This window comes from Pan paniscus, chromosome X (genome assembly GCF_029289425.2).
Source record: "Pan paniscus chromosome X, NHGRI_mPanPan1-v2.0_pri, whole genome shotgun sequence".
Lineage (NCBI taxonomy): Eukaryota > Metazoa > Chordata > Mammalia > Primates > Hominidae > Pan > Pan paniscus.
The window spans coordinates 69155009-69226934 of NC_073272.2; the positions used below are offsets into that span (position 1 = coordinate 69155009).

At 46.7% G+C, this 71926-nt stretch overlaps 1 protein-coding gene and 1 pseudogene across 1 annotated transcript; one reads left to right on the forward strand and one right to left on the reverse strand.

The window, feature by feature from the left end:
- Window positions 1-5015: 5015 nt before the first annotated feature.
- On the reverse strand, window positions 5016-13452 carry LOC134729775 (cytochrome c-like; annotated as a pseudogene).
- A 10896-nt stretch (window positions 13453-24348) lies between these two features.
- On the forward strand, window positions 24349-52533 carry NALF2 (NALCN channel auxiliary factor 2). Its single transcript, XM_034950532.3, has 3 exons — window positions 24349-26166; window positions 49024-49195; window positions 49602-52533. Exons 1-3 carry the CDS (start codon window positions 25306-25308, stop codon window positions 49985-49987), a joined length of 1419 nt encoding a protein of 472 aa, XP_034806423.1. The 5' UTR covers window positions 24349-25305; the 3' UTR covers window positions 49988-52533.
- The last annotated feature ends 19393 nt before the right edge of the window (window positions 52534-71926 follow it).

Here is a 71926-nt window from a genome sequence, read left to right on the forward strand (position 1 = left end):
CTGCCCTAGCCAATCCTAATGTAACTGAAGAAGCTATTACTGGCCCCATTCTAAGTCTCTGAAATCATTAACCACCCCTCCCAAATGCCTCAACATTACTATATAAGTATATTTCACATGGTTGTCTGTGCTTCTATTGAGTACGCTGCTCCTTGCTGCACTTCACTACTACAAATTGCTTATATTACAGCTTTTACTTGTTTATTTTCTGTCTTTCCTAACTAGAATGTAAATTCCATGAGAGAAGGGATTTGTTTCTAATTTGCTGCTATATTTCCAGTGCCTACCACATAGTTGGTGCTTCATAAACATTTGTTGAACAAATTCTAGTTATAGCTTCCTTCTCTCGCTCTTTCCTTTTTTTTCTTTCTTTCTTTTTTTTTTTTTTTTTTTGAGACGGAGTTTCGCTCTTGTTGCCCAGGCTGGAGTGCAATGGCACGATCTCGGCTCACTGCAAAATCTGCCTCCCGATTTCAAGCGATTCTCGTGACTCAGCCTCCCGAGTAGCTGGGATTACAGGCATGCACCACCACGCCCGGCTAATTTTTGTATTATTAGTAGAGACAGGGTTTCTCCATTTTGGTCAGGCTGGTCTCGAACTCCCGACCTCAGGTGATCCTCCCACCTTGGCCTCCCAAACTTTCTTGGTTTTATTTTATTGTTCCTTTTCTAACTTCTTAAGTCGGGCACTTAATATATAAATGCTCATTCTTTCTTATTTTCAAATAAAAGCATTTAAGGCTATAAGTGTCTAAGTATAATCTTCCTTTGCTGCACCCCATAGATTTTGATGGGAGATATTTTTATTAGCATTCAGTCATAAATATTTTCTAATTTACATTATAGTTCGTTCTTTGACCCATGAATTAATTGGATGTGTGTTTTTAAATCTCTCTCCATATATATTTAAGTTGGGTTTTCTTTTTCTACTGACTTCTAACTTAATTACATAGTGACCAAAGAATATGGTCCTTGTATTTCAGGTGTGTCTTTTGTAACAACATATAACTAGATTTGTTTGGGTTTTGTTGTTGTTTTGTTTTGTTTTGTTTTTGAGACGGAGTCTCACTCTGTTGTCCAGCCTGCCAGCCTGAAGTGCAGTGGCACGATCCTAGCTCACTTCAACCTCCGCCTCCCGGGTACAAGCGATTCTCTCACCTCAGCTTCCCAAGTAGCTGGGATTACAGGCGCGGGCTACCACGCCCGGCTAATTTTTGTATTTTTAGAAGAAACATGGTTTCCCTATGTTGGCCAGGCTGGTCTCGAACTCCTGACCTCAAGTGATCTGCCTGCCTCGGCCTCCCAAAGTGCTGGGATTACAGGCGGGAGCCACTGTGCCCAGCACATATAACTAGATTTTTTTTAACTCAACTTATAATTCCAGTATTTTAAATGGTAGATTTCATCCAATTACATTTATTTTGATCATTGACATTTTTTGTGAAATATTCTTTTTTTGATATTACACATAAACCATATTAAAATGCCTTTCAATAAGTAAAAGGCACCATTTTAGATACAAGAACTCTAATTAGATTGACATAGTTAAAACCACAAATACAAGTAAATGTTGCTACTTTATCTTCAGACCTTGCCTTTAAGAGGCTAATGAACACAAAACACAGATGAGTCTTGCTTGGTTCTGAAACAGTGAAGGGATTCCCTAGTATTTAAATATATTCATATAACCATTTATATAAATTTAAATATAAAACCAGTTTCCAATAGTTTTTAAGATGGCATTCACCATCTTTTTGAAAAGTTGAACATTACTATTCAAATCTAACCATGTCTTCAGAAGGGGAAGACAGTGATAGCATTTACTGAATTCGAATTACTATTAAAATAAAAAAAATCACCTGCATTTAACTCCAAGCCAGTCTTAGTTAAATCAGGACTTCCCAACGAAAATATTCTGTCAGTCATTCATGATCTGAATTCTGGTGTCTGGAGTCTATTAAATTATGGTACACATAAAAAAATTCATGAGATCTGTCAGTAAAAATGAGGTAGTGGCCAATTATTTTTATTTTTTTAAATTATACTTTAAGTTTTAGGGTACATGTGCACAACGTGCAGGTTTGCTACATAGGTATACATGTGACATGTTGGTTTGCTGCACCCATCAACTAGTCATTTACATTAGGTATTTCCCCTAAGGCTATCCCTCCCCCAGGCCCCCACCCAACAACAGGGCCTGGTGTGTGATGTTCCCCTTCCTGTGTCCATGTGTTCTCGTCATTAACTCGTCATTTAGCATTAGGTATATCTCCTAATGCTATCCCTCTCCCCACCCCCCACCCCACAACAGTCCCCAGAGTGTGATGTTCCCCTTCCTGTGTCCATGTGTTCTCATTGTGCAATTCCCATCTATGAGTGAGAACATGCGGTGTTTGGTTTTTTGTCCTTGTGATAGTTTACTGAGAATGATGATTTCCAATTTCATCCATGTCCCTACAAAGGACCTGAACTCATCATTTTTTATGGCTGCGTAGTATTCCATGGTGCATATGTGCCACATTTTCTTAATCCAGTCTGTCATTGTTGGACATTTGGGTTGGTTCCAAGTCTTTGCTATTGTGAATAGTACTGCAATAAACATACGTGTGCATGTGTCTTTATAGCAACATGATTTATAGTCCTTTGGGTATATACCCAGTAATGGGATGGCTGGGTCAAATGGTATTTCTAGTTCTAGATCCCTGAGGAATCGCCACACTGACTTCCACAATGGTTGAATTAGTTTACAGTCCCACCAACAGTGTAAAAGTGTTCCTATTTCTCCACATCCTCTCCAGCATCTGTTGTTTCCTGACTTTTACATGATCGCCATTCTCACTGGTGTGAGTGTCTGTAGACACTTTTCAAAAGAAGACATTTATGCAGCCAAAAGACACATGAAAAAATGCTCACCATCACTGGCCATCAGAGAAATGCAAATCAAAACCACAATGAGATACCATCTCACACCAGTTAGAATGGCGATCATTAAACAGTCAGGAAACAACAGATGCTGGAGAGGATGTTGAGAAATAGGAACACTTTTACACTGTTGGTGGGACTGTAAACTAATTCAACCATTGTGGAAGTCAGTGTGGCGATTCCTCAGGGATCTAGAACTAGAAATACCATTTGACCCAGCCATCCCATTACTGGGTATATACCCAAAGGACTATAAATCATGTTGCTATAAAGACACATGCACACGTATGTTTATTGCAGTACTATTCACAATAGCAAAGACTTGGAACCAACCCAAATGTCCAACAATGACAGACTGGATTAAGAAAATGTGGCACATATGCACCATGGAATACTACGCAGCCATAAAAAATGATGAGTTCAGGTCCTTTGTAGGGACATGGATGAAATTGGAAATCATCATTCTCAGTAAACTATCACAAGGACAAAAAACCAAACACCGCATGTTCTCACTCATAGATGGGAATTGCACAATGAGAACACATGGACACAGGAAGGGGAACATCACACTCTGGGGACTGTTGTGGGGTGGGGGGTGGGGAGAGGGATAGCATTAGGAGATATACCTAATGCTAAATGACGAGTTAATGGGTGCAGCACACCAGCATGGCACATGTATACATATGTAACTAACCTGCACATTGTGCACATGTACCCTAAAACTTAAAGTATAATAATAATAAAAAAAGAAAAGTGTCTGTTCATATCCTTTGCCCACTTTTTGATGGGGTTGTTTGATTTTTTTCTTGTAAATTTGTTTGAGTTCTTTGTAGATTCTGGTTATTAGCCCTTTGTCAGATGGGTAGACTGCAAAAATTTTCTCCCTTTCTGTAGGTTGCCTGTTCACTCTGATGGTAGTTTCTTTTGCTGTGCAGAAACTCTTTAGTTTAATTAGATCCCATTTGTCAATGTTGGCTTTTGTTGCCATTGCTTTTGGTGTTTTAGTCATGAAGTCTTTGCCCGTGCCTATGTCCTGAATGGTATTGCCTAGGTTTTCTTCTAGGGTTTTTATGGTGTTAGGTCTTACATTTAAGTCTTTAATCCATTTTGAGTTAATTTTTGTATACAGTGTAAGGAAGGGATCCAGTTTCAGCTTTCTACACATGGCTAGCCAGTTTTCCCAGCACCATTTATTAAATAGGGAATCCTTTCCGCATTGCTTGTTTTTGTCAGGTTTGTCAAAGATCAGATGGTTATAGATGTGTGGTGTTATTTCTGAGGCCTCTGTTCTGTTCCATTGGTCTATATCTCTGTTTTGGTACCAGTACCATGCTGTTTTGGTTACTGTAGTATAGTCTGAAGTCAGGTAGCGTGATGCCTCCAGCTTTGTTCTTTTTCCTTAGGATTGCCTTGGCTATGCGGGCTCTTTTTTGGTTCCATATGAAATTTAAAGTCGTTTTTTCCAATTCTTTGAAGAAAGTCAGTGGTAGCTTGATGGGGATGGCATTGAATCTATAAATTACCTTGGACAGTATGGCCATTTTCACAGTATTGATTCTTCCTATCCATGAGCATGGAATGTTCTTCCATTTGTTTGTGTCCTCTTTTATTTCGTTGAGCAGTGGTTTGTAGTTCTCCTCGAAGAGGTCCTTCACAGCCCTTGTAAGTTGGATTCCTAGGTATTTTATTCTCTTTGTGGTAATTATGAATGGGAGTCCACTCATGATTTGGCTCTCTGTTTGTCTCTTAATGGTGTATAGGAATGCTTGTGATTTTTGCACATTGATTTTGTATCCTGAGACTTTGCTGAAGTTGCTTACCAGCTTAAGGAGATTTTGGGCTGAGATGATGGAGTTTTCTAAATATACAATCATGTCATCTGCAAACAGGGACAATTTGACTTCCTCTTTTCCTAATTGAATACCATTTATTTCTTTCTCTTGCCTGATTGCCCTAGCCAGAACTTCCAACACTATGTTGAATAGGAGTGTTGAGAGAAGGCATCCTTGTTTTGTGCCGGTTTTCAAAGGGAATGCTTCCAGTTTTTGCCCGTTCAGTATGATATTGGCTGTGGGTTTGTCATAAATAGCTCTTATTATTTTGAGATATGTTCCATCAATACCTAGTTTATTGAGAGTTTTTAGCATGGAGGGCTGTGTGGCATCATCCTGATACCAAAGCCTGGCAGAGACACAACAAAAAAAAAAGAGAATTTTAGGCCAATATCCCTGATGAACATCCATGCGAAAATCCTCAATAAAATACTGGCAAACCGAATCCAGCAGCACATCAAAAAGCTTATCCACCACGATCAAGTTTGCTTCATCCCTGGGATACAAGCCTGGTTCAACATATGCAAATCAATAAACGTAATCCATCACATAAACAGAACCAATGACAAAAAACACATGATTATCTCAATAGGTGCAGAAAAGACCTTCGGTAGTGGCCAGTTATTACTCATTAGCATTTTTGAGATAAGCTCTCAAGTCTGCCCTTTCTGCCTTCTTGATGCCAGTGAAAATCATTTTTGTTCCAGGGATGCACTTCTTGTGATTCTCCAAATACTCCATCAGTGTACCCTCTCCCCAGTTGATGCCTCTGTTCTTATTGGCATCTGTGTAACAGAATTCAACAGCCTGACCTGTCTTCCACCCAAAGAGGTCATGGAGGTCTGGCCCAGGCTTGTGCTTGACTCCCTTTTCCACAGTGTGTCACTGGGCACACTTTTGAGCAAAAATCTTCTTGCCTTTCTCAACATCACCCACATTTAATTCTCTCTTTTATTGCTGGCACTATGAAGGTTCCCGCTGGGAAGCCAGACGTCCTGCCCTCTCTCTGACATACTATTCATTTAGTCATATCATCTACTTTAATGCTTTATATTTACCTTGATTTTTATCTTTTTTTTCTTTTTCTGTTTTTTTTACAAGTACTTTAGTTTTTGTTTTTCTATTTTTCCTTTTACTGTTTTATGTTTTATGCTTTTGCTATTCTTCAAAAACTTTTAAATTTACAATAGACAAATAATAAAATTAAAAAATTTTAATCTACAATTGACACATAATTGCACATATTTATAGGTTGCAATGTGATGTTTCAATGCATATATACATAGTATAATGATGAAACTGGTAATTACCATATCCATCACTTTAAACATATTTATCATTTCTGATAAATATGTGACAACATTCAAAATCTTCTCTTCTGGCTATCTTTTTAATTTTTTTTTTTTTTTTTTTGAGACGGAGTCTCTCTCAGTCGCCCAGGCTGGAGTGCAGTGGGAAGATCTCGGCTCACTGCAAGCTCCGCCTCCCAGGTTCACGCCATTCTCCTGCCTCAGCCTCGCGAGTAGCTGGGACTACAAGCGCCCGCCACTACGCCCAGCTAATTTTTTTGTATTTTTAGTAGAGACGGGGTTTCACCGTGTTAGCCAGGATGGTCTCAATCTCCTGACCTCCTGATCCGCCCGTCTCGGCCTCCCAAAGTGCTGGGATTACAGGCGTGAGCCACCGCGCCCAGCCTCTTTTTAATTTTTAATTTTAATTTTTACAGATTTAGCAGGTGCAAGTGCAGTTTTGTTACATGGATATATTACATAATGGTGAAGTCTGTGTTTTTAGTGTAACCATCACCCAAATAGTGTACATTGTACCTATTCATTTCTAGTTATCTCAAAAAATACAATACATTATTATTTGCTATAGTCGCCCTGCTGTGTAACAGAACGCCAGAACTTTTCTTCCTGTCTAACTATAACTTTGTGCCCATTGACCAGCCTCTTCTAGTTTCCCCCACCCCCAACCCCTGTCTCCTCTCCCCAGCTTCAGGTAACCACTGTTCTACTCTCTACATCCATTAAATCTTTTTTTTTTTTTTTTTTGGATTCCACATATGAGTGAGATCATGCAGTTTTTGTCTTTCTGTGCCTGGCTTTTTTCATTTCGTGTAATGTCTTCCAGGTTCATCTATGTTGCCACAAATGACAAGATACCATTTTGTTTCATAATTGAATAGTGTGTGTGTGGGGGGGTGTGCAACATTTTTTTTTATCCATTCATCGTCAAATGGGCAGTTAGGTTGATTCCATATTTTGGCTATTGTCAATAATGCTGCAATAAACATGGGTGTACAGATATCTTTTTCTGACATACTGATTTTATTTCCTTTGTATGTATACTCAGTAATGGGATTGCTGGATCATATTGTAGTTCTATTTTTAATTTTTTAAGGAACTTTCATACTGTTTTCCATGGTGGCTGTACTAATTTACATTTCTACCAGCAGTGTATGAGTTCCCTTTTCTCTGCATCCTCACCAGCATTTGCTAATTTTTGTCTTTTTGACAACAGCAATTCTAGCTAGGGTGAGGTGATATCTCATTATGGTTTTGATTGATTTTAATTTCTCTCTGATAATTAGTGATGTTGAGCATTTTTTCATATATCTGTTGGCCATTTGTATGTCTTCTTTTGAGAGATGTTTATTAAAGTCTTTTGCCATTTTTTAATCTGATTATTTGTTTTTGTTTTGTTTTGTTTTTGCTATTGAGTTGAGTTCCTTATATATTCTGGGTAGTAACTCCCTGTCAGATGCATGGTTTGCAAATACTTTCTCTCATTCTGTAGACTGCTGTTTTCACTTTGTTGATTGTTTACTTTGCTGTGCAGAAGCTTTTAAGTTTGATGTAATCCCATTTGTCTATGTTTGCTTTTGTTGCCTGTTCTTTTGAGGTCTTATTTTAAAAATCCATGCCTAGTCCAATGTCTGGGCTTAAGTACTTCCCCCATATTTTCTTCTAGTAGTTTCATAGTTTGGGGATCCTACATTTAAATATTTAATCCATTTAGAGTTGATTTTTATATATGGTGAGAGATAGAGGTTTAGTTTCATGCTTACGTAAGTGTATGTCCAGTTTTCCCAACACCATTTATTGAAGATACTGCCCTTTCCCCAATGTGTGTTCTTGAAGCCTTTGCCAAAAGTCCGTGAGCTATAAATGCATGGGTTCATTCCTGGGTTCTCTATTCTGTTCCATTGGTTTATATGCCTGTTTCTATGCCAGTACCGGGCTATTTTGGTTACTATAGCTTTGTAGTATATTTTGAAGTCAGGTATTGTAATACCTCCAGCTTTGTTCTTTTTTGCTTGAAATTGCTTTGGTATCGGGGATCTTCTGCTTTTCCATATAAATTTTAAGATTGTTTTTCTATTTTTGTGAATAATGTCATTGGTATTTTGATAGGTATTGCATTGAGTCTGTTATTTCTATTCTTTTAATAGTTACCTTTAAATTTTACCATTTATACTTAAATAAACCAAGTTTAATCAATATCTCTATCTTCCTCCTAAGTGATACAAAGACCTTCTAATGCTTTAATGCCCATCACTACCACCTCTCCCCCACTTACTTATTACCTTTAATAAGTAATTTAGTTCCACCCTTTTATAAATTCCCCCAACTTAGTCACTATTTTTATTGTTTCATATAGGTAATGGTTGTTTATGCTTATCTAAATTTCACAAATTTCTTTGCTCACTATTTTTTCTTTCATCTAATTCTTCCTTCTGGAGATTATTCTAAAAAATCCGTTAGTGAGGATCTGATTTTACATTTCTGAAACTGTCTTTATTTGGCTCTTGTTTTTAAATATTAGCTTTTCAAAGACTAATCTTCTAGCTTGACAGATATTTTCCTTTGGCACTTTGAAAGTACTATTCTTGAGAAGTCTTCACAAAGTCAGAAGAGCAGTCTTGAGAAGAGCAGTCTTGAGAAGTCTTCTCTTTGTTTATGAGTCATTCCTTTGGAGATAATCCATCATCTTTGTGTGGCTTCTTTTCAGATATTCTCTATCTTTTTTACCACCATATGTCTATGTGAGGCTTTCTTTGTATTTGTGCTGCCTGGGATTGGCAGGGCAGTTCTTGAATCTAAGGATTCATGTCATTCATCAACAAAAAAATATTATCAGCCATTATTCTTCGGATCTTACTTCTCTCTCATTTTCTCCATTCTCTCCATCTAGAAATGCAATTATATATTCTCATTCTGTCTTCCATATCTTTAAATTTCTCCTTTACAATTCCTATCTCTTTCTCTGCTGCTGCTGCATTCTGAGCAATTTCTTCAGATCTGCATTTCAGATAATGAATTTTCTCTTTATTTCTATCTAATTTGCTACTTAACCCGCCCATTAAATTTTAAAATCAACAATTAAATTTTTTTTATTAATGGAAAACTTACTTGGTTCTTTAAAAAATTTTATCTAGACTTCCAGTTCAGGAATGATAGTATAGATTCATTCATCTATTCTCTCCCTGCTGGATGCAACTATAATCCTAGAAACAATGCAAGAGGCAACCAAAAGATAACTCTGCAAGGTGAAAAGAGGATGATGAACTAGTTAGGGACCTAAGGACTTGAGGAAAGATACAGCAGGGTATCTAAAGATCACCCACCCAACAGAAGAAATAGACCCAGGCCTATCAGCAACTGACCTCAACCTAGCAGCAGGTAGCCCAGGTAGATTCATTTCTTTCCCAGATGGAACAGGATTTCCAACAACAACCCCAGCTGAACTTGGCAGCACTGGCAAGGGGGATCGGTGGGGATTCCCTCTGACAATATGTAGCCAGAGGAAGCCTCTCCTGCTTCACTATGTCCAAGAATCCCCTCTTTCAGGGAGAGACAATGGGCAACTGGAAGCACCAGCAAGGGGGACCATACCATATCAAACAACCTGGAACTGGAAACCTCTTTGTCTCCATGATCTGATACTCCCCTGCCCCACCAAGAGATATGAGACAGGCTGGTCCAGGGGCATCAGCAGGGAAAATTCCATTGAAATGACCTGTCTGGAGCTGGAGGAACTCTCAGTCTCTCGTAGACAGGGAGATCATGCTGCAAGAAGCACTGGGCTAGGAAACACTGTTCTTCTCCACAGGGCAAGAGATTCCCTTTCATACCAAGCAGCAGGTGGCACTGGTAGCCAGGAGGATCCCACCATAATGAGAGCCTTCTCCCAGATATTGTGCTAGGTTGCAAACATAAAAGAAATGTTATATTATTTTAAGTTCTAAACATAAAAGAAAAATTACTAACTTGTACTTAATCTGAATCTAACCTTTCTGCTCCTCAAAAGATATCATTAAGAAAATTTAAAAGTAAACCACAGACTAGGAGAAAATGTTCACAACAAATATATCTGACAAAGGACTTGTATCCTGAATATATAAATCCTTATAAGTCAGTGGTTCTCAACTGGGGGTGATTTTTGTTCTCTGGGGACAGTTGACAATGTTTAAAGACATTTTTGGTTGTCACAACTGGAGTGGGTATTTTCCTAGTAGAATCTAATAGGCAGAGGCCAGGGATGCTGTTTAAAGCCCTACAATGCACAGGACAGCCCCACACAACAAAGAATTATCTGGCCCGAAATGTCAATAGTATTATATCGAGAAACCCTGTTATATAAATCAGTAACGAAAAGACAGACAACCCAATTTTTTTTAATGGGCAAAAAACTTGAACTAATACTTCACAGAAAAACATACATAAATGGCCAATAAGCAGATAAAAGGTGTTCAACATCTTTGGTCTGAAGAAATGCAAACTAAAACCACAAGAAACCACCAAGCAACAACCAGAATGGTAAAGAAAAAGTTTAATAATACCACATGTTAGGGAAGATGTGAAACAACTGGATCTTTCATACATGGTAGCAGATACAATGATTTGAAAAGGAGTTTGGAATTTTCCTGTAAAGTTCAACATATACCTACTCTATGACCCAGCAATTCTACTCTTGTATATTTACCCCAAAGATATAAAAATATACGTCCACAACAAGACTTCTACAAGAATGGTTATAGCATCTTTATTTATAATAGTCCTAAATTAAAAACATCCCAAATGTCCATCATCAACAGGAGAATAAATAAGCAAATTGTAGTATGTCCATACAATGAAATACTATTCAGCAATAAAAAAGGAAAAGAAATTCAAAACCATAATGAGCTATTACTTCACAACCATAGGGTGGCCATAATCAAAAAGTCAGATATTAACAAGTGTTGGTGAGGATGTGGAGAAATCAGAACCTCATATGCTTCAGTTGGGAATCAAAATGCTGCAGCCACTTGGAAAAGAGTTTGGCAGTGTCTCAAGAAGTTAAACACAGAGTTACCACATGACCCAACATTTCCACTCCTAGGTATATTTCCAAGGGAAATGAAAATATACATCCATGCAAAGACTTGTACATGATTATTTATAGCAGCGTTATGCATATTAGTCAAAAGTGGAAACAAAATGTGGTATATCCATACAATGGCATATTATTCACCATAAAAAGGAATGAAGTATTGATACATGTTACAACATGGATGAACCTTCAAAACATTATGCTAAGTGAAAGAAATCAACCACAAAAGACCACATGTTATATGATTCCATTTATATGAAATGTCCATAATAGGCAAATCTATAGAGACAAAAAGTAGATTGATGGGTGGTTGCTTAGGGATGGAGACGGGGGTTGTGGCTGGAGGGTGATGACTAAGGGGTATAGAGTTTCATTTTGGGATAATAAAAACTTTCTAAAATCAATTGTTGTGATGGTTATACAATTCTGTGAATATACTGTACTAGAAATCATTGAATTGTACACTTATATGGATAAATTGTGTGGTATGTGAATTACCTCTCAATGTAGCTGTCAGCAAAAAAGAGAATGAAGTATCTGATAAACAAATATGTAGAATATACAAAATATCATAAAACCAAAAGAAGTAGACCCCAAAGAGTATATACTGTGTTGTTTCATTTATATGAGATTCTAGAACAGGAAAACTAATACACAGCAACAGAAACCATATCCATCGTTGCCTGTGTGGGCCAAGGACTAAGAGAAAGTGAAAATGAGAAGACTTTCAAGTGTGATGGAAGTATTTTACATCTTGATTTTAAGTGGTAGAAATAGAGAGCACACATTCATTAAAACTCATTGAGTTGTACACATAGGATATGTGCACTTCACTGTATGTAAATTTTACCTCAGTTAAGAGAGGATACAGGAGACAAGTGACTCGAGAAAGGAAGAGAGGAGAAATAGAAGAGAGGAAGACGGGAGGGGAAGAGAGGGAGAAAGGAGGGAGCAGACTTAGGAGATATTTATAAAATAGAATCTATAGATTTGGCATCTGGTTGGATATAAAGGATCAGGGAGAGAAGGGACTGCAATAAAAAAGGTAGCAGAGTAATAGTCTGTAAGAATCCCGACTTTAAAGCCAGATAAATGGGTAAGAGACTCCTCCAAGAACTAGCTGTGGGATCCTGGGCAATCATCTCACCTCTCAGAGCCTTCCTTGGTTTATTCATCTGTAAAAATGATAACAACCCATCTTTCATGAATTTTTATAAGGATTAATGAAATAATACATGTAAAGACCTACAGGAATTCAATTATGACTCTCAGATTTCTGACTCAGCCCCTAGACAGGTCTTGCTCTGCCTCTGGGATGAGATAGTGGTCTCAGATACATGAAGGAGTTATAGAAGGGATATTCAGAGAAAAAAGCCCAAAGTGAGGATGAGCAGCAGTTTCCCAGCATGCTGAGGGCTGGACTTGGGGCCCAGGACAAAAGTCACTAGATCTACTTTTAGGAGACATCTTCCCACCAGATTCTTAAGCTGGTAGGTGGGATGCTGGTAATAACCTCACTCTTCTAGTTCATAGTCTGAGAGGCATACACCCTCTAAACCTCTTTTCTTACCTCTACCTGGGCCATCAAGTTTGGCCTTGGACCCCATTTTTCTGGCTTGGTGGGTAGAGTGGTACTCTCTCTGAGAGCAATGGGACACTTCCCTGGACTCTGTGTGGGAAGCCTACATCTTTTGTATCTGATCAAAATCCTGCTTCCTTTTCCATCCATGCCTTAATGTCCAAAGGTGTGCAAGGCCCAGAGGGTGGAAAGTCTGGGCCACCTCTGACCTATCAGAGCTACCAGGCAAAGCAATAGAAGCTGAGTCATGGTTTCTGGATTAGCTTCGAGGAATAACTTGGGAAGGGTCATGCTCCTCAGACTTTGACATGGTTGCTTTGGGATCTTAGGGGCTTCAGGCTGATGATTTTTGAGCCTGTAAGAGAAGTCATCCTATTTCCAGTGTTTTGAACCCCTTCCTTCTCCTATGACTTCCCACATCCCCAGATGAGCTGAAGTGAGCAGCGCCACCTCCCAGTCATGACCCTGAACCTCATCAGTCCCAAGATTTGACTGAGTTTCGTCCTGCCTGTCTCAAGAGAGAGCAACATTCCTGAAGCACTGCAGAGAGTGTGGGGGTGGCTATAAGGAGCTGGAGGAAGTGGCCAGAAATTTGGGATTCTGACAACCTTTCATCAGAAGTCACCTCAGGTGAGGAAAAATAACCTCAGTTACCATGTGGGGGCAGCAGAGGCCAGTTAAAAAACCTGGAGCCTGGACTAGGCGTTCCTGGGTTAAAAGGTTTGGGTCTGTGCGGGGAGTCATGTCGAGTCCGCTCAGTCTCAGGCCAGCATTACCTCCCTGCAGGCCAGCGCAGACCTGGCCCAATGTGGGGAGGGGGTGTTCCAAAGCAGTCAGAGAAGTCCAAAAAGAGGAAAGGTTCCAGGACAGCAGGGCAGCCTTGAAGACCCAAAATGCCACAATAGACAAGTCCAAAGCATAGTAAGGGAAGAGAGCAGTTATTTACATATAATTTCGTTCAGTCCTTACTGTGAGTATGCGCAGAAATCTCTCCCTCCCTAACTGATTCTCACATAGATACATTCTTCTCCACTTTTGATATTCTTGGCTGACCTCTCCTAGCCTAGAACTCCTGTTCAGAACAGCTACCTCAGCTTCTGCCCCAGATCACCCTAGCAATAACTTTTCCATGTCCATCATGCTGGCCTTTATTGCCTGGAAGAACCACCTTCTTACCTTTATGGTCCATGAATTTAGGGTATCCGGATATTGTAAGAATGCAACTCAGGGATTCAGGGAAGAGTGTCATCCTCCCCCTGGGTACACAAGAAGGGTGAGTCATCAGTGATTTCTTGGGGAAGAGGGTGAGGCTGGTAACCAGTGCTAGCTTGATTTGTTACAAAACTCAGAAAACAATGGCTATCTACATTCTACAAATGAGCCTGAAAGCCAGAAAAACTCCAGAAAGACAAGGCCTTACTGGGAGAGTCCAAAAGCAAGCTCAGACTTCAGAGAAGAAAGAGGGAGCCTGTTAACTGACGTGTTGGGAGTTCGAGATGCCATCCACTCTGGAGACCACATACCTGATAGAATAAACAAATCCAGATATTAGTTTAGACCAACCAGTGAATGTGCTGAGCATCCCTGAGGAATGTCCTGGAGAAGCCTCACTGTTTTTCCTCCTGCGCTTCCATACCCATGTGTCAGGGTCAGATGAACTTCAAATGGTTTCCTGGCTTCCTTCCTGCAGGCCTAGAGACTTCCATCCTGAAAGCTGCCATTAACACATTATCCCTTTGGGTGGGTCACATCTCTCCTTTGGACTGGGTCAAGAGTGAGAAAAAGTTGCCCTGGCCCTCCCCCAAAGATAATTCTGAAGATAACCCTCAGGTAAAGGGCTCTACTGGCCATCATGAAGGCAAAACAGGACAGAAGTAACAAAAGCAACATATTGCACATACTAGGTTTGGTGAATTGTTACAGTGGAATAAATGTAAAGTGACAAAGGATCCACCTTCCAAAGTTTCCAGATAGTTGGAAGTTGGGCTCTATCTCCTGATCCCTTCCACGATGGCCACTGGAAGCTGCTAGGCTTCTTTCCTCTGCACTCCTTGGAGGGAGATCATCTCCCTCTAATCCCCCCACCCACATTTCACCCAACCCATCCCTGAAGCAAGGGCATGCAGGCCTCTTTTCTCTGCATGAGGAATCTGTATTTCAGAGGATGTTCACCCTGGGGAATGAGGAGGAGCACCCAACCCACAAGCCTTTGCTATACATAGAAATCTTCCCCTCTGGGAGTTTCCTCCCAGCAGATAACCAGACTTAATAACCTGCTGGTGAATGTGTCTCAGGCAGCATAAAAGAATAGAAAGACATCATGAGAGAAGAAAAAGGGAGGGCTTATTCTCTCCAACAAAGAACAGTTCAGGGAGGTCTAATATGTACTGAGGACAATATATAAGACACTTTAAGGTCATCATGACATTTTTTCTGCACAACAACCTTACGAAGTAACTATTTCTCCCCGTTTTTTTAACTGATAGGAAAACTGGCTCTGATTCTTTGTGCTCAGAAGTGCTAGGCTGGGTTGTAAACCCAGGCCTGCCTGATTCCAAAGTTAATGCTGTTTTAAAATACCAAAGTGCTGATTTATGAAGAGAGTGGGAGCTGATTGAGGCAACTGCGAGATCACTGGACCAGGACCCAAGCCACAGGAGGAGAACCACAGATCCTCCAGCAGACAGGACAGCCACAAAGCTGAAGTGTTTTGGCTTTGTGGAGGGCATATGCCAGAGTATTGCCCTCCCTCCAACACAGAGGCAGTAGAGGAGCAGGTTGTTGGAGAAGCCCCCAAGTCAGGGAAACCCAGGTTTTCCTTGGGCCCAAAGTCCCAGGTCACACATGGGTCAGTGTCCAAGGTGACTTGGACTCTAGTGCTCTGCCCAGATTTACTGCCTCAAGACCTCTACTCAGCTCCCTTCTATACTTAGCTCTACTGATAACAGGAGATGAGTCTGACCGTGACTTCACACTGAGTTGTGGAGGATGGAGCTCCTTCCTTACGCCCTGGCCCTAACTTTCACCACTTTCAGGAGGCAGTTGCCTCCAATGTGATGAGGCAGGAAGCTACAGAGAGGGGCTTTCTGGCCTTGACAAGCAATCTGCACCAGATCCAGGACCAGGAGCCTTTTGGCCAAGGCCTTGCCCTGCCTGGGAAGCAGACTCCAGAGAGGATCTGAAGAGCAGTGCTAGAGGGGTCCCATCTACCCATTACCAGATGGAAAATCTACCTCTATCTTGACAGGTATGTCTCATGTTCACCCATTAAAAAGTACTCAGTGAAGAAAGAAGCTGCTTCCCTTGAAAGGAGAAACTCATAGCACTGAAGAGAGAATCTATGGAAGAAGCAGCTCTAGTTTTCCCCCAACTCTGGCCCTTTGAATTTCTCCTTTCCCCTTAGGGCCCTAGGTCTCCGTCTGATCTCACCATCATCACTTCCTTGGTAAAACAGAACCTGGGGGCTCCCAGGTTGAAGCAACGAATATCTTGGGGAGGAGGCATGCAGGAGAGAAGCTCTCATTCCCAGTACCCCCACAGTGAACTCCATGGTAGGGCTTGGCCTCTTTCTTTTTGCCCCTGCTGCCACACACTACATGCCCCAGCGATGTGTCACTCTCTTTTTAAGACTCTGGCCTGAGAGAGGCACAAAGCCCATCTTTGGCTTTCCCTGGGCACAGTAGAGTGAGCAGGAAGCAACTGCACAAAGAACTTTCTGAAGCAGTCTGGGAGAAGGAGAGGGACATGCCAGAAACCCAAACAGTCCAGCTTTCACAGCACATGTCTCAGAGCCAACCACAGCCAAGTTTTCTCTGAGACTCACACATTCTGTCTGTACTATATTCAGGCTCCAAAGCAGCAGAAGGCTGGCTCCTTCCCTCTCCATTCCTGACCTGTGCTCACAGGGTAGGCACCTCTTACCTCCAACCTCAGGGAGCAAGTGTTTGAGGGCTGGGTTCCCTCCCTGGCCAGTACTACAGAAACCTGAGTCACAGTCTTCTTGGAGTCCTCCCCCTCAGCTCTGGTTCCCTCTCTGAAGAATGCATTTCTTTTCCAGGTGATCCTTAGGACTCAGTTGTTGATTGATACCATTTATTAACTGACAGTTCAAGTGAGTGCCAACCCCCTACGTTGAGGGGTTTGGCTATGACCTTTATAGGCCCCACAGTCTGACAACACTGTAGCCCTATGAGACCTTTAACATCCAAATATCAAGAGTTACCCACACATGTACAACAAGGGTCTGATTTCATCAGAGTTGGCATCTTAATTCTCTGTACTGTGAAGTGTGGGGACTTGCATTCAGCCCAAAACAATAACCTTTATTAAAAACTCTTTGGATATACCTGAACCACTGTACTTTCATCCTTGCTATGAGAGGCATAAGGAAATAGCTTTCAATTTAAGCAGGAAAAATGAAAATTGGAAACAAGATTTCCAGTGAATCTTGAAACTGAGAGAGCTTTGAAAATTAAAGACCCTCTACCTATGGCAATCTTTAACATAGGAAAAAATGGTCCTCCAAAGTATAAACTAGAAGAGAAGCTTCTGTGGGAAGGAAAGAAATGAATGAGGTAATCTCAATGTGACTAAAATCCTAAAGTGCTTTTCTCCATGGCTTTTCCATCCTAGAGGGTGTCTGAATTCCCTTTGCTCAAGCCACCCTCTCTATGCATCAAATCATAGAATCACAAAACCTTGGATGTCAAAAGCTTTAGAGATCATCTTGTGGCTATATCACCATAAGCAGTCATTCAACTTCTCCTTAGATATCTGCTTGAAGATACCTTCATTGAGAGGAATTCATTATCTCTGGAGGCAGACATGAGAGAATAACCTTCTGTTTCTACATGGTGTGGGTCATGTTTGGTATTAAAACACAGTCATGCTAGCAGATTCATTAAGGTAAAGCCATACTCCTCTAATGGAATTGGGATGGTCTCACTTTCTCACTTGAAATGTTTATTAATTAATTAATTCTAAATACGGAGCATCTATGTGCTAGGCATTGTGTTTGCAGCTAGAGAAACAAGGAGGAACAAAAACAGACATGGTTCCTGTTCTGAAGGATTCTGGAGTGTAGTGGGAGAGACAGTGATTAACCAAGGAATCACGCAAATAAGGGTGTAAATGCATCTAAGATAAGTGCTATGAAGAAAGGAAGACAGTTCTACAAGGGATCTAACAAGGGAACCTGACCTAGCCTGCAGGAACTAGTCAAGGAAATCTTCCCTGAGGAAGTGATGCTGGAACTGGAATCTGAGTATTAAGTAGGATTAGCCAGGCAAAGTGGCTAGAGGTAGGGAGTAAAGAGAGTGTTTCAGGCAAAAGAAACAGCATGTGCAAAGCTCCTGTGGCCAAAAAGACATGGCATTTGGAACTCAAAGGTGGCCAGTGTGGGCCAGGCATGGTGGCTCACACCTGCAATTCCAGAACTTTGGGAGGCCTAGGCAGGAGGATCACTTGAGGCCATTCTCAGGTATTCTGTTAGAGCAACACAAAATGGACTAAGACATAAAATTATTGGCTAAGAGTGAGAGGGTGGACACAGGGGTTGGAGGTTTAAGAAAAGAATGGAGAAGATTTGAAATAGTCATCCTGGAGAATGAAAAGTACTAAAGAAATTTAGTACCTGTTTGGATTGTGAAGCAATGTTGAAGGCTTGATTGAGATTGGTGATTTATAGTGGAGCAGGTCCCGTTTGTGACAATGGAGGTGGGTGGCTGAGGTAGAGTGGAAGAGATGGGGCAGTTTAGGAACCGGGAAGCCCAGGTGATGGCTGAATTTTAATTTGTATACTGAAGTCCCCTAGGATGATGGCGGGCCTTGCAGTCAGGGGTGGGGAAGCCAGTGAGACAGAAACCAAATCCTTCATTTGGTTTCAGTAGCTGCAGGGTCTGTACACTCCAAGCTCTGGAGTAGTGGTGAGCCTAGAGGTAGCCATCTAGGTACCTTTGTGGCCTAGAGTGGGATGGATCCTAGGGTGAGGCCACTCTGTCAACTTAGGGATAAGGTCAGATTCCTCATATTAGAAAGTAAAAGTGAAAGGGCCCAAGGTGGGTTAAAATGTGAACATTTACTTCTCTTGGTTTTGACTGAGAAGATATTAAAATATCTAGGAGGAATCTCCTGGGTTTAAGTCCATGTCCCAGCCCCATCTATCCCAGCTCACCCACAGCTGCCAAACAATCAAGAAGTTGAAAATGTTATTTGGTGTTTGAATCTTGGCAATTACCCAGAATCACTAAGTTTATTCTGAGAAGAGATCAAGTAGTCATGAACTCTGGAACCAGACTGCATATACTCAAATTCTCCCTTCGCCACTTACCAACTGCATGACCTTAGACAAGTGACTTAACCTGTCTGTACCTCAGTTTCTAGAAAATAGAGACAACGGTAGATCTACCCCACATAATTGTTGTCATAGAGGGTTAAGTGGCTTAAAATATGTAAATGCTTAGAATAGTACCTGGTGCATGTTAAGCACTATGTAACTGTTCATTTTTATTGTTATTGACTCTCTCCCAATTCACTCAATCTCTCTCTCATTCACTCAATCACTTGATACTACCCTGCTTGCTGGAATCTCCCTGGCTCTGAACCCTAACCTGAATAACTACTTTTGATCCTTCCCCTATGCAGTTTCTTTCCCGGGTCTGTTTACCTCTAGACGAAATAAGCTCGGGGCCTTCAAATGTTCCTCGTATGACGTGACCACTAGTGCACTAGCCCAGCAACTTACCTTTGGACATCTTGCATCTTGTCATTGTATCCTAGCTTAAATGGGTTGTTCAGAATGGAGCACAGTGCTCCAGGTAGGACATGACAAGTGTAGGGAAGGGCAGAACCATCTCTTCTCTTGTTCTGGTTCTCTACTTATATTAATGCAGCCTAAAATCTAATTACCTCTGTTGGCAGCACCATCACTCTGTTGGCTCACATTGACTTTACAATCAAATCAAGGTCTTTTTCACATGTGCTGTTGTTAAACCAGGCAGAGCTCTTCTATCCTGTGCTAGAGGAATAAACCCGGCTGTAGTTGCTAGGAGAAAGTCAAGTCTAGTAGCCAAAAGCCCAGTGTCTTAGGGGTTTAGTTCAGGCAAGAAATTGGTGGTTAGGGTTCATGGCAGTTGCTACTCACTGCCTGCCTAATAATGATTTTTCTCTTCTTCCTTACTTATAGAACCCCAATTTTGTTCAGGGCAGCAGTGTGCCCAGCTAAAAGTACTGGATTTCCCAGCTTCCTTTGCAGCTAGGAATGTCCTTATGACATGGTTCTAGTCAGAGATGTAGGTGGATGTCACTGGAGAGGGCGTTCCATTTGGAATAAAAATGTAAAGCCCCTCTAGAAGATCCTTTGTCCTTAGCCTTCTTGCCCCCTAGCTCTTTCCCTTCTTCTTCTCTAGAATGCAGACATGAGGCTTAGAGCTGTAGCAGCCATGTTGTGACCATGAGGCAAAAAGCAAGTGGATGAAAGCCTACCTTAAGATGGTGGAGATGAAAAACCAGGGTCTTGATGGCATCGTTGAACTGCCACATCAGTCCTATCTGGGCCATCCATCAAGGAAATTTTTGTTGAATGAGACAAGTAAACCTCTGTCTGTTTAAGCCACTGTTGTAGAGTTGTCTGGTATTTGCAGCCAAAAATATTCCTAATTAACATAGTAACCCTACATGACAGAAAAACTGGGGTTCCAAATGGAGGGCAAACATGACTACAGGAATCCAGAAGAAGAAGATATGTAGAAATACAAGCGGGCAGTCGGGATTAGAGGAGTCTGTCAGGGGGCCACCAGACCTCTCAGCCACTGGGTTAGGGCGCAGGGTCAGGACTTCCTTCCTGGATGGTGAACTGAAAGAGCATGACTGGGTCTAGTCCTTGACAGAGCACTGGTAGAGGCAGGCAGGGTTTCTGACTGAGGGACTCAGATACAGGACATGAGACAGAAGGTTAGGGATCAGAAGTGGGGAATGAGGTAGAGACTCAATGGAAACTTGAGATCGGACTCAGATCAGTGGTGAAGGGACAACTTGATGCTGAGTTTCAGTGTGCATACCCAGGTTACTTCAATCCTTCCTGTCTTAGGACAGGGATAGCCTGCAAATAGGAGAGAAATTACACCAACTATGAAGGCAGGATCCAGGCAGATCCTGACAAGCGTCAGCTCAAGCTGCACTTTAGCCATCCTGACACTCTTCTTACAGATTTACCCTTAATTACATGCCCTTCTTTCCATCTTTTTTCCCCATGACCTTTTAAGATCTGAGCTTAACAGAAAGCTCCTGATGCAACCACACTGGTCACCTTAAACAGCTCTCACTTTGTCTTCTTCCTAATTGTCAGCATTTCACTGCAAGAAACCTTCCCCTTCTCCCTCTCCCTCAAGTTGTCTTCCCCTCTGCCTGGTTTGAGGGCACTCTGTTGCTCTTCTTGTTCAGTCTGGGCCCCCTCAGGAGTGACCCGCCTCCATCCCCTGGCTTTAGCCTCCACTAACCCGGGAGCAGGTGGAAAGAAAGGGCTGAGAAGAAGGACTGGCCAGGGCCCACCAGCTCTGGGGGAACAGCGGGCCACTCCAGTCCCCCTCCCCACCTTGGCTATTCTGCTCCAGGGGCCGATTAAGGCCAATGCCTTCCCTTCCCCCATCCCAATTTCTTGGGTCATCTGAAGTTAGAGAATGAGAGCCTCTTCTGACTGTTGGTTTGCTAGCACTTCTTCTTTGTGTGCAGCGGGAACTGTGTGGGTAAGTTATTGTTATATTGTGCTCCTGTGATAAATGGACCTTTGTGAGACACTTTTCACCCTGTGTGTGCTTGGGGAGAGGGAGGGAGTCTTGCCTGAGTGACTTCTCACAGAAAGCTCCAGAGGTGCTCAGAGCTGATAGCCTAGACCTGGCAGGCTGCTCTTTCATTGGCAGTCAAGGGTGTCAATCACTGTGGCCCTGCCAATCAGCTCCGAACTAGGTATCTGTAAGCGATTAGCTTTCTTTGTTAGAACACTGAACCCTCCAAGGACTAAACAAAGAATGGCTCAGGAAAGACAGTTCCTAGGTGGGCAGGGGCAGTCGTGCCAGTGTCACTAACTGGAACTCTTTGGTTTCATCCTCTTTCTAGCCCTGCCTCCTAGCTCCTTTCAATTCTACTTCTTTCATTTCCCTCCCATGTGCATTTCTTTTCTCTGTCTCCACTGCTGCTGCCTTTGTTCAGCCCTCCACACCTCTCACCTGACTACTAACCAGTCTCCCAACTAGTCTCCCTGCCTGCCGTCTCACTCCCTCCAATCCAGTCTCCATGCTGCAGTCAAATCAATCTTCTAAAAATACAAGTCTGATCGTGTCACCTCCTGCTGAAAACCTTTCAGCCTGTTCCATGGCTCCTAGTGCCCTTGGGATAAAGTCCAAACTACTTAGCATGGCACCCAGGGCCCTTCATGATTTGGCTCCTGCCAAATCCTCAGCCTCATTTTGGCAGTGCTCCCACTTCACACCTAGTCATGATGAACTACTTTGCAGGTTTCTGAACGTACCATTCCTGGCGTTACTTCTGGTCCTTTACACATAACATTCCCACTGCCTGGGACATCCTTCACACACCGCCTTCTTTGCTACCTGTCCAGCCGGTCCTTACTCATCCCTTAAGGTTTCAACTAAACTCCTTCAGCTCAAGACACATATTTTACTCATGTCTGTATTGCTGATGCCTAATACAGCATCTAGAATGTAATAGATCCTCAATAGATGTTTGACAAAGGAATGAATCAATGAATGAATGACTCAACTCCACGGCTGTGTGCAGAATCATCTCTGAGGGAATCTGGCAAAGTTGACTGGTCCCTCCCTCTATGGGAGGGACACCTACCATCCTTATTGCACTAGGTTGCAATTTCTTCTTTAACATGTCTGCCTCTCTAATTCAACTGTGAGCACCTCAAGGGCAGGGCCGTCTGATTCACCGCAGTATCCTACTTAGCCCCCAGCACAGTGCTTGTAACATAATGAATAAATAGGCCTCCCAAATGCCTGACAGTTTTGTCCCTTGTCTCATTTCCTGCTACTCCCTTCCCCACAAATTCTCACCATCAATATAGCCAAACTGCCACACTCGTGGCTTCACAAACATACAAAGCTGCTCCCTACCCCTGAAACTTTTCATCTGCATTCCTTTTATTTGGAATGCCCTTCTCAACCACCCACCCTAATCCTGCTACTTTAGAAACTAGCTCCAATTGTCCCTCTTCCAGAAATCTTTTATGTACCCACCCCAGCCCACCTCTGAGTAGTGCTAACGATGCCCACCCATTTCATTTGATCCTTGGCATCCCTTCGTGTTACTCAGGGGAAAACCAAGACTCAGAAAAGGAAAAGACTCTCAAGGGTACACAGCATTTCAGCAGTTGAGTTATTTATCCAAGGCTCTAGTTCATGAATCCTCCCACTAGCCAATATACATGTTTTGTTTCCTTATATAGACTATAATTTCCTTTAAGGAAGGAATGCCTTGGCTCTTTCATCTTTCCAGGGCCTTACTGGAGTGTTAAGAGAATTCTAGAGTCAGACTGAGTTTCTTTTTTAGCTGCTCTGGTTACTTTAGGCAACAACCACACTAAACCTCAGCTTCTTTGTATGTAAATGAAGATAACAGTAGTACCTATCTCATAACACTGTTGTGAAGATTGGATGACGAATGCATGCAAAATGTATAGAGCAGTACCTAGCACATAGTACGCGCTCAATTAAGGCTATTTTCTTTATTGTTATTCTTAACATTAACAAATGCTTGCCGGCAACGGTTGACAAAAAATTACAATGTGAGTTACTGGGAGTGAGGAAGGCAAGCAGACCACAGGGCCAGTGGAGTCCAAACAAGGTTAGTGGCGCGTCAGGATGTTTGTACGTCCGAATTCCTAGTGCCATGTGACTCTGTGAGGGCCCAAGCACATGGTTCCATCCGGGCGGCGCAGCTTCTCTAACTCTCAGTCAGCTATTCTCAGCAGCCTGTAGGGGGAGCCAAAAAGCTAGGACGGGGGCTGGTGCTTGGGTGGGGGGCGGGCGGGTGGGGGGTGGAGGCTGCTGGAAATATTCCTAAGGGCAAACACCGACACCCCACCACTACTATCTTAGCCCACCGCCTTGCCCCCTCCAGGACGCTCTCCAAACTCAGTCTTCCTCAGCAGCTAAGCTGGGAGCTGTCCTTCAGCACCAAGGGCCGCCTTGTCCTCGGGCAGGACGGTGAGGGCGAAGGTGGAGTTAGGGACACTGGACTGGTCCGATCCGCAGCCGGCTCGAGCGTCTTCCAGTCACGGGGACGGCGGAGGCGACCCAGAGAGGCAGCAAGCAGCTACGAGATGCCTGCTGCTCCTTGCCTCCAAGAATCACCCTCAGAAGTCCCCTAGCCCTCGGGGGAGTGAGGGACGGCCATGGAGAGGAAGGCGGGCGCCCGGGTTAGTGGGGGAAGGGGAGCGCCGAGGCCTGGGACTCAGCGTGTGGCATGTGCACGCGGGCAGCGGGCGGATGAACGGAGGCGCTGAAGTGAATGGAGTTGGGGGTGGACTGGAAACATCCCCAAACAGCACCGGCTGCGGCCGGCGGGGGTTGGGGCGGGGTGGGGTGGGGGGAGTCCTGAGGCGCAGGCGCAGTCGGGGCACCAGTCCCGCTCCCTCCTCCTCTCCGTGCCTCTTTCTCCGCCCTGCTCCCCGCCAAACACACTTGCACAGGGGCTCTCAAGGTGTTCTCCGCACAGCGGAAGATGGCGACAGACTGAGGGTGCATGGCCAGCGGGAGCCACGGGGCCGTGCCGCTGGGCTGCAGCCACAGCGGTGCGAACGAGAGGCGGAAGCGAGAGGCGCACTAAGTAAAGCCCGGTGTCTGCGTCCGGCGCCTGTGGCGCTGCCGGGAGCCAGGTGGCCCGCCCGAGCCGGAACTCCAGGAGCAGCGGGTGCGGAGCCAGAGCGGAGCCCGCCCGGGACTGGCCCCGGCGAACACCCGGAGCGCGAACGAAGCCCGAAGGGCCCGGCAACGGACCGGCCGGCCGGCCTAGGAGGGCGCGAGCGAGGCAGGGAGCGGCGTGGAGCGGGCAGCGGGCGGACGGGCGGGAGCGGAGCGGCGCGGGGCGAGGGGAGCGGAGCGGAGCGCGGCGGCGGGGCCCGCACGGCGGCGCTGAGGGGCGCAGAGCTGCGCCGAACCGAGACGGCCGGTTTGGAGTGCGAGCCGGGCGGCCGCCGGCGCGGAGTGAAGTGGCACGGAGCCGAGGGCAGCTGAGGGGCCCGACACTATGAGGAGTGCGGCGCCGCCGCCGCAGCCGCCACCGCCCCAGTGCCCCGCACCGCCCCCAGCCGGGACGCCGGGCAGCGCCTAGCGGGCCGGGCGGCGGCGCCCGGGCTGAGAGCGACGGAGCGCGGGAGCGGCGCGGAGACAGCACCAGAGCGCCCCGCGACTCCGGCCTGAGCGGGGCACCGGGCCGGCCGGCCTGCCTCACCATGCAGCCCCCGAGGTAGAGCCTGGACGGCGCCGAGGAGCGCAGAGCGGCGCGCAGCCCGCCCGCCCGAGACGGCCGTCTGGCCTCGCGCCTGCCTGTTCCCTCCAGCCCGGACCCCCCTGAAATATGTTCAGGGGCGCTTGGATGTGGCCCGGGAAAGACGCCGCCGCGCTGACTATCTGCTGCTGCTGCTGCTGCTGGGCTCCCAGGCCGAGCGACAAACCTTGCGCCGACTCCGAGCGGGCGCAGCGATGGCGACTGTCCCTGGCATCCCTGCTCTTCTTCACCGTGCTGCTCGCTGACCATCTGTGGCTGTGCGCGGGGGCCCGGCCCCGGGCCAGGGAGCTGAGCAGCGCCATGCGGCCCCCATGGGGGGCCGGCCGGGAGCGGCAGCCGGTGCCTCCTCGCGCGGTGCTGCCGCTGCCGCCGCCGCCGCCCGGCGAGCCCAGCGCGCCCCCAGGCACCTGCGGCCCCAGATACAGCAACCTGACCAAAGCCGCCCCCGCCGCCGGCTCTCGGCCGGTCTGCGGCGGCGTCCCAGAGCCCACGGGGCTGGACGCAGCTTGCACCAAATTGCAATCTTTGCAGAGACTTTTCGAACCGACTACCCCGGCCCCCCCTCTGCGGCCCCCTGACTCCCCTTCCCGTGCCCCGGCCGAGTTCCCCTCCGCCAAAAAAAACTTGCTCAAAGGCCACTTTCGGAACTTCACTCTCTCCTTTTGCGACACCTACACGGTCTGGGACTTGCTGCTGGGCATGGACCGCCCCGACAGCCTGGACTGTAGCCTGGACACCCTGCTGGGGGACCTGCTGGCCGTGGTGGCCAGCCCGGGCTCCGGGGCCTGGGAGGCGTGTAGCAACTGTATCGAGGCGTACCAGCGGCTGGACCGACACGCTCAGGAAAAATATGACGAGTTCGACCTCGTGCTGCATAAATACTTACAGGCGGAAGAGTACTCAATCCGGTCCTGCTCGAAAGGCTGTAAGGTAAGGACTGGCTTCCGCAGCCACAGCAGCCGCCCTGGGCAGCGGCAGCGGCCGCAGTGGGACCGGGAGAAAAAAGGAAGTCTCCCTTTCTACCCACCCCACCACTCCCACCGTGCCCAGTGCAGCACTACCAGTGCCACCCTGGGACCTTCCCTAGTGAAGAGGCCTCAGGGATTCAGGTCAGGTAACCACCTGGCTAACTTCTATTAATTCCAGGTTTGGGCACCTTAGGCCTGGGGCTTTCTGGCGCCCTGCTCCCTCATGAGTGGGGAGGGGCCACAGGGCCCTGGGCTGACAATGAGGTGGCAGGAGGGATTGTGCTCCCCTCAACCTCCATCCTCAGCCAGCCATGCCCCTCTCCTTTCAGAGGCTGGAACTGAACGTCCTGGGACTGGCTGGTGCAGGGGGAAGGCCAAAGATGGGAGGAAGAATATTTGGCAACCAAACCCTCACCCTTTGGCTTCTGCCAGTGGGTGAGAGGACGAGCACTCCTGGTGGTGGGGCACACCACACACTTGACCTTATGTGACCTGAGGTGACTGGCCAGAGCCGAGGCAGGTCGAGCCCAGGGGCTGCCTGTCTTCTCCCAAGGAAGTCACCTGCAGGCTCTTCTCCCCTGACAAAGGAAGGAGCTGGGAACAGGGAACAGCGACTGGTGGGAAGGCCACTGAAGGTTAGTGCATTCTCATACAAAACTCCCAGTGCCTTCCCAGCACCCCATGGTGACAGTGGGGGGAACACTGGCTTTCTAGCTGCTGGGGATAGGTATCCAGAGGAGAGGTGAGGCAGCTGCAGACCGGCCCGCCTAGGGAAGAGCTGAGTGTTAAGAAACTTCTTGACCCTCGGCGGGGTTGCTCTGGACAGTTAGGTGGGTGAGGGTTGCAAACATTTGGGACTTGATGGTACTGCCCTGCTTGCCCAGCCTGGCCAGGTGACCTGCCTTTGGGAGGAAAGAGAACAGCAAGGTCAAAGGGTCAGATGACAAGGAGACCGGGAGGGGTGGTGGCCTCACACATCCTCGAGCTGGGGCCAAGAGCTGGAGAGTGAGACAGTTGCTTTCTAGCCTAGCTCGTGTCCCTCCAAGACTTTGGGGAGGGGCAGAAAGTGCCATTTTCCATCCAGCATGGCCCTTGTGGACTTCTGCAGGGCTTCCATGCTTTTAGCAGGTTCCCTAGGGATTGGGGCAGAGGGTTGGGGAGGAAAAGGGTAGTTCCTCGCTCCTGACTTCACTTTCTCCTTCTCCTTTTTCCTGCTCTCGTAACCTAGCAGTCTCCCTCCCGCCTCCCTCAGCCTCAGCTGACTCACTGCCTCACTCACACTACCAAATGAGATATTCCACTTCTTAAAGGTATACAGACAGATAGACACACACACTGCCATACACCATCACCACCACCCCGGGCAAAGTCACATAGGCATGCAGAGAGGTCGTCACACCCACAAACAGTGTCATTAGAAGCAGATGCCGTGTCACACACACGCACATCTCCCCATGGTATCAGAGACACGCAGGCAGAAGTACTGTCACATGAAGAAGGGCACATTTTGTCTTGCAGAGACACATACCCTCGATGTCAGCCACGGACACATACACTCAGTGGGAGCAGAGAGACAGGGTCCACAAGCAGATGGAATCAAGGATGTCTGTTTTTTGTGGCCCTCCCTTCAACCCCATGGCCCTGTTTTTTGTTTGTTTGTTTTGTTTTTTTCCTCAATCACCAGTATGAATGAGAGGCATGCCACAACTTCCCCATGGGGTTTTCTCCGTGTTGTAGTTGACTCCGATTTCTGTCTGGACCTGACCTAAATACAAATCTCTCATGTTGATTGTTTTTACCAAGCAGTGTGACGTAGGAGAAATACATCTGATCTCTCCAGTTCAGGAGGCCTTATCACCTCTACTTCTTGTTAGTGGTATGACCTTGGGCAAGTCACTTCACTTCTGTAAGCTTTCATTTCCTCATTTGTAAAACAGGGATCATCATCCTTGCTCTGCCCACATCCTGGGTCTTTTGTGGGAAGAAGGTGCAGATGTATTTTGTAATAAGAATATAACATCTGACATTAATGTAATGCTTAAGGTTTTTCCGCCCCTCTCGTGTATGTTATGAGATCAAGGAGGCTGGTGATACTAGCACCACTACTCCCATTTTACAGATGAGGAAACTCAGGTGCAAGGGGATCAAATGGTTTGCCCTAAGGTCACTCAGCTAATGAGCAGGAGTGCCAGGACTCCAGCCCACGTGTTTTGGTGCCAACCTCGTGCTTTTGCCATGGCCTCACATCAAGTTCCTGATGGCCCTCCCTCCTCTCCTTTGTCTTCTTGTCTGTCTCTCTCCAGCAAACCAGCGAACTCCTCCTGTGCTCTCGCTGCCTGCTGTGCCGGCAGAAGGGCAGTGCCAGCTCCATAGCTCTCTTCCGGCCTTTCCCACCCTTGTCCAATGCTCTCTCCCTCAACTGAGGCCAGACCCACCTGGCTCTCGAATCCAGCTGTATGATGGGCACTAAGGGAAAAGACAGCCCTGCTACCCTACTTGGACTGTAGGCTCCTCTCTCCTCAGCCCCTCACCCCACCTCCCTGGCAGGCCTTACTTGCCATTCCCAAACCCCGTTCCTGGGCTCCAAGCCCTCCTGTCTGGTCCCCACCCCAAATGGGATCCCTGGGAGATGACGCCCCACCCTCAGAGCTTCTCCTGAGTGGAGAGACCACAGCCCCAGGCCAAGATGAAGAGGCTTTCTTACTTCTAGAAACCAAGCTGGGAACCTCTGTTTCAGAGCCAGGTGACCCCCTGTCCCCAGGACCCTGTACTGAGTGCATCAGTTAGCTCTTCCCTGGGTGGCCCCAGAAACCCTGTTCTCTGCCTTTGCAATATCTGCCCCCGTTTCAGGCCACACAGGGCCCCACGAATCATACCTGTCCTCGCTGCTGCCTGTGACACCTCCCAATTTAGTACCAGCTGCAACATTTCCTTAATGTGCAACTGACTTCCTCTCACACAGCAGGGCAATGTAACTTAGGTAGGCCGATGCCTTTCCCCGCCCTGGCCTCTCCCAACTCCCAGGGTCATGCCTCACCTCTCTCTTAGCTTCCTGTGCATCCCCACAAGCCCTATTTCCTCCAACCCCCACCCCACTCTCTTGGCCATAGCTAGGGTTACTGGACAACCACCACACTCCCCCATGGCTCTCCATCCTCCCAGTTCTGCCACACTCCTGCCTTTCTGATTGCCTCTTCCCCCACCTCTGTCTCTTTCCTACCCTCTCTTCAGAACATTCAGACTAGGGGGAGTGATGGAGATGGGGGCAAAATCCTGGCTTCTTCTCTCATAGCTGTTGATCTGAGGGGAAATAGAGGCCCAAGGGAGGGGCAGTTCTTAGCTCTCTCACCAGCCATAGGGTTGCATTAGTAAAGATGAGTGCCAGGGAAGGATGTGATAGTTCTGCTCTATTCCAGACTGACCCAAACCCACCTGGCAGACAGTGTGTTTGATTTTGGGTCTCACACTGACTGGGCTGAGAAGGAGGCAGGAACCCATGTTCTTCTGGAGAGAGTTGAAGGAGGTGTTTCACCTGGAGAAGAGGTGACTCGGGCAGATATGCTGTCTGACTTCACACCTCAGAATAGTTGACATGGTATAAATGAAGAAGCATGACCTGCGTGGCCCCAAAGGGCTTTTATAGTCAGAAAGTTCTAGGTTAAAACCTAGTTCTTTTATTTATTACCTGTGTAACCTTGAGCTAAGGACGTCAACTCTCTGAGCCTCACTTTTCTCACCTGTAAAATGGGGCTAATTCATCGTAACAGTCCTGTGAGGTCATTATTAATGAGAAGAGTCTTTACAGTACCCAGACCTGCCATATCAGAGTTGCTCAGTTTCTTCCTTTCAAAAAAGGAACAGACTGCCTTAGGAGGAAGTGAGCTCCTGCTCCCAGGAAGTGTCTGGCCCGATACAGGTGGACCCTTGGGGAAAATGCCGTGGAGGCAATTCTAACACCAGATTATGAGCAGAGTTGGACCAGGTGACCTTTGAGGTATATTTCAGCCTGGATTTTAGGCCTGTGAGCAAAGCTTGCTCATTGAACAGCAGCACTGGATGGGGAGGGCTGGGGAAGGAGGTTGGTCCTAACGCCCACACAAAGAGAGGGGGTGGGGGGCTGCCAGAGCCAGCGCCTTGCCTTCTGCCCGTACCCGCTGGGGCCCTGCTCTTCCTCCACTCCGGCTGGCAGCTGTTTCTGCCTCACTGCCTTCCTCTCTCCTCCCACCTGCCACAGCTTTCCTGCCAAGCAGGACTCCTTGCTAACACTGGGTATGAGGGGTGCTGAGAGCAGGGAGCTCAGGGCACTGGGTAAAGGACAGGAGCCCCAAGTTGGCCAGTGGTGTCTGTTTTCATCACACAGCTTGCAGTCAGGAAGCAGTGCCCCACAGGCAGCCTCCCTGACCCAGGGCTCTTAGAGCCAGAGAGGTACCCTGGTCCCTGTTTGGGGGTAGAGGAAGGGGCAGGCTGTCAATAAACAGCCTCCTGGGAGCCATGGCAAAGCCTGCCCTTGGGGAGGGGCCTCCAGATCCACAGAAGTTCATCTCTTCACCAAGGAATGTGAGCATGGGGTTCTGGGAAGGAGCAGGAGCCAGGAATCCTGGAGCAGGCAGAGAGAGGAGGCAATGTTTATAGTGAGGACAAGTGAGGACCCACCAACATCCTTTGTTCAGTGTCCCAGTCTCTTGTCCTTGGACCCAGTGACAATCACTGTTACCTTCCTGGAATAGCACACAGTGAATTAAGACTGGGAGTGGGAAAGTGGTCACTCCCACCCTGACCTGCCCCCACTCCAACCTCCATGTTCTTCCCACGTTAGCTCACACCCAACATGCCTATCCACTTTCCAATGACCCTACAACCTTCCCAATCTTCTACTTATCACCCTACGCTCTTCCCAAGCCACACCCACACCTTACTCCCTCTACCTACAGTCCTCCAACCCCTGCCCCTCCTGACAGTTATCTCCACCCCCTTCCACCTCAACTCTGGACCTCACTCCCCACCTCTTTCCTCTCAACAGTCAGCCCCTCACATTCCACATTACTCCCCCTATTCCCATCTCCCACCTGACACCCCTCCCAAACCTTTACTCCAAGATACCACACCCTCTTCTGGCCTGCATGCTCCTTGGGCCTTGCATCACTCACACCCCACTCACACTTTACCTCCCTTCTCCCCATCCTTTTTCTTGCTCTCTTTCATCTTCTGGTCCTCTCTTCCACCCTCTTTCCTCCTGCCTCCCCCTCTCCCTCTCTGCTCTCTTTCTCCCACTTCCCTTCTCTCGTTACCATTCAGGGTAGACATGTACATGTGTGCATGCACACACAGACACACATTCATACAGACACACATCCCCCGGTCTTCTTCATGGCTACTTCCCATCCTTCCCGCAGGCTGGTGCCTGACTACTACAGTCACCATAGCAACGGGAACCTCCAGGAAGGATACACTGGTATCTCCTGAAGGTGGGGGTTGGGGGAGTTAGGTGGAGAAAGGGAGCCTGACAGCCTCCCACCCAATACCATGGTCTGGCAGGAAGAGTCTGCTGAACATGGTGAAGGTGGGAGTGAGGAAAGGGAAGACAGTGGGTGGAACCAAGATCAAAGGAGGGTCAAGAATCTCCCAACACATCGTAAGCATGCGAGGGTGCTTCTAAGCCATGCGGATGCATGCTGGTCCCCTCTGGATGTGTCAGTACCCTAAGGAAAGGGTATACCCACTTTTTTACATGTGGGTAGGGACATAGGCTGAACCTCAGACTCAGGGGCGGGAGTGTGCCTTAGAAAAACTTCTCCTTTGGGGCAGTTATTCTGTGCCCCCACCCTCTGAGGCAGTTTACCTTCTGTGTGCCCATACAGACTGGGCATCAAACCTGCCCTCCCCAGCTCATTTCTCAGCCACATGTGGATTCCAGCTGCCAGTGTTAGCTGAAAGCCAGGGGTGGCCCCTGCTTCTGGGGGTCTGGACAAATCTGGACCCCTACAAGCACCATTCTCCGATGCTGGCCTGGTAGGTCTCTGGGGAATGGGTATGTTTGCGTTTTGTGTGATTACAGGCACACAGACCAGAGTGTGTGCAAGAGGCCAGGGATGCTGGACCAGCCTTTTCTCCCTGGGCATAAAAGTGGGCTCAGTAACGCCTGAATTTTTGATACTGTTAGCCAGATAGGTGCTTAGAGGGGCGGGCAAGGGCACCAGGCGAGCTGCAGCTGGCTCTGGAGAGGGAAGGAGTTACTACGGAGTGACAGGGACTGCCAGGGCCAAAGCTCCTGCTCAAATGCATTCTGGAGAAAGGAGCTGGAACCTGAGCCACAAGTCTATGCACCAGAAAATGAGGCCAACTGGCTGCAAAGACGAAAGGGCTAAGAAAGGGGAAGGAAAGAAGAAAATTGCGAGTCTTTGAGTGCCTAGGAGATGCCAGGGGCTTTATATATGTTCATGAACTCATTTAATCCTGGCAGTCATCCTAGCAGGCAGGCACTATCATGATTCCCATTTTACACATGAGACAACTGAGGCTCAGTGAGGTGAAATGACCTACCCAGGCCACATAGCAAAAGGACTGGCATACAAACCTAGGTCTGTCTGTTCTTTCTCCAGTGCACAGATGCATGAAGAAAATGCTAATAATCTCCTCCAACTGTCAGAGGTAGTGCCCAGCTGGCTATTGAGAGGCTGGGCTGAGAAGCTGGGCCGACTGGAAGGGAGGCCCAACAGAGCCTATTGGTAGCTTAGAGGTCCTCTGGAGTGGCCCAGATCCAAAACGAGGACCCACCAACATCCTCTTTGTTCAACGTCCCAGTCTCTTGTCCTTGGACCCAGTGACAATCACTGTTACCTTCCTGGAATAGCAACAAGAGAATGGGCGCAGGGAAGGAACTGCAAAGGAGACGGGAGGACCTGGGCTCCTCTCGCCTGGAGGGAAGGTATCTCTGTTATATTCTCAGCCCCAATCTGCTGGAGGGATCAAGCAGATCAAGAGGGGAGAAGGTGCAGAACATTAACCTAAGTTAGTCCCTAAGCAGGCCTAATGCAGACCTGAGACCCTGGCCTCCACATCCACTACACCTCAACATGTGCAGTTTCTCCATATCCTTGCACATGCTGGTAGAGCTGGAAGGGAAAACGACTGCAGTAAGACTTTGTTGCCCCAGAGTCCGCTGAGGCCTGGCCTGGGCTTTGGATGCCCAGTTCCCATGCAAGGGTTTTGGTGAGCCCCTAAACTTGAACACCTAGGCTTTTCTTGGGGATTGAAGGAAGTGCCAATCCACCAAGTTCTGCCAGAAGAGGGGCATTTGGTGGTGATGGGTGTTACCAATGTTCCCTGTCTTATTTGGTTTTAAGAAGATAGCATGGCTACCTGGCTGATCTGTGAAAGGTGAGCTTGTCTGTTTAGTGTTGAACTCATTAAAACTTCCAACTAAGTTAATCTCTTAGAATTATTATAGTCTCAGAATCTTATAATAATATCTTTTTTTCCAGTTAACCAAAAAGGCCTTTGAGAAATTTTGGAAAGTAGAAGTATAAAAGGAAAAAAGTCCCAGAGCACTTAGTCTTTTTTTTTTCCCGTGGTAAAATATACATAACATAAAATATACCATTTCAACTATTTTTAAGTGTACAATTCAGTGGAATTAAGCACATTTGCAGTATTGTACAATTATCACCACTATCCATTTCTAAAACGTTTTCATCCTCCCAAACAGAAACTCTGTGCCCATTAAACAAGAACTCCCAGCCGGGCGCGGTGGCTCACACCTGTAATCCCAGCACTTTTGGAGGTCGAGCTGAGCAGATCACCTGAGGTCAGGAGTTCAAGACCAGCCTGGCCAACATGGCGAAACCCCAGCTCTACTAAAAATACAAAACTTAGCCGGGCATGGCGGTGCACACCTGTAATCCCAGCTACTCGGGGTGAGACAGGAGAATCACTTGAACCTGGGAGGTGGAGGTTGCCGTGAGCTGAGATCGCGTCACTGCACTCCAGCCTGGGTGACAGAGTAAGACTCTGTCTCAAAAAATAAAAAAATAAAAAAACTCCCCATTCTTCCCTCCTTCCAGCCCCTGGTAAGCATTATTCTACTTTCTGTCTCTAGGAATTTGAGTAGGTACTTCATATAAGTGGAGTCATACACTATTTGTCCTTTTGTGTCCAGCTTATTTCATTTAGCATGAACATTTAGTGTTCAAGGTTCATCCATGTTGCAGTATACATCAGTACTTCATTCCTTTTTATGGCTGAGTAATAGTCCATTGTATATCTATGCCACATTTTGTTTATCCATTAATTTGTTGGTGGGCGTTTGGATTATCTCCACTTTTTGGCTATTATAAATAATGCTGCTATGAACATTGGTGTACAGGTATCCTTTGAGTCCCTGCTTTCATTTCTTTTGGGTTTATATTAATACCTAGGAGTAGAATTGCCAGATCATATGGCAATTCTATGTTTAACTTTTTGTGGAACTGCCATCCTGTTTTCCACAATGGCTGAACCATTTTACATTATATTACATTTTATGTTATACATTCTGCACCATTTTACATACATAACAGCAGTATGCAAGAATTCCAGTTTCTCCACATCCTTGTCAACACTCGTTATTTTCTGAAGTGTTTTCGATAATAGCCATCTTGATATGTGTGACTATATATTTTTACATAGTTGAAATCATACTGTTTTTTACCCTGCTCTTTTAAACTTGTTACACTATCTCTTCATGTAATTAAATATTCATAAACATCATTCTTGATGAGTGTACAATATTCCATCACATGAATGTAATGTAATTTATTTAACTAGTCCCCTATTGACATTTATGTTACTTCCAACATTTTGCTATTATAAATAATACTGTGATGATATTCTTTGTTCATAAGTCTGTTTCAGAACGATTCTTTTTTACGAATAAATGCTATCTCAGTCATTTTTTCTTATTTCTCTACTTTGCTGAGTTTTTAAAATCACAAAATAATGCATGCTGTTTGTACCAAATCTAACAATACAGCGGTTTATAAAGAAAACATTAATGATCCTCCTATTAGCTCCCCTCCCAATCCCACTGCCTGAGGTCCCTGATGTTAACAATATGTAGTGTGTTCTCCTGCCCCTCTGTGCAGGCTTACATAAACGTCTACACACAAAATGACTTTTTCTTTCCTTTTGCATACAAATGGGAGCATAGACATTAATTCTGCAAGGTGAAGTTTCAGAGCTAGACGTACAGAATCAAAGAGTATTAACCTTTTTGAGGCTCTTGACATACATTACCAACTTTCTTTCAAATTACTGGGTTATTCTAGTTTATACCCTCACCAAAAGTGTGAGACTAATATGCAGCACACTTTTCCAGTATTGGCTATCACATCTTTAAAGCTTTACTAATTTGGTAGTTGAAAAATGGTACAGCATTGGCTTTTCATTTTCATTCCTTAGGTCAGACATTTGTTTTTCTTGTTTATAGGCCATTTGTCTTGCCTGCTTTGTGAATTATCTTTTCATGTTTTGTGTTTTCCTTACTGACTTGTACATGCTTTTTTGTATGTATTAATGATACTAACCTTTTTCTAATCACATTTGTGGCAGATTTTTTTCATTTGTTATTTGCACCATAGAGCTGAAAGGAGGGAATGGAAAGGAAGATAACTATTCCACACACTTTGTGTCCTTTATCTTACTTAATTCTTGCATCTGCCTTATGAAGTACATGATATTATTCCCATTTTACAGAGGAGAAGACTGGCTCAGAGAGGTTAAATGGCTAGCTTAAGCTCATCCAGCTAGTAAGAGTTGGAGCTGGGATTTGAATGGCAGCAGACAATGGTACCACCCAGTCTTTGCTGGTGTAATTATACTATCGGTAAAGCTTTGTGTGGTAAAGCTTTGTGCTAGTTGCTTAACAGGCATAATTTACTGAAAAGTAAGGGTAGGTACTTTTATTATCTCCATTTTACAGATGAGGAAAGTGTGGATCAGGGAAGTCCAGTAACTTGCCTGGGGTTTTATAACCAGTATGAGCAAACCTAGGGTTTGGACTGCATGACTGAGTTTAAAGATGTTTGACCCTGTCTTCCCACTGTATTTGATTACTCCCTAGGCATCAACTTCTTGGATCCAAATTGAGGCCCAGGAAGGAAAAGTGCCTTTCTCACAGTCACCAGAAAGTTAGTGGCTGAGTCCCTGTCTCCCTACAGGTGGTGACTTGTCCAAATTCACACAGTTGGTGGCAGAGCCAGAATCTGAAGCCAGCTCTAACTCTCTATCTAACTGGAGCAGGGGCTTCTCGATGAAGAGAATTTGTGGAATATGCTGGGGAGAAGGAGTTGGGGAGAAAGTGGAGTGCATAGATACCCTGAGACTTTTCTGAAGGAATGGACTCTGGCATTGGAGTCTTCCAGGGCAAGGCTACTCTAGAAGCCCCCAGATGGTAGGACCTGGGACAGGAGAACTCATGTTCTGAGGCAAGAAAATCTTTCTTCTGGAGACATTTGCCTTCCCTTCACCAACTGCTAAAGATTAAAACAGGAATAGTGAGCCTTTGGCCCTGGGTAGGAAGCTGATGGGCGCAGAAGAAGCAAAGCAGTGTTTGCCTCTTTTTAACACCTCCATCTCTCAGGGTGTGTGTGTGTGCGTTTGTGTGTGTGTTGAGGAGAGAGAGAAAGGAATACTTTGATTGTGGAATGGAAATGATCATTTGTAGCACCTAATATCCAAATGCTATTCCCCCACATCTACTTACAAAGAAAACTTTACTCATGTGGAGAATGGACTACGTAGACTGATTTTACAGAGTCACCCCTCCCATCCAGACATACAAATCTCTCCCTAATTTGATGTGAAATTATGTCAGAATGAGATTTGAGTCCACTGGCTTCAGTGGTTGTAGTGAATTGAAGTGACCATCCCAAGGGCAATATGAGTATAAGAGTTTAGACACCGAAGTCCAGATTAACCTGACTTCAAATTTCAGTTCGAAATCTGTCTTCTCTGTAGAATAGCTGTTGAGAACTTGAACATATTCTTTAATCTCTATTGGAATCTCATTTTCCTCACCTTTGGAACTGAAAAATAGGGTCATTATGAGGCTTAAATAACATGAAGCATGCTAATCTCTTAAGAGCACAGTGCCTGCGAGATGGAAAGTGCTCAAGACATGCTAGCCCCCATTGTTATTATTATTATTGGCTGTGGACCTTGGACAAGTTATTTAAACTCTTTGGTCCTCCCTGTCCTCATCTGTAAAGATCTGTCTCTACCTCAAGGGATAGTTGTGAGGTCTCAGTGAGTTAACAAATGTCTGGGTCAGGTGATTAGAACAGAGCCTGGCATATAGTAAGCACTTAATAAATGGTGGCTATTATTATTCTCTCCTTAATTAGGTGTGTTTAATCCAAATGACTGCTTAATATCTAATTGATGTTGACAACACTGGGGTGGGATACTTAGGAGTAGGGAAAGGTAATTTGTGAACAGGAGGTGAAGTATCTAGGGTAGGGGATGAGGAGCCAGAAGGCAAGTGGAGGGATTCTAGTGAGGGAAGGCACAAGGATATACTTAGATGGGGGAGGAAAGAGGCAGAGAGGGAGATGGAAAGACTCCAAAGCCCTTGATTTACCTCATCACTAAAGACCAAGCACAGCTGACAGTCATCTTTGATCACATCTCTGTTCTCTCCAGCCTCTCATCTTTCTGGCAAGGCACAGCATTTGGAGGAGGAGGTAAGGATCTGTCTTTGGTGATCCCTGGAGAAGGCTGGAGATTGCTTCCTGGGCCTGGGCCCAGGTATAGCTGTATGTGGCAAACAAGTGTGCCTGGGAAGGGGAAGTGTGTGCAGCTGAAGGGAACCTGTGGCTGTCACTGTCACACTGGCACCATTCCTGTGGTACTCTGCACAACCATTGTGCACAGAAGCTCCCGAAGCTCCCAAAGCTCCCCTCGTCTCATCTTAGTCCTCTGTGTGGCTATGGGACCCCTCATTAGCTCTGTTGTCCTGATAAATTTACCATGGTCCAGACAGTGATGATGGAGTAGATGATCCAGGGCAGGGCAGTGCAGGGCCTGGGGCTCTGCAGCAGGGCAGTGTGGGCTGAGTCTAGCGAGGTTGGTCAGGTCAGGTCTTGGAGATTTTGTTTTGTTGTTTTCGAGGTTCGTGGCTGCAAAGCAGTTTGTTTTTCTTTAAAATTCACTTTATCAAAGTACTGTATTTTCATAATTTTAAAAGGCATGTACAAGCTATATATATATATAAACACACATATATATGTGTATACACACACACACCCCAAGCCTCACTCTTCAGAGTCAAACACTTGAGACACTCTTGACTGTTTCTTCTGATATTTACCTCAATATTTCTAAATGGTATGCTAATATTGCTATTTCTTGTTTTTTCTGTTTTAAATATTTGTGTATACACACATGTATAGATAGATATTCACACATATACATATATACACCTGTGTGTATATATCTCATTTATATGTATCCTTGTAGCTTATAAAGCTTTTAAATTCTATATATAAAATATCTGTTAAATGACATATATAGATCTCAATGCTTATCATTAAAACAGTAGCCCTCTACTCCACCCCTGAGCCTCACTCTTCAGAATTAAATACTTCCAACTCTCTTAGCTGTTTTCTTCTGATATTTACCTCCACATTTCTAAATGCCATGTCAATATTCTATTTCCCAATTTTTCTCTTTTAAATATCTGTTGACTTTTAAAATGTGATTAAAGGAAGATTTAGCTCTTTTACTCCCAGCAGCACTTAACATACACACATGCTTCCCCTCCCCTCATACATTCAATATTGGCAAATCAAAATTCCTGATTTTAACAATATTCCATGTTTATATTACTAGAATTATAAATATTGTTCACAGCTGAGTTATGTAGAATACTGTGATTATATTTCCTTCCTTGGTCATCTTGTTTGCATGGAGTTAATAATTGCCTCTTGTTTTCTGTTTGCTTAGTTTTCTCATTTTTTGCTGATACATTCCCAATTTCTTTATCAGAGCTATAAAATCTCACACAAACACTTTCATAACCCATTATTTTCACTTTTTTCCTTGGAGCTCTCCACCTTGCTCTAGTTGCTAGAGGTTTGGTTTTCAAGTACTTGTCAAGTACCTCTGTGTGTATACCTCCTCCACTTGTATACCCAGCTCCATGTGAGGCCCTGAGGAGAGTGGACAGATGACTAAGATACAATCTGTCCTTGGTGAATCTACAGTCTCATGAGTGTATAATTTATAGAAATGTCTTACCAGAAGGCTGTGTGTTAAGACTTTGATCTAGGCTGTCCCTTTGGTCCCACACTCAGGCAGGCCTCCTCTTCTTCGTTTCCCATGAGTTACCAGAATGTGATACAGTCCCCCAAAGAGCAAATGTGATCTTAGGCTGCATTAACAAAAAGTTTCTAGGACAGGAGGGCTGATGCCTCTACTTCACTTTGTGTTGATAAATCCTATCCGGGGATTGTGTGTAGTTGCAAAGGACATGGAAATACAGGGACTCATCTGAATGTGAACAACCAGGCTAACAGAGGACTGGAAACCACATCTTTTGAAATAGTTGAAAAAAAATTGGGGATGTTTGGCTTCTTGAAAGAGTAGTCTACACATAGCTATCTTCAATTTTATTCCCTCACATTTCCTTTTCAATTTTCTACAGGCTGGTTTCTGCCCCCACTGCTCCACTGAAACTGCTCTCACCATAATGAGACTGCCTCTTAATTCCCCAAACCAGTGTGTTCCCATCTAAATCCTTATCTGCTGGCCACTCCCTATTCTTTGAAATTCTCTCCTCCCTTAATTGGCAGAATGCCTCTCTTCTGTTTCTCCTCCAATCTCTTGAGCCACTCCTCCATCTTCATCTGATTCTTTTCCTCCATCTGCCCCTTAAGTGTTAGTTTTTCTAGGGATCTACTGTTGATCCTAGGCAATGCCATCCACTTTCTAGGCTTCCACGATTGCTGAAGCAGCCAGGGTGAGCTAGGTTATGCTCTGGTAACAAACAACCCCCAAATATCTGAGGTTTAGCACAACAAATGGTTACTTCTTTCTCATGATACGTGTCTGAAACAGGTCATCAGGGAACATCTGCTCATGATAGTCACCAAAGACCCAGGATGGTAGAGGATCCAACATAACACTGCTTCCACAGTCAGCATCAGAGGGAGGAGAATGTGGCAAATCATACATTTGCTCTTAAAGCTTCTGCCCAGAAGTGACTCATGTCACCTCAACTCACACTTCATTGTCCAAAGCAAGTCATATGGCCATGCCTAACTTCAGAGGGTGTGGGAAAGTGTAGTCCTACTATGTTCCTGATGACTAAGTCCCTAACCCCTGATGGCTTCCAAGCCTTTATGCAGACTCTCCTTCTGAGCTGACTGCTGTGTCCAACTGCCTCCTCAACATTTCCACCTGGCTGACTCACATATACCTCAAAGTCAACATGACCCCAAACTGAATTTATCGTCTTCACCCCCAACTCTATGCCTCCTATTTTCCCTGACTTAATAAATGAAACTATTCATCCAGCTACCCAACCCAGAAGCTTGGTCATCATCCTGGATCTCTCCCTCTCTCTCATTCCCCACATCCTTAAATAATCCTGGTGATTCTACCTCTTTAACATCTCTTCTCACATCCACCCCTTCCTCCCTATTTCTCAATTCTGCCACTGTTGCCTTAGTCGGGGCCCTCACAACCTCTCACTCATACTGTTGGAATTGTCTCGTAACTGATCTCTGTGCCTCCAGTCTTGATGCCTATACTCCATCAACCACACTTTCAGACAGAAGTCCGAAAAGTTAGTCATGGGAGTGGCAAGCCATCTTTAAGTAGGCAATTATTTGAAACCTATTAAAGGCTCTCCATTGCCTATAGGATGAAGCCCAGCTCCTTGTCAGCTTCCAGAGCATATCATAACCATGGCCATGGCCTTCCTCTGCAACCTCATCTCCCATTGTATCCCACTTTGCGCCCTCTAACTATGCTGAACTACCTACAGTCTCTAAACTCAGCACTATTTCACACTTCCAGGCCTTTATGCCTGCTCATTTCTTTGCTTGAAGTGCACTTATTCTTTCCATATTCCACCTAGTTACCTTCTACTCATTTGTTTTTCAATCCCTAACTCAACCCTCTCCCACATGGAGATGTTTTCCTGTCCTTCAGCCTTCAGAACACAGTTGATCACTCCTCTCTTAATGCTACTACTGTACCAAGGAGATACAGTGCTTCTTGACTTACAATGGGGTTACACCTTGATAAACCCATTGTAAGTTGAGAATATCTTAAGTTGAAAATGCATTTAATACACCTAACCTACCAAACATCAGAGCTTAGCCTAGCCTACCTCAAACGTGCTCAGAACACTTACATTAGCCTACAATTAGGCAAAATCATCCAACACAAAGTGTGTTTTATAATAAAGTGTTGAATATGTCATGTAATTCATTGAATACTGTACTAAAAGTGAAAAACAGAACGGTTGTATGGGTACTTGAAGTATCATTTCCACTGAATATATATTGTTTTCTCACTTTGGTAAAGTTGAAAAAGTGTAAGTTGAGCCATCATAAGTTGGGGACTGTCTGTGCTACCTATCACAGTGACTTAAAATGATTGATTCATATAGTTGTCTCCCCTGCTCCCTGAAGACAGGAATCTTGTCTTACTCATCTCTATTATCTGTAGTTCCCAGTACAGTGCCAGGCACTCAGAAGATGTTCAAGAAATGTTTGCATGGACAAATAATGAGAAAAACAGACTCAGAGAAGTCTAAAAATACCTGCAGGGTTGGCACGGGGGACAGGAAGGTAGCTGTTCCATATGGCACCAGTAGAGCTAGTAAGAGCTGCGAGTGAAGCCACAAGGAGGAATTAGTTCAAAAGAAGGAAGAACTTCTGTAACTGCTAGAGTTATCTGAAGATATGGGCTGCCCTAGGACAGCATGACCCCCTGTGACAAGGCTTACAATCAGAAACTGGATAAGCACTTGGCAGTGATGTTGGAGTGGAAATTCCAACAGCAGATAGGGCAGTGTTGTGATGGTTCTCATGGTCCCTTCTATTCTGGAACAGTCATGACCCTGACTCCTCTGCTCACCTGATTGACAGGGATTATCTAGGCCCCTTCAGAGCTGCTCCTACATTAGGAACACTGTTTCTCCACTGGACCAACCCTGTCCAGGCTGGGCCCATCCAGCCACTGGCCTTTGAGCAGATGGCCCAAGAGGCTTGGTGGTGGGAGAGCTTTCTGGAACTGCACTGGCTCTAGGTTCTCACCCTCCTCTCCGGCCATCTCCCCTGCCTTTCCTTCAGGCCATGCCACTTTGACTCATGACTGCTCAGTTTGAGAAGCAGGACAGCTGTTGCTTATTTTTACAGCCACTTAAGTAGAACCCTATTATCCACCTGGATTTGCCCTTTAATGCATCTAATCCCAGTCTAATTCTACCAATCCCAGTGAACTACTGTCCCCAGAGTTATGTCCATGATCTCCTTCCTCTGGTTGAGGAGACTGATTTTGACCTAACCCTGTTCTGATCCAACTTTTGAAAGCCCAGAGTCGGGACTAGGAGCACTTGGCTCTTTTCAGACCCTGCCCGAGGGGGTTCCTCACACACTTCTCTGTGTGCTGATGGATGCAGTACAAAGAGGCATCAGGTTAGCAGTCTGGTTGCCTCCCTTCTAATCATGGCTTATAGTTGATTTCTTGCATGCCTCTGACTTGGCTAAGCCAACCCTCTTCTTTGGGTCTCAGTTTCCCTATGGGTAAAATCTGGGAGCGGAGTGTACCGTGGTGTCTGTGGACAGTGGATTTCATCCCCATGTGTAGCTCACATTGCTGCTTTGCCTCCACAGGCTCTGCGGCTGCAGCTCCAGCTGCTGGCCAAGGGCCCCAAGGGTACATTAGGAAGACAAGCAGCCCTGGAGAGAAGGCCTATAGGGAGGATTTGGATGGGGAAACAGGCCCCAGGGATGGAAGCAAGTTAGAATCCATGAAGGAAACTGCTTACTTCCTGGTTGGCAAGAACTAAAGCTCTCCTCCCTGGAGGGCTTTTCAGCCCCAGAACCAAGGAGCTCGGGATGGCCTCCGCTTTCTAAACTTTCTGGCCCTGAGTCCTGGCTTTGGGATGTAAAAGTCTTCTTTCTAGAGGAGAGTGGGGATGATGATGCCCTGGCCAGGGCTGCAAGCGCCAGAGCCAGAGGGTAAGGCTCTCTGGGTCCTCCCTAGATTGGCAACTGCAGAGCCCAGGAGGGGTGGTGACACCTCTCATCTTGCCCCTCCCATTTCTGGAGTGCTCTGCAGCCCAGCTGGGAGGAGGGATGGGACAGCCTTCGCAGCTTCCTTTTTGGGTTAATTGGTGTTCCCTCTAGTTATTTCCTGCTTCCTTCCCCTCCCAGTTCCCATAGCAACTGGGCTGTAGCAGCCAGAACTTGATTGAGCCCAGCAGTGGCCCGACTGAGGTGGGGAAAGGAGGGCACTGCCAGGTCAATGCTTCCCACCCCACCCATCCCCCGCTGCCATCTCAAGGGTTCAGGATGGTTAAGCCCAGAGGACAGGGCATAATTGGAAAGCCTTTTATGCCAGGGCTAGAGTTTGAAGAGCCTAACATGCCAGAGCAGGCCTGGTTCTCCTCAGCTCTCCTCCCTTCCCCATGCCCTGTGTCCTGCCTCTTAAATTTTGAATTCACTGTTGCTGGTAGGATTGTTCAGTAGGAAGAACCCTGGAGTTGGAGGTGGGAAACCAGGTTTCCAGTTCCTCCCAAACCGATGGTTCTCAACCGTGGCTGCATACTAAAATTGCCTGAGGTATTTTGAAAAACTACAGATGTGTAGGCTCCACCCACAAGGATTCTGACTGAGTTGGTCTGGATGTGATGTGAGCCAGACAGGAGTATTTTTTTTCTTTTTTTTTTTTTTAGACAGGGTCTCACTGTGTTGCCCAGGTTGGAGTGCAATGGTGTGATCTCAGCTCACTGCAACCTCCTCCCCCTGGGCAAAGGTGACCCTCCCACCTCAGCATCCTAAATAAGTGGGATCCAAGGTGTGCACCACCACACCCAGCTATGTTTTTATGTAGAGACAGGGTTTCACCATGTTGTCCAGGCTGGTCTAGGACTCCTGGACTCAAGCAATCCACCAGCTTCAGCCTCCCAAAGTGCTGGGATTACCAGCATGAGCCACCGCATCCAGCCCAAGACAGGAGTATTTTTTGGAAGCTCTTTGAGTGATTGTGATATGCAGCCAGAGTTGAGATCCTGGAGAACAAAAGAGCTCCGTGGTTCACCCAGAACTGACTGTTATCTTGTTCTGAGACATTTCTTCCCTTTCCCTGCATCCCTTGCCTCCAGCAAGCCCCACAACTCTCCTAAGCTGGGCCCTCCTGGCTTTCCTCCATCCTTGTAGACAAGTGCCCAGGAACCTGTGAATGCCCAAACAACCTCCCCCTGTCAACCCCTGGCTCAGTCCTAACACTAGTGAAACAGGGCAAGCTACCTCGGTCCATCTAAGAAACAGGGCTGCAGAGTCTAAGGCAGGCTTGTTGCCCAAGCTGTAACAAACACTGAGAGCCAGATCTTTCACCTGAGAAGGACCCCAGGCTACCTCTGAGGCATGAGGGATAGCAATGGCCTCCGCTGGCCGGCTGTGGGCTGAGGAATTGGATTACCTCTGAGCCCCATATCACTCTTCTTCCTCCATTCCCCTCATTAGCTCCTTGCCTGTTCCTGCCTCGCCACCCACAGGCCTGGTGTCCTCCCCAAGCAATCTGCTCACCCACTTGTTGTCATGGTGACTCTGGCTGGGGGTGTGGGGACTGAGTGGGGAGGTCGTCTAATTAAGGAGAAAGGCCACACTCCCAATGTCAGGCCACCCCTCCCCCTTCCCCAACCTACCCTGGCTGGCTCCCTCCATTCCTCCCTCCAGGAGCAGATGACGGGAGCGCCCAGCCACCATAGCCTGTTACTGGGCTAATTGCAGTTGCCTGGGAGGAGGGCAGGAACTCCACTGGGGCCTCCTCACCTAGGAGCTGGAACACTGACTGAACTAGAAGAGCCCAGAGAGAATTCCACAGGGACCTCTGAGTCACACTGATGGATGCAGGGTTGGGAGGGGGCCGATTGCACACATTTTGGGGTGAGGGTGAGGTAGGCTCTGGGTCCAGGCTACAGACATTGAGGCAGAGCCTATGGACAGAGACTCATCTTGGCACTCTGGGGCTCAAAAGATGGAGGGAAGTCTCTAAGGTACTGGGACCCTTAGTTCTTGTAATTTCATGTTCTTTCCTGCCTTACTTCTGTTTCTTTCTCCTCCCCTTCTTGCGCTCTCTTATTCCTCTTTCTTAGCTTTGCTTTCTTACACCCCCATCTCTCTTAGCCACTCTTATTCCATCTTATTCACCCCCGCTTGTTCTTACCCATCTTTCTTACTCCCTCTTTCTTACCGCTTCCTCTTAACAGCCCCGCTTACCCCTATCTCACCCTCTGTTATGTCCCTACCTTTCAACTTCTTTCACCCTCACCCCACTCTTAACCCTTCACCTCCCTTACACCCTCCACCTCTAATTCCCTGGCTCTTTCTCCCCAACCCCGTTGTTTCCTACCCCCACTATTCCTACCATTCCTTACCCTCTCTTTCGTATACACCTCCTGTCTTCCACCCCTTACCCCAACTGCCACTCTCTCATACCCCTCAAACCCCTCTCTTCCTGCCCTCTTTTAACCCTCCAGCTCTCTTACCCTGCCTCCTATTTTCACCTGTTTTTTACCCTCCTTTCACTCTTTTCCCATTCCTTTTCACATACTCTTTTAGCCCAGTAATTTCATATTTAGGAATTTATATAAATAAAATTTAACACAAGTGTGTGAGAGATGTGTGTATAAAGATAGTCACTGGAGCGTTGTTCATAATAGTGAAAACGTGGAAATAAGTGTCCATGAGCAAGAGATCACCAATGCCCTTTTCATTCCATTCATACAAAACCATTCTCTGTTCTCTTAACACACCATGGATTTGTTTGCCGACATACCTTTGCTTAAGCTATTGTCTCAGCCTGGAATGCCCATTTACCTCATCTCTACCCATCCCATCTAACATCCTGATTTGAGTCCAAGCTCAACTGTTCTCCCACCACTGAAATCTTTCCCTGCTTCTCTACTTGCTTCCCTCCAGTGGTCCATGGTTTGAACTCTCCTTTCTATAGATCATATGCCATAGATTCAAATTAGATGTGTCTACCCATGAAACTGGAATTTTCATGAGCGTAGGGACATGTCCTCATTTACTTGTCCTGTTCATTCATTCAACAGATTTTTTAAAGTGTATATTGTGCCGAGTATACAACAGTTAATAAAGCAAACCCATGTCTGCTTACGTGCAACTCACATTTTAGTGGGGCTGACAGGAACAAAACAAGAGTGCAGAGAAAGTAATACTTGTGGTGAAGAAACAAGGAAAAGAGAATAATGAGGGCAGCATCCTTTGGTGAGAGGGGTAAGGGAGATCCTCTCTGAGGAGAGGACATTTAAACTGAGACCTGAAAAGTGAGAATGATCCAGACATGTCAAGAGTAGGGGGAAGAGCATTCCGGGCCAAAAGAATAGCATGTGCCAAGGCCCTGAGGTGGGAACAAGTAGGGCATGTTCAAGGAAAAGAAAGAAAATGAAGTTGGAGAGAAAGACAGGAGCAAAGTTATACGAGGGCTAGAAGTCTGTGGTCAGAAGCTTAATTCTAAATGCATCAAAGGGTTTGGAGCAAAGGAGTAACATGAGTCAATTGCGTTTTGAGACCACTCTTCCTCCTGTGTGGACAGTGGATTGGAAAGAGCAAGGGTGCAGGTGGAGAGGCCAGATGGGAGACTGTCATCCAGGTGAGAGATGATGATGGCTTGCCCAAAGGCATAGATGTGGAGCTACAGTTGGCATGCCTTGCTGATGGACTAGATGTGGGGATACAGAGAAACAGAAATGAAGGCTGACATCTAGGTTTCATGGCACTCACTGAAATGGTCAAGACTTGAGGAGGACAGTGGATTGGGGATTAAAAAAATAAGACCTACATTTTAAAATTTATAACATGTTAAATTTGAGATGCCTGTGAGATACCGAAGTCCCAAGCAATGCTTTGCTCTTTGGGGGACTGGTTAGCAACACAACCTACCCCATCACCCACTAGTACCTCCCTGCTTTGGAAAAGGCCAGTGTGGGATTGCATTGCCAAAGTCCATGTTCACAGCAGTTATTTGTAGTTTAGTGAAAATGTTTGAAGTAAGTATAAGAAACTGACAGTGCTTCTGAAACCATGTTGCTCAGAATATGGTAGAAGAGCCTCCTGTGGCACAGTGACCTGGACCTGGCTCAGAAATGCAGATTCTGGGCCCACCTCCGTCCTCTTGAAGCTGAAACAGAGGGAGACATCTGCATATTTAACAAATGCTTCAGGGGGTTCTGAGGCACTCTGAAGTCTGAGAACCATTGCTGTGAGGAACAACAATGAACCTAGAAAGCGCCCCTAAAGATACAGGACTGGATGTGGGTGGCAAGACAGGAACAGGCAAGGTGCATGAGAGCCATCTGGGCATCTGTTAAAATGCAGATGCTGACTTGGCAGATCGGGGGTGGAGCCTGAGATTCTGCATCTCTCACAAGCTCCTAGGTGACGGTGATGCTGCTGGTCCAGGTCCACACTTTGAAGAGCAAGGACCTAGATCAGTGGATCAGTGGTTGACAACTGGAGACAATACCCCTACCCCAGGGGAACATTTGACAATGGCTGGAGACATTTTTTTTGGTTTTGTTTTGTTTTGTTTTGTTTTTTGGTTTTCACAAGAGGTGAGGGGAGAGAATGCTACTACTGTGTAATGGGTAGAGGCCAGAGATGTTGTGCAGTATCCTGCAGTGTACAGGACAGCCCCCACAACAAAGAATTATCTGACCCATAATGTCAGTAGTATCACTGTTAAGAAACCCTGGGCTTGATGATAACCAAAGAGTATGGAGCAGGGAATCTTCCTTAGCTAGGACCCAGTGCCTGGTAGGAGTGGACTAGATGAGGGACAGGAAGCATACCCATGAAGTGAAACTGCAAAGCAGAGGTTCCAAATGAAACGTAGCAGTGTGTTTGATGTCTGCTTCATGCCAGAGCAGAAGCCAATAGGGCAGAGCATGGATCAAGTAGAGCTCAAAGGCACATGTGGTGCCTGGTAAGGCAGGTTCCTGGTTTTTTTTTTATTATTAAAAATAACCCCTCACATTTACATTACACTTCAGAGTTTACAGAACATTTTCATATATGCCATATTATTTCATCCATACAACACCCTAATGAGGTAAAGCAAGGATTATTCTTTCTCTTTCTTGAATTTAGAAACTCAATACCATCAGCCAAAGAAATGTTTGCTGAATTGAACAGAACTGACATTTGCCTCATTATATATAGGTAGTCTCAGACAAGTCAGATACTTCCTTGGACCAAGTGTAAAATGACAGGGTTGCATGGAATGATTGGCAAGGCTCCTTCCAGTTCTGACCTTCCAGTAATTTTGTGATCTTTGCCAACACACAAATTTTGAGTCTTGGATGACTGCAGACTGGGGTGCTTGGGAGTACTGGCTATGAGATCGGAGATCTTAGGTAAGATGCAGTGGCCTTGATCCAAGCCCTTCTTCCTCTCTACCCCCTGGATCTTGGGGTTAGGTTGGTGAGGCCCCCTTGAGAGACCACAAGTAAGTCCCCCCATCCCTCTCCTCTGAGGTGGGAAGGGGCTGGCACATGGGCTGATGCTCTTTCCTCTCCCCACAGGCTGTCTACAAGGCCTGGCTGTGCTCAGAATACTTCAGCGTGACCCAGCAGGAATGCCAGCGCTGGGTGCCCTGCAAGCAATACTGCCTGGAGGTGCAGACCCGGTGCCCCTTTATACTCCCCGACAATGAGGAAATGGTGTACGGAGGGCTCCCTGGCTTTATCTGTACAGGTAAAGGCAGGGCACTGGGGAAGAGGGAGGAGGCAGGGGGCCCAGGGCAGGCATCAGGTCAGAGGAGTTGGGAGCAGGGATAACAACAGGGGAGTCAGGTGAGAAGAAGGCCAGTGGCTGGACGAATGGGCAGTGACGTCCCCAGGTTGGGATAGGGCCAAGTGGAATAGGGAAAAAGACCAGAGTGTCCTTCTCTGCCCAAAACATGTCCAGGGAGTCATCCCAAAGAAACTGGCTGGGGTCCCCAGGAAAGAAGGGCTCAGAAAGGGCAAGTGTCGAGGGCTGTGGGGAGGGAGCCTTAGATGAGGCTACTTGAGCAGCCCCAGCTCTGGAAACTTGCTCCCTAGGTAAGGCATAGCTATCAGCTCCCCGAACACCCCACCACACCTTCCTTATCCATTGGCAGGGTTGCTGGATACTTCACCAAAGCGTCTGGAAACCAAGTGCTGTGACGTGCAGTGGGTCTCCTGTGAGGCGAAGAAGAAGAAGTTCAAGGAGTCTGAGGCCCCCAAAACCCACCACCAGCAATTCCACCACTCCTATTTCCACCACTACCACCAACAGTACCATCACTACCACCCCCGTCATGATCCCCCAGGCCGTGTCAGCAACAAGCCCGCCCTGCTGCCGGTCTCTGGGGGCTCCCGCCTCAGCCCTAGCAGGATCCGGCTCTGCGTCCTTGTTCTCATGCTCCTCCATACCGTGGTGTCCTTCTCCAGCAACCAGGGTGGTGGGGGATTGGGGCTGGAGACACTGCCTGCCCTAGAGGAGGGCCTGACACGGGAAGAGTGACAGTAGGGAGGGAGGACAGACCTCCACCACACTGACATCAGCTCCAGCTCCCCCAGGTTGGGGGGGAGGGGGCTCCTCCCATGGGAGGTGTAGGATAAGGTGGGGGTGGGGGAAATGGGGGAATGACACATCCCCCCCAACCTACCCCCACCCCAAAAGCAGCTCCAACAGAATGGCCAGAGGGCCTCAGGGAGCTGCAAAACTCATCCAGGAGAAAAAGGCAGGAGCAGCAAGTGACCCCTCCCAAGCTCCCATCTATGGGGCTTAGCAAAAAAAGGGAGGAAGTGGGGGCTGGATATGCCCACCCCTGCCAAAAGCCCTGACCCCAGGGAAGGAGGCTGCTCACCCAGCCTTGGCCCTGCAGGGAATGTTGGGGGGTACAGAGGGGAGAAGCTCTTTCCCCCACTCCACATTCCTTTTGTTGCCAAGATCCTTAATTCCCTCCTGCCCATATCCCTACAGGCGACGGCAGACAGTGCAATGGCCCTCCTGCCACTTCAGCACACCTTGCCCCACCTGGGACCATCACACGTGAAGCACCAGGCTGGGAGATGAGGTGCACACAGTTGCAGCTAGGTCGGGGCCCCAGTTAAGCTGTGCCCCACCACCCTAGGCAATGAGGGGCAGGAAAGGGGTACAGAATGAATGGTGAAAGAGAGTGGAGATAGGGAAGGGGGAGAGGAGAGGAGAAATGTGGACAGAGGGCTTGAAGACATGGCCGAATAGGCTACTGCCACCCGGCTTTGGGGAGATGGGCGATAAGTGTTGAGGTAGGCTCGAGAACTGCTCCCCAAATCAGTGAGAATTGCATTAGGAGCCCTCTGGGGAAAGAGCACAGGAACTGAGTTGCTGGGCCTCAAAACAAAAGGCTGCAGGCACGTGGTTAGACTGCCGCTGTCTGAAGGACCATATCTTACAGAAGGTGCACATACTCCCAAGGGCCACTCTTGCCCTGGAGATCTTGGCCTTGGGGCCAAAGACATTTCCATTTCCGATCTCCATGGGGAGGAGGGACTTAAGCCCAAGTGGGTCAGGCCTGGCCCAGGTCCTCATACTCCCCTATCTTGTCCTAGCCCAGGCCTCCATGAAGGAGAACCTGGTGGCATTGCCTCAGAGCTCTCCAGAGATGAGCCTCCCCTATCCCCACCCTGTCCCTGTCCCCAGCCTACCAAAGAGTATTCACACCTTTCCATCCCTGACTCTATGGGTTACTGTCCCAATTGCAAAACACCCATACTCCTCTTCACCCTGTAGCAGGGTCTTCTGCTCCAGTCACCCCGGCCTCTTGCAAGAGAAAGTCCAGGGACTGGCAAGAAGACCCTTTGACTAAAGATAATGTGCTGTCATATCTTGGCTGAGAAACTGTTGAGTCAGGCTAGAGGACTGGACAAGAGAAGAGGCATTGAGAGCCCCCTTGGGAGCCATTAGCCTTGCTCTGGTCTGCTGTGTGGGGGTGGGGAGTAGGGGGGATCCCACATTGCCTGGGACATCTGAATGCTGATACGAATGGACAGGAAAGGGAGCCAGAGCTGTATACCTGGAACAGGCCAGGGAGCCTTTAGTGCCAGCAGGGCCTGTGTCCTGGGATGTGATGCTAGTGAGTGAATGGGAGGGCGGGCCTGGAGCTGCGTGAGAGTGAAACCAAGAAGCGGATGGGGAAGGGAGAGCTGGCCTTGGTCAGCTTAGGGATGAATGGAGAAGGAATCATTCATGGGCCTCGGCTAGGTCCCAGACTGATTACATGAGACTGGGGAGTCCTTCCCTGCCAGTTTTCTCATTTATTACAGCCTATCCCCCAACCCTACCCCTGCGCCCTGCCTACACACTCCCGTTTGGCCCTTAGCACTTTGGGCCTGGTCACATACCCCATCCCTAGAGTGCTCTTTTCAGCTGGGGAGGGGAAGAGGTGCTGGCTCCTTTCCAGACATGCTTATGTATAAGTAAAGGGGCAGGTGCTTGGGCTCCAGAGAGACCCTAGGTACTGCCTTCTAACTCCTGCATCCTCAGAAGGGGAAAAGGGACTGGGAAGTAAGGGGAAACCATATGGCCCCAGGGAATGGACCCTTGGAGACTCCCATCCTCTCTTCCCCCTCACCAAGTGCCCAGGAGACCCCTGGCTCAGACCAGCCCAAGGCCTTGCCCAGTGGCAGGGGAAAGGGGCACCTCACTCCACCTCAAAGTCATTTGACTGCCCCCATCCACCCCACCACCCTAATCTTCCACCACCTCTCCGGCTGCCCCTGCCCTCCATCACAGACAGCAGAGCCGGGCAGCTTTCTTATGCCATTTTCTACACTGTGCTTCATGAGTAGGACTTTCTTGCACTAGTTCCTATGACTGAGTCTCCAAACTGGTTTCCTAGTAGCCCCCCATCCCTTCCTCCCTTACCCAGCTATGATTCAGTTGTCTCTGCCCTCCCTCTTACCCTGCCTCTGTGTTTCGGTGAGAGTCTCTGTATATGTACTGCTTTCTGTTTTGTTGCATTGTGGGGCAGAGGCCTCTCTGCTCTTGTTTAACCCCATAAAGAAATAAATGGTAAGACTTGATGATAACCCTCCCTTCATGGCTTTGTTCTGTGGAGTTGAGCTTGCTGCATTAGGAAAGTCTGTGGCTTGGGGAGGGGGTGGGACAAGAGATGTTGACCCTGTGCCCAGCTCTCTGTCAGCTCAAATCTCAGGAAGAAAGGGTAGACTGTAGTAGACCATTCAAGACAAGGACTCACAAAGCCAGCCACCTGCAGGGATCAGGCAGATCACTGTACAGAGTGAAGTAGGCCAGGTTGGGGAAAAGTGCAGACTCCAATTTGAGTGCTGAGAACTGCAGGACATGTGCAAAGGAGGCAGCTGAAGCCCAGGGTTGTCTTGGGGAATGTAGGTCCAGTGTTGCCAATCTTCTCATTCTTCAAGGGAAGTTAGGACTGGGGATTCTAACATGAAGCCCCCTAATTCATAAATGTTGGCTCAAGTATAAAAACTAACAAACCTACCTCCATGAGGGCTAAACAAGTCTGTAGGCTCTACATGGCCTGGGGATTGCCGGTTCTTGCTTTTGTTGCAGCCTTCAGTTCTAGTCTGCCAGCCTCATCTCTCCTACACCTCTTAACCAGACCCATCGTCCCACCACAGAAGGAAGGTCACTTGGCGACAACTGCTGGAGGGGTGGAAGACAGGGCTCTCCATCACTAACACTGCTTTCACATAAATGGGGAAAGGAGAGCATGGTCAGGAGAGAGGCTGGTGTCCTGACTGAGCTGCCAAATTACTTTTCCAAGAAAACATGAGCCCACTCCACTTCCCCAAAAGCAGCATAACATGGAGGTCACAGCATGGTCGCCGGAGCCAGACCATATGAGTTCCAAGTCTAGCCAGCGCCATTGTTACGGCATCTTTGGGGTGTCACTTTTCTGGCCGGAAACCTCTGTGGTCAGTGACACTTTTGCCCAAGTTCTTGTCCTGCATCCAGGAAGAATGAAGTATGCAGACAAGTGGAGGGTGAGCAAGACAAAGAGGGGCTTTATTGAGTGTTAGAACAGCTCAGAGGGGACCCACAGTGGGTAGCTCCTCTGCAGGCAGGTCGTCCTGTCATCTCTGCAGCTCTCAGCAGAGAGGAGGCCCTGGAGAGGGTAGCTCCTCTCTGCAGCTGGTAGTCCTGACATCTCTGCAGGTCTCTGAAGCTCTCAGCAGAGAGGGTAGCTCCTCACTGCAGCTGGTCATCCTGTCATCTGCTCAACTCTGGCTGAACCCAGGGCTTTTATGGGCCTCAGAGGGGAGGAAGTGTTCACCGATTGGCCCATGGGCAGCCATGGGCAGGCCCAGAAAAGGCACCACAAGTTCCCACTCCAGTCTGTGGGACTGGCAGCCTGGCCCCCAGCCTTCAGACCCTTGCTGGTCTGAAGGTGGGGCCTCACTGGGGACCCGCCCCCTTTCACCAAGGAACCTATCTGCCTTCTGCTGCTGTTCATGGTGCCCAGGCTTGGCCCAACTTTGCTCCAAGATCAGAAGAGGCGCCAGCAGCAGGGAGAAGGCAGGCAGTGGGAGCAGGCACTTTTGAGCCTGCGAGCTCAGGGGGGCCTTCCTGGGCCCCTAAAAGTGCTGGGATGCCCGAGTCTGCAGCCATGGTTTGGGCGGCTGCACTGTGCCTGGCGGAGCAGGGCTCCTGCCTGCTCCATGGAGCAGGAGGCCCAGGTCTGCAACCGTGGTTTGGGCAGCTGCAGCTGTGCCCAGGAGGGCAGGGCTCCTGCCTGCTGTCAGCCCCTCAAGAGCACGGGGATGCTCAGATCTGCAGGCACGACTTGGGCAGCTGCAGCTCCACCTGGGAGGGTGGGTCTCCTGCCTGCTTTGTAAAGTAGGACGCCCAGGCCTGGGGGATAGGGCTCCTACCTGCTCTGTGGAGCAGGAGGCCTGGACCACACCTTCCTGCTGCAGCCGACATCTTGGCAGTGGCCACTGTAGATGGGCCACTGCTGCCATCACCATCTCCTACTTGTATGAGTTTGAGCAAGAGTTCCTTTACTTCCTTGAACCATGGTGTCCTCATCTATCACAAGGGTTATTGTGAGAATTAGACGGTGTAGTACATGAAGCACTTGGCAAAACAGCTGGCACAAAGGAGCCACTCACATGCTGATTGTTATCATTACTCACTCAGTCTTTCTTCTCTTTCCTTCACCCCCACCTAAAACAGTCACCAAGTTCCATCATTCTTTTGTAAGACGTTCAAATCCTTCCCCTACTTTCCACCCTGACTTCCACTAAGCTGTTTCAGGCCTTCAGTAGCTTTTGCCTGGACTACTGCAATAGCCTATCAACCAATCTCTTGTCCAGTCACTCCAGCTCTGATCCATCCTCTACCTAGCACAGTCCCACATGCTTCAGAGGCACTTGACAGAGATTTTGTGAAACAATTGCTGCCATAGTTGAGTTACCTAGAGGACACAACTAATCTTCCTTAAGCAAACATTACACCCCTGGAAAACATCAAAAACATCAGATGGTTCCACATTGTCTGTAGAATCAAGTGTAAACTTCTGAGCATCCCATTCAAGGCTCTTTGTTTTTTGATCATATCCTACCAGTCTGATCTTCCCCCGTAGGTGCTCATATACTCACATCCATGCCCCACTGCCCTACTGGGTAGTCTCTGAGTGAGCTCTGCACTGTCTCATCTCCTGCCCTTGGCTCGCATTGTCTCTTCTGCCTGGAATGCCCTCTTTCCATCTCTGCCTATCACTGACTTTCCTAGTTTTCAAAGTCCAGCTCAAATGCCACCTCTGCTATGAAGACTTCCACATTCTCCCCTCTCTCAAGCTGGAAAAAAATCTCTTCCTCCTCTGTACTTCAATAACACTTTGTCCCTTAATCGTGGTACTGATTATATCCTGCCTGTGTTCAACTTATTCATTCAAAATATACCTACTGAGCAAGTACTATATATCAAACCCTGCGCTGGGTGCTGGCAAACAGCAGGAAACAGACACATTATAAATCCACACGGTAACATGACTTTATGCATTGGACAACCATAATATCACCCACTACAGCACATCAGAGTTTTTGTCTCACTGCATGCCCAAGAGGAGGGAGCCAGGTTCTCTTGGACTTGGGCATAGGAAAGAGAGATGAGAGATTGCAGGTCCCACACTAACCTGCTACATACAAAAGCAGAGGAGGCAATACACCCGCAGTGCTATGGGAGTAAAAGGCACAATAGCTGTGCCAAGGAAGTAGCTCTACAAGCCATATGTCACCATTTCACTCCTGGACTAAGCTACCATCACCCTGCAGCTGCCTCTCTGAGCTCTCCCTCCCTCAGCCAGGCCCAGGCCCAGGCCCTGGCACTCTCTCTTCAGGTCAATCCAACTGCAGACAGCCTGTCTCTTGCAGCCTCAGCATGGGCAAGGAAGAAGCATGGCAGTGGCTCACAGCCCTGGCAGCATATCAGAATCACCTGGAGAGTTTTAGTTCTGGCCTTACCAGCAGAGAGTCTGATTTAATTAGTCCGGGGTGGGAGTCCCAGCTTCAGCATTGTTTAGAAAACTCCACAAGTGATTCTAGTGTGCAGCCAGGCTTTACAACCACCGGGTGAAGAGAAGGCTTTGGCTACATGAAGTCCTTGTTATTTGAGGATAAGTGGTGCTAGAAAAAGGCCACTTACAATGAATCCACTTGAAATGGGGACCAACATTTCACAGTAGAGCAGAAGAAAAGGGGAAAAGGATTTGGTTAGGACTTCATCTTGAGAAATAAAATTGGAAACATGGAAAATATTTTAGTTTCCATTTAAAATGTACAAAATGTATAAATGTATACATAATTACAAATATGCACTAATTCTTATAATGAACAAAGAATGAGTCAAGCACTGGGGGATAATGTAATTTTCCTGACCAAAGTACATGAGAGGATAATATTGACTTTTGCAGCACAGTCATAAGCAGAGATTTTGTTTTGTTTTTCCAAAATTAGAGAGCTTCTTCAATTATCCCAAGGACCTCTTGTAATCCTTTGAGAGTTGAATCATTCTCTTTGAAGCCTTGATCCTGTCATTACCCAGGTCAATTTTCTCTTCTGCCAGGGGTAACTGGCCTATCTCTGCCAAATCCCCATTTATTAAAGACTTTTACATGACATTAGAGAGGGTCTCCAACATCACTTTCATTGACTTCATGAAACCTTGAATCCTTTTCAAGACCTGCAGTTTCACCCAGAGATTTATTGGGATTATGCAGTGCTAACAATTAACAAGAGACTGAAAAAGACCTTAGCAAAATGGTTGTAGACAACCAGTATTTGGGTGTTAAATGGGAAGAGGGGTCTATGAGGGACTCAAAATAGTGACTGCTTTATGCTATGACAACTTCGCCTTTCTGCCCAACTTCATAAAGTCCCTTTTCCTTTTGGGGTTCTTAATCTGCTTATCTCTAAAATGAAGGGATAGGATTAGATGTTTTTATAAATATGAAATAAGTTAACCCAAATGAAGTAATCTACGTGAAGACATGGAGCCCAGTTGGTAGCGCAGAGGAGCAACTCCATAACTCCTGCGTTTTCTTCCCTCCAAAACATACTTAGATTCTTTTAGGTGACACTAAGGGGTGAAGAAGGGAAAAGGGAGATGGAGAAGCCCATTAGAGCAACTAGAAGGAAGTCTCAGAACTTCTGCGCCATGCCCAAGTTTCTATCCAACTGCCATTACCTCCTGTTACATTCACTGTGGCAGGTCGCAGAGAAACTAACTGCTTAGGGGTGTAGGATGGGAATCCAAAACTCATTCAGACATGAAGAAGCTCAAGAAGCTCCTGGGTTGGTTGGGGAGAAAACATATGAACAGAAATTGGTCAAAATACCTCTAGAATCTGACCATTTCTCTCACCTCCATTGTCACCACCTAGTCCAGGCCACCACCAACTCTCTCATAGACCACTGCAATGGCCTCCTAACTGGTCTCCCTGCTTCCAGTCTTGCACCCCATGCACAGTTCACTCAGAGTATCTCTTAAAAATGCAAACCAGATCATGTCTCTCCCTGGCTAACACCCTCTCCTAGTTTCCCATCTAAATCAAAATAAATTCCAGACTCCTTAGCGTGGCCCACAGTGCCCTACACGACCTGCCAATTGTCTATGTCTCCAACCTCACCTAGCATATTCCCTTCACTCTCCTACAGCCACCCTGCCTTATTTATTTTCCTCTGATAATGCTAAGCTTGTTCCTGTCTCAGGACCTTTGTACACGCCATTTCTCAGCCTGAAATGTTATTCCCCCAGATTTTTGCAATGCTCCTCATGATCAGGTCCGAGCTCAGATACCGCTTTCTCAGAAAGGTTTTTCCTGGCTACTGTAGGTATAGTAGTGCCCTTCTCACCGCAGACACTCTATCATACCACCCTGCTTTTTATATGATCTAGCACTTGTAACTATTTGGAACGATCTTGTTTATACTTTGGCTTTCTTGTTTATTGCCTGTTTCTCCATTTGAATGTAAGCTCTGAGCAGACAAGGACCTTGTCTGTCTTATTTATTATCTTCGCAGTGCCTTAGTCAATGCTCACTGAGTGAATGGATGTAGATGCAGAAGTGGTGGGTGGTTCATCTGAGCAGGAATGAGTGGTACAGGATGTGTGGAGTGGGTGGCAAGAGATGAGCTTGAAAGATAGCCTGAGGTAAAAACACAGAAGGCCGTGAAGGTCAGGCCAGGGAATGTGTGGGCTTTATATGGTGACCCATTGGGAGCCATGGAAGATGTTGAGCTTGAGAGCTGACCTGGAGTAAGATTCAGCTGGTGCCATATGCCGGATGGACTGGTAGGTGAAGTAAACGGAGGGCCTATCAACCACTCTGTGCCCGCGCTGGTACCCACTTTCCTCTAGGCCCTCCACTGTCCTGTTCCACCCCGCTCCCCGACTCTTCTGGGGCCACGGAAGAGCCCTGACTGCTGTTCCCCGACACAGGCCGCTGGGTGGCGCTGTGGCTCCTCCTACCCAGGCTGGAGGCACCAGGGAGGCGGAGGCGCAGCCGCGGAACTGGGCCTGGCGCTAGGGTCTGTGGGCGCCTGCAGAGCGGGTTCTTCCTCGTCGGTTACTTTCTCCCACTTCGCGCGCTTCTCCCGCGTTCAGGCCCGTTCCCGTCCCTAACCCGGCCCGCGGTAGCCCGCTCTCCTTCGCTTCTGACCTTCCTTCGCTTTCCGACCAGCCGGGCCAGAGGCAGGGGCCTGGGCGGGACACGGGAGGGGTTGGGGCCGAGTGTCGCCCTTCTTTTTCAGCCCGTTCAGGCCTCTAGTCTCCCTGGACCCCAACGACAAGACAGAGCTCGCGACCGCAGCCCTGAGCCAGCCCGTCCCGTCCAGCCAGGCCCGGGACTAAAGGGAGCTCAGGGCTGAAAGGGCAGCATTTTCCTGCGGAGGGACCAGAGCCATTAAGGGGCCAATTCACCGTTTATGTTAATAGTCCTGCCTTTCCTCCCGGCCCCTGGAGCAAGAAGCCAATCTTCTGGGACTCCTCCAGTGGCCCTTTCCACCCTCCTGCCATGTGTCCCAGATTACATCTGCCACCACCCCATATATATATTCTATATCCTAAACTGATCCCTCCTTCGTCACTGCTGTTGTCTGCCCAGATCTTCATTACCTCCCAACTGGCATTCCTGCCTCTAGCCTCCTGCCCTTGCAGCCCAGACAGCTTCGCACAGAGCCAGGAGCCTCCTGGAGCACTGGCCTGGCATCCTGCCCCTCTAATGGTTCCCATTGTTTGGGAAAAAATCGAAAGCTGGTGTTCAAGGCCTTCCACATTCTGACCATTTTGGCCAACTCACTTCAACTCACATCCAGACTCAAAGGCATACCCCTGGTGGGCTGCCCTGAGTAGAAGAGGAATTAGAACAGGAACCGAACAGAGTGGGAGGATCTGTAAGACTCTATACAGGGCTCCATAGCATCTATTTGAACAGCCTTAACTCATGATCACATTGTCACAAGACTAGAGAGATGCAGAGAACACAATTCCTGCCTGCCCTGGAACACTAGAGCACATCCGTATTTATTCCTTTGGCCCCTCTCTTTTTCCCCTGTTCCCAGGATCTGTCCTCTCCTGCCATCTCCTTGTTCCCTCTTCTCCTCTGTCTTGTCCCCTCATGACCCTCCTGCTGGTACAGGAGGCAGGAGGCTTTATTCTCAACGAGCACACAGCATCCTGCCACAAAGTGCTTGATGACATGCATGACCAGGCTTCTCTGTAATATCGAGTTTCACTTTCAGCACTTGGGTTGGTTTTTTGTTTTTGTTTTTCTTGAGGAACCTGCTATTCACAGATACTAAGACTGTAGGTAGCCGTTCTTGAGGAAAGGTCAGAGACTCCTATATTGATCTTAGCCTTGTTGAACCCAGAACACAAACCTGAAAATTAACATGGAAAAGCATACAGGTGAAGAGGAAAATTGCAAAGGTAGATTTATTGGCAGACAAACACTGATGGTTAATTTCAAGATGCCCTGGGCCCTTGGACTCCTGGAATCAATGCCCAGGGTCAGATATGGCTCATTTGTGGCCTAGTGGACAAAAGAGCTTGGAATGAAAGACACAGCCCTGAGAAGGCTGGGATAAGAGGAAGAGACAGTTCCTCTTCCCTGGCTCCATCTTGGGGTAACTTTCTCTGGGAAATGACAGCTTCCTGTCCCCCAAATTAGCTCTGCTGCTTAGAATACCCTTTTCCACTTGTACTGCATGTATACATACACACAGTGTCTTGCTAATCCTCACAATAACCATGCACAGTAGAAATTAGTTTAGGTTTACAGATTAAAAAAACTGAGGCTTGAGGAGGCCAAAAGATCCACTCACCCAAAATAAACAAGCAAAATGCAGAGCAGAAGGCCAGGAATAGAAGCCAAGAACTCCAACTCTAAGACCAGTGCCAGCAGCTTTCCATCCATGGTTTCATGATCTGTTGAGGATCCAAAGCTAGGTCAACTGGCCCCAGCCCTGTACCCTCACCCTGTTCTCAAGAGTGATTGAAAAAGCAGGCAATGTGACTGACGCCAGGTGAAGGGCTTTCACCTGGCTCCTGGGCCATGCTGACACCTGGCCTGGGTCTGAATGATGGCAGGGGAACTCAGTCAATGTTGAGGTTTGCAGGACCATCAGAGCAACAGCCAGCCTCATGCCAAACCCTTTCTAATGTAGAAGTCTCCACCTGGAGCTTCCAGAGCTATTTTGTTTAACTTGGCAGTGTTGATCTATTCAGTATTTAAATTTGAGTTGGGTTTCCTCTATAACAGGTTGTATAGTGTAGTCATTAACAACATAGCTTAGGTTTGCATCCTGCCTCTGTCACTTGTTCTCTGTGACTCTGGGAAGGTTACTTAAACTCTCTGTGCTTCATCTTGCTCATCTGTAAAATGGAGTTTTAAAAAATAGTACTCTACCTCATAGGGTTACTATGAGTGTTGAGTTATATCTAAAGCTCTTAGAATAGTATCTGACACATAGTAAATGCTATGTGTTTGTTATTACTATTATTATTATATACAAATTGGGGAGAATTCACATAAAACTCAAATTTCTCACTTCCCCTTAAATATTCAGAAGATCTGACAGCACTGGATCTCCACTGTTGCCTAGAATGGAATCTGCCCTCTTCAGGTGGGATGTGCTCTTTCCTGGTCAGCCCCAGTCCTGTAAATTCCCATTTGGTCCCTGACACTGAAGCCAGGTGTCACTTGCCATTTGTCATCTTACATGCAGCTAGCTACGTGGGTTTTCATTATCTTCCTGGCCTCTAAAACCACTCTGTCATCTCTCACCACTGCTTAAATGGTACAGGGGGCAAGGAACATCATGAAGCAGAAATTGTCAGCCAATGGGGACATCTCAAGAGATCCCTACCAGGCCAGTCAGAAACCTTTGCCTGCCTTCTCTTTAATGTCCCAGAATGGCACTTAGTCACACCAACTTGAAGGTCAAGAGAAGCAGCAAAGATGGTAAAGGGAGGCAAAATGAGGCCATGGCATTCCAGAGCATCCTCTCCTGCAGCCCCAAAGTTGGGTTTAAAATTTGGCTCAAGGACTCAATAGTAATAACAATTCTAGTAAGATACACTCACATCTCTGCCAAGTGATGTATGTACAGCATCATGAATAATAGAAACTATTAGAAAGAACTGAAATGTCATCAATTTGACACATACCTACAGTGGAATACTATGTGATCATTAAAAAGAACATGAAGAGTGGTGTGTACGATATGCTTCCATTTCTGTAGGAAGGGGAAAAGGGAAATATAAACACGAACACATGTACTTGCTTATATTTGTATTTGTATAGAATATCTCTGGAAGGATGTCTGAATATAGTGTAGACGTAAAATATCTATGGAAGGATAAGTCAAGAAATTGGTGACCAGTGCTGCCTCTGGGGAAAAGAATTGTGTAGCTGGGAGAGAAAGAAGACATGCTTTTTTTTCAATATATACCTTTGTATTTCTTTTGAATTTTACACCATGAATCTAAGTGAAAAAAAATCTTGTTTTAATAAATCCTGCAGTAGATACAAAAGGAACAAAAAAACCAATTCCAGTATCCCTCCTAAGACAACCTGAAGTCACAGACAAGGTGAATCACAATCAAGGCTCCACAGGAAACAACCTGGAGTCTGCAGTACCCCAGCCTTTCATTTGCAGTCATTTACACAGTCGTCATTCTATGTCCAAGTGTACATAAATCATGTTTACTCTGCTTCTTCTTGCCTGGGCCATCTCCTCTATTCTGCTCAGGCTGGCTACATTCAAGCTCTAAAAGTTCCTCGTTTGGGCTGCCTTCTTGGCACCCAGAAGTTCAGCCTTCTGGGGATTGTGGCTAAAGTGAAAAGAAGTTTGGCAACAGCAGTGCACCCAAAGACCAGGTCTTAAACCCTCCTTCTCCGAAAGTGCTTCTCCCAGTTATCTGGAGAGGGATCTCTGAAGTGGGCAGAGCCCTTGCATCTGTGTATGGCACCCTGCCAACCAAGGCCCACCTCCATTACCTGACCAAAGACCCCTTATTCAATTCAACAGCTTTAAAAATAAACCCTACCCTGTGCAAAGCTCCAGGCCAGGTGTAAAGATCCTGGGGTGCTGGGGACACCAGGAAAAGGAGACAGAGTGTCTGTCCTCTAGAGATACATAGTCTAGATTTGGAAAAAGTCTGAGTTGGGAGAAATGTGGGGGGATAACTGAGGTGATGGTTTTCACCCAGAATTCTGTGGTGCCCTCGGGCTTTACAGAAGAGCTTCGGGAGTTCTGCAAAGGTCAGATGTGTTGGCAGATTCAGACAGCAACCGAGAGCTGCAACCTTTAATTTCAAACCATTGATTTGATCAAAATAGCCCCATAATTCTGATTGATTCACTGTATAATAAGGTAAATGGCATAAATTTGATCCCAGTGAACACATTCCTATTAATAAAACACTGCTTTTATCTGTTTTACATGGTAGGATTCTGCGTAAGTTTTCATTAAAAGGGGAAGGGTTCAGCTAGTATAAAAGGCCCTACTTAGTTGTTGTTGTTGTTTTTAAAACCATCCCATACTTCATTTCAAACTCCCATCGTTCAATAGAGGAGAAAACATACCCAGAGAAAAGAAAGAACTTGCCCAGGGTCACACGGCCGGGCAGTAGAACCTGGTCCAGAAGCAGGGCTTCTTCTCAACTAATACACCTCTAGATTTAAGATAGAGTCTGAGTTAAGAATTGAATTGGGTTAGGGACTTCTTTTTCTGTGGGATCTCTGCAGGGCTGGAATGGATATTTCAGGATACTTTGGAGCTCAACCAGCCCAGCAAACCACCATTTTCTTCATCTCATGGCCTTCTTACGGGGCCTGTGCTTTCCATGGGACCCAGGTCTAGGCTTCTTTCTGTCAGAGACACAACCCTGCTGCTTGCTTTGCTCTCTGGGGCTTCCTGGGATTCCCTCAAGCCAGGGCCTGGGCCGGGAAAGCCAAAATTTACTACTTGCTCAACATGGGTTGACTCCCAGAGGCTGGGTCTGAGCTCTAAGCCTCTTGCCCGCCCTACCTGGGGGCTCATATCCCTTGCCTTGTTCCCGCTCGTTCTGCCCCCTCCCTCACAGGTGTCTGCCCCCTTTAACACTCCCTCACTGGCAGACATCCATGCCGGCCCTCCCCCTTAGTCACCACTCCCCCTGAAACCACTATTGCTGCCTCAGACCTCCTGCCTTTTATCTTGCCCCAGAAGCCGAGCCCTCTGGTCCCTTAATTGTTCAGGTTGCTCCTTTCTGAACTCACTCCAATTGAGCTCCATAAATTGTAGATAATTGGACTGTCTCACTCAGATTACGAGCCCCTGGGGCAGTGTCTTCTTGGTCTGGTACAGCCCTGCCCAGAAAGGGAGGGGGGGCAAGGGGTGGGGCACAGAGGAGGCCAACCCTGGGGTCTGGCTCAGACCCCTGGGGAGAAAACACAGAGTCACAGCACAGACATTTCTCCACTGCTAAGCTTTGCAGCCTTGATCCCTGTTGCCTGCCCTAGTCCTCATAGGTCGGCAACTGTGTGAGGCATCAATGCTTCTCCACCAACAATGCTGGCAGAAATTGTCTGGTATACAAAGTGGTTTTAAAAATATTGTCAAAGAAGTTCTAGGATTCTGGGTAAAAGACTTTCCTTTGGGGGGCACCTGAGTGAGTCACCAGTAAAGAGCTAAGGGCTTATGGGTAAAAACTCAGGCTGAAGACAGTCCTGGGCAACTTGCCCCTCAGTGGGCATGCTCAATTCCACATAATAACATCTTCCCAGGGAAGTTTATGCTGCCAGCCATCTTGGGCACTGCCAGGAAGGTTGACTTGGCCACATCCTAGGTATCCAGGGAGTGGGATAATTATTGCTTCAAGGGGTAGTTAGAGCAAAAAGTGAGGGGCTAAGGCAATAATGTTTTGCTCCAGACCCAGAACTCCCTCTCTGCGCACTATCCCATGACTTCCCATTGCCCTGGCACTGCAGGGACCCAGGACACACCCTGGAACAGTTCTTTGGCTATTTTTTGGCTATTTTTTTTTAAACCATCCCAGACTTTATTTAAAACTCCTATTGTTCAATAGAGGAGAAAACATACCCAGAGAAAAGAAAGGACTTGCCCAAGAACCCACAACCTGGCAGAAGTAGATCCTGGTCCAGAGGATATGGGAGATGCTCTCCTCCCCCTGGCCACCACACCACCAAGGTCATGCTGCACAGATTCATCCCCTTCTGTTTCCCATTGTATCAAAAGTTCCCATCACTGTCCATCAAATCTCCTGAAGGTAGTGGAGCCCACAGTCATACTCAGGGCCTGCCATGGAACTTGGCACAAAGTAAATGTCTGTTGAGTAAACTAATGAATTAGTGAGTGCAGTAATTATGATCTGAATTTTTCCATGCTTCCGACCTTTAGAGAATCTATCGCCTTCCTTCTCTGGTGGGTCTAACAACATAGAATTCAGTAGTGGGAAGTGAAGGGGGAAGTCGTATTGTCTATCCTCTTGCCTCCAGTTGGGACTGTATGCACATACTCCCAAGCAGAAGGTTTTTAAGACTTCCATAAAAGGAGGCTGAAATGGAAGCAGCTGGGCTGTAGTCAAAAGAACACTCAAACTTGGAATCAGAAGTCCTGTTATGAGATCTGCTCTTGCACTCATTAGCTAGAATCCAAATTGCAATGGAGGAAATTAGGCCAGAACTAGGAACAGGATATATATGTTCCTCCACAGGCATTTGGACATCCATTCAGCCAACAAAACTCCACTGAATACCTGCTACGTGCCAGGTACTATTCTAGGGGCTTTCTATCACTGTGGCTGCTGGGTGGAAGCATCATCAAAGAGCAAAACTGCAGACAGGGAGACGTTAGGAGGTAGTATCACTAGACATTATAACTAAACCCAGGTTTCTGTTGTGATGCGTTGAATAGATAATGGCATCACAAATAAAGATAAGAAACACAGGGATCTTGTTTTATATTTGATGGAAGAAGATTCTAGAAGGTTATGAGCTTGGTTTGGGACGTGTAAAATTTGAGGAAATGGAGGAGGAGGAGAGATCCAATAGACAGTGAATGTATAGGTCTAGAACTTAGACAAAAGGCTTGGACTTGACTGAGAGTATTGGGAGTCCTCAATATAAGGCTATCTAGGGAGAAGGTATATAGAGAGAAAAGATGAGGGCTAGGGAAAGTACTTTTGAATATGCCAACTTTAAAAATGCATATAAAAGATAATGTATAATGCAGCAATGAAGATTTAAAAGAAGCATTCAGTCAGAAAGGGAGAAGGTGATCCATAGTAGGGAAACATCAGGAGAGCCAAGGTAGGTTTCAAAAAGGCAGAAGTGGTTAGCACAGATGGTGTAGAGAAGAATTTCAATAAAAGAAAAATCTGGAATGTCTGTGTGAATTCTGCCCTAACTATTTGCCATGTGGTTAGTGGAATGATGGGAGCCTAGAAGCTGTGGGTTGAGGAGTAATTGGGAGGCAAGGAAAGGGAGACAATAAATTAGACCACTCTTTCAAGAACCTTGGCTGAGGCCAAACAGATGATGGTAGTGGAAGGAAAACACAAGCTCAAGAGAGAATTTTTAGAAGATGGGAGAGACTTTGTGTGTGTGTGTGTGTGTGTGTGTGTGTGTGTGTGTGTGTGTATCCTCAGTGGAAGAAGCTGGCAGAGGTTGAAGATTCAATAAAGGAGACATGATGATAGGATTCAGAACACAGAAAGAATAATGTGCCTTGTATAGGAAAAGGAACACTCTTCTCAGAGAAAAAGGAAAAGAGAAAAGGACAATAGGAGGTGCAAACAAACTTATGGTTGTGGAAGAGGGGCTCATAAACTATGGCCTCTTTCTAAGTGGTGGAAAAGTTTTAGAATTGTGGCTAAGGGAAATGGGAGGGAGAGCTGAATAGAAGTAAAAAAAAAACAATAGTATTGGAAATTAACTAAAATTAGAAATCATACATTTGTAGTGGTGATGGCTGCCATACATTTCAGCAGCAGCCCATCTGGAGTGGTTGCTGCCATGACACCAACTGCCGTAGAGGAGGCACGGTCAGGGCTGCATGCTCCATGAAGCTGGCAGGAGCTGGGAACAGGCAGAAGTCCCGCCCACTTCCAAGTTGGAGGGGTGGGAGCCCCGCCCTCCCTGGAGCAGCTGCAGCCACTGTAGACCTGGGCATGTCTTCACTCTCGAGGGCCCAGGAAATCTTCCCCCACCCCGACAGGCTAGGAAGTGCCTGTTCCCACTGCCTGGCCTTTCCTCACTCCCAACACCTGCTCCGATTTCACAGCAAAGTTGTGGCCAAGCCCAGGCACTGTTTCAACCTGGCCAGGTGTCCACGCACTCAGGAAAGTGCTGACATGTCAACCCCCTGCCACCTCAGCCCCTCTGAACTTTGGGCATCAACAAGCACAGGAGGGAGGCTGAGGGGGGACTAAGGGTGGCTTAGTACAGGCCTGCAGGCACCCCCTCAGCAAAAACAGCCCGGGTACCATGGGTACTGTGGATGGCAGGTTAATGGTGGCAGGAGGCAGACAGGCTCCTGGGTGAAAAGGGGTGGATCCCTGGTGAAACCCCACCTTCAGGCCAGGGACAGCATGAAGCCCAGGAACTGGGATGCCAGTTGCATGGACCAGAGTGAGAACTTATGGTGCTTTATCCAGGCCCGCCCATGGCCATCCATGGACCAATCAGCATGCACTTCCTCCCGTCTGGAGCCCATAAAACCCCCAGACTCAGCCAGACTCAAGCAGGCAACAGGACGACCTGCCTGCGGAGAAGAGCTACCCACTTCAGGTCTCCCGAGAGCTGTACTGTTACTCAATAAAGCACCTCTTCATCTTACTCACTCTCCAGTTGTCAGCATACCTCATTCTTCCTGGATGCAGGAGAAGAAATTGGGACCCGTCTAATGGTGGGACTGAAAGAGCTGTAACACAAACAGCTGAAACATGTCCCTGACTGGCTACATTGCAGGCAACAAGAAGGAGAGAAGAGAGGAGAGAGCTGTGGCCCTTCAGAGAGCCCAGATCTAGGAGCTCCCCAAGCCAGGGCTATGACACCCTCTTTGGGGCTCTGAGGTTCCTGGCATCTCCAAGCCTCTGGCACCACCATGTTTCTCATTGCCAGAGTGGAAGCTGCTTGCAGTATGCCTGGTCCAGCCTCAGCCTCACAGGGAGCCGGCACCCTTGCCAGCGCCTGGAGCTGCCCACCCCACCACAGCTGGCATGCCTGGTTATGCACAACGGCCAGACCCCATGCTCACTCACTCACATACCCCTTGCCACTCCACACCTGGCTCACCCTTGGCAGGTGTGGGATCCAGGCCAGTAGCATGAGCCAAGAGTAGCCTGACAGGCCAAGTGGGCAGAATAAGCCCAGTGGGCCCAAGCAAAACTTGGGCAAAAGCACCCCTGGCCACAGAGGTTTCTGGCCAGAAAAGCGACAACCCAAAGATCCTGTGACAGTGGCATCCATCTGAATGGCATATCCAATTTTTCTCCAGAAGTTCTGACAGAAGAGCAGGGGAGGTAGATTTCCCTGTTGGTTCAGGGTTTGGGATTTGTAAAGGTAAGTGCAACAGATAGGCAAGAGAGCTTGGCTGGTGAAGTTACTGGTGAGAATATCAACCATGGAAGCCAGGATGGGTGGGAAAACAAAATGATGGGCTACTGCTAATACATCTTAATAGTGATAGGGTTAAAAATATGGAGTTGTAATGAAATGGAAGAGGCACTACAGTAGGGAAGTGTGAGAGCTGGAAGATTCTAGTTGTACTGTAGTGTTCAGGCCACATCCCCAGAGATTCAGATTCAATTCATTTGAGTTGGTCCCAAGCACCAGTACTTTTAAAAACTTTTTCAAGTGATTGCAGGTCAAAAACCACTGGGCTAGAGATATAAGTGGAATCATCCATATGAATGTTGAAATCAGCCAATGTGGCAAGAGAAATTGGAATGGAGAAGGAATATATAAACTAAGCAAGGGGTGGCAAAAATCCTGACAATGAAGAGAAAATGGACAGTGATGGTGGACAGAAGCAGATAGAAGGGAATGATACCAGATGGACTGAGTATTGAGGGAGGAAGGGATTTTACATAACGATGGAGAACAATGGCCTGGAAACAGCCACAGGGATTTAGGTGATGCCAATCGTACTTTTAGGCAATGTACTGGTGGGATATAGGAGAAGGAGCTGGTTTGTAGAGGAAGAGTGTCCACGAAGGGCCTGATTTTAGCAGCTAGTGCAGGAGGTGGAGGGTGCACTCTGAGAAGAGGTTGAAAGTGTATGGGAGCTTGCTGACCTTAGAGTGCCATTTCCATAGTGCACATTAGAATCAGGGCTGCCTTACTGCTCAGCCCCAGAGATGATATTCACACTGGAATTATAAAGAAGAAGAAGAAAGTCCAGAGGAGCTGGGAGTTGAGATAATAAGAGAATGTTTGTGACCAGATAAGACTTCTGTGCTTCTCCTTACTCTGCTTGCTTTAGGTTTTTCTTTGGCTTCTTGAAGGACTGATTAACAAGCAGGTTTGGGATCCCACTCATTTAAAATAGGCATCTGCTAATACCCTTCCCATTATATCTCTCAATTCACCTCTTCTCTTGAATGTTTCTCAACGTCCTCAGCCACCTACTGCTTACAATCTCCTGTTGGGCCCCAGCTTGAAAGGGCATCATTGTAACTTGATTTCACCATGCCACCTTCCATTCAAGAATCATAGAATCAGCCAAGTGGCTGGTCTGCTGAGACTTTTGGGATATTTGGCTACAAGGATCTGGGTGGGCCTTCTCTTCTACAAGCCTGATTCTTTCAGGCAGAAGACATGTTGTAGAAGTTTCAGAGATAAGTACAGAGGGACACGAGGGATTCAATGGCTAAAAGAAGTCACAGCTAAAGGAAGTCTCACTCTTGGGCCCCAAACATTGCTTCTTGGCTGAATGTCAGTGAAAGAACACTGACATAGGTGAAGATTAGAAAACAGTTTGCAAGAGAATGGGCATTTCCTGCATTAATTGGGCCTATGACAATCTTCTGCTTTGAGTTCATTAATCCAAGCTCTATTTTAAAAGAAAAGGCTCATGTGGTAGTGTCCTCCCATCCCACTTGTGTTTCACATCACCATCAGAACTACTCAGTCCAGAGTGAGAGTACCCAGCCCTAACCCTGGGAAGGAACAATCATGTTTTGCTTGGGCCATGGCATATACACATGTACCCATACCCACCCTCAGATCCCTGCAGGGCTTTCCAAATAAGCCAATCCCCACTTGTTCAAGGCCCTAGAGCTGAGCAGGCTTTCCCACCCCAGGGGATGAAAAAGTGAGTGTGAATGGTCTGGGCACAGTGGCTCAAGCCTGTAATCCCAGCACTTTGGGAGGCTCAGGTGGGTGGATCACCTGAGGTCAAGAGTTCGAGACCAGCCTGGCCAACATGGTGAAACCCCGTCTCCACAATAATACAAAAAATTAGCTGGGCATGGTGGTGGATGCCTGTAATCCCAGCTACTCAGGCAGCTGAGACAGGAGAATCACTTGAACCTGGGAGGCAGAGGTTGCAGTGAGCCGAGATTGTGCCACTGCACTCCAGCCTGGGCAACAAGAGCGAAACTCCTAAAAAAAAAAAAAAGTGAGTGTGAATGAGTCATGAGTCATGGCCTGTGCTACACAGAATTCTAGAGATGACCCTCTCTCCCACAATGATCCACACTCTTGTATAATTGCTTCCACTTGAGTGTGGGTGGAACTGGTAAACATGAAGGGCTATCACCCCCATGATTATGCTACTATTTAACAAAGTGATGTTTCAGATATAATTAAGGTCCATAATCAGTTCTGTTTGAGTTAATCAAAATGGGGATTTTCCTGAGTGGGGCCTGACTGATTGAGGTGAGTCTTTAAAAGACACAAAAAGTCATTTCAACAAATGATGCTGCTGCATGTGGACATCCAACAACAAAAAGAGAAAACGACCTGAATTTCATGCCTTATACAAAGTGTAATTCCAAGTGGATTGTAGATTTAAATATAAAATATAAAACTTTAAAACTTTTAGAAGAAAACATAGGAGAAAACCTTTGTGACCTAGGAATTGGTGAAGAGTTCTTAGACTTGACATGAAAAGTCTGATCTATAAAAGAAAAATAATAACAAATTTGACTTCATTAAAAGTAGAAACTTTTACTCTGAAAGATCCATTAAGAGGAAGAAAAGACAAACTACAGACTTGGATAAAATATTTGCAAGTCACATGTCTGACAAAGGGCATGTATCTAGAATGTATAAAGAGCTCTAAAAACTCAACAGTAGAAAGCAAACAATCCAATTAGAAAATAAGCGAAAGGCGTGAAGAGACATTTCACTAAAGAGAATATACAGATGGGAAGGAAGCACATGAAAAGATGTTCATCATCATTAGCTATTAGGGAATTGCTAATTAAAACCACCTATCCAAAAGACTGAAAAAAATAGTGACAACACCAAATGCTGGTGAGGATGTGAGAAACTGGATGGCTCCTTCCTCGCTGGTGGGAATGTGAAATAGTACAGCCACTCTGGAGAAGAGTATGGCAGTTTCTTTAAAACTATACGTACATTTACCATATAACCCAGCTCTTGGACAAGTATCCCAGAAAAGTGAAAATCTATGTTGACACAAAAATCTGCGCACAATTGTTCCTATCAGCTTTTTTTGCACTGGCCAGGCCCAAAAACAACCCAAAGTTTGTCACTTGGTGAATGGTTAAGCAAATTATGGTACATCCTTACCATGGAATACTACTCAGCAATAAAAGGGGAATGCAGTATTATTGATACATAAAAAAAGGTTGGATGGATCTCAAGGGCATTATGCTGAGTGGAGACAAAAAGCCAATCTCAAAAGGTCACATGCTGAATGTTATGTAACATTCTCAAAATGACAAAATTATAAAGTCATGTAACAGATAAGTAGTTGCAAGTTAGGGATGGTGGGAGGGAATGGGGTAGTGTGACTACAAAGGGGTGGCACAAGGGAAACCTTTAACGTAAGAAACAGCTGTGAATCTTGACTGCAGTTGTGGTTTCAGGAATCTACATATGTGATAAAATAGCATAGAAGTATACACATACATTGCACCAATGGCAGTTTTCTGGATTTGATATAGTACTATACTGATATAAGACATAACTGTCGGGGAACACTACTTTGGACCTCTCTGTGTTATCTTTTCAACTTCCTGTGACTCCATAATTATTTCGAAATAAATTAAAGAGAGAGAGAGGAAGAGGGAGGGAGAGTGAAAGGGAGTGAGCAAGAGAGCAGCCGCACTCTTTCTGACCTTGCAGAAGCAAACAGTCATGTTAGGAACTGCTTGTGGAAGGGGCCATGTGGCAATGACCTCAGAGCGGCGGCCTCTAGGACCTGAGACTAACCCCTGGCCAACAGCCAGCAA

Coding starts and splice junctions, on each gene's coding strand:
- NALF2 (XM_034950532.3), top strand. CDS start 25,306: ATGTTCAGGGGCGCTTGGATGTGGCCCGGGAAAGACGCCGCCGCGCTG. Junction 26,167..49,023: donor CCTGCTCGAAAGGCTGTAAG/GTAAGGACTGGC, acceptor CTCTCCCCACAG/GCTGTCTACAAGGCCTGGCT. Junction 49,196..49,601: donor CCCTGGCTTTATCTGTACAG/GTAAAGGCAGGG, acceptor ATCCATTGGCAG/GGTTGCTGGATACTTCACCA.